Raw genomic sequence first — 62010 nt, 5'->3', positions numbered from 1 at the left:
ACTTCCATGCTGTAAACTTTCAAATAAATCTATAAGGGGTTATATGCCAGTGTGGGGATATGTCACATAAGGTGATGATGGTGTCTGTTTGATTGATGCTACAGAGGCAATTCTGTGCACCTATTTTTGAATCATCTTCAGGGTAAAAATTCAATTTTTTTTTTTTTTAATTTCTAAAAAAGCTTGGGAATCCATCATCACTTAAAGAAAAGAGGCCCATGGGCCACATCGCTCACCTGAGCAAATTGGCTAGAAAAAAGCACAAATCAGTTCAGTATTGAAAAGTTTACATGGAGGGGGGGAGGAGACTTGAATTTTAAACTACCTAAGGATTCTTCCATATCAGTATAACAAAGGACTTTGCTATTCTTGAGCAGAAGATTTTATCTTGTATACTCCTTTGCGAAAATTTGATCCCCCATTGTGGCCCCTTCCTATCCCCAGGGGTCATCATTTGTACAAACTTGAATCTACATTACCTGAGGGTACTTCCATATCAACTAGACTAAACAAGTTTTTTGTGTTCTTGAGAAGAAAATATTTGCCTAAATATTTCCATGTAAAACTTTTATCCCCTATTGTGGCCCCACCCTACCCCCCAGGGGTGATCATTTGAACAAACTTAAATCTTCACTACCTGAGGATGCTTCCATATCAATAAGACTAAACATGGCTTTTCTATTTCTGAGAAGATTTTTTTCCTGTTTATTCCTACGTAAAACTTTGATCCCCCATTGTGGCCCCATCCTACCCCTGGGGGTCATGATTTGAACAAACTTGAACCTACATGACCTGATTATGCTCCTATATCAATATAACTAAACATGGCTTTGCTGTTCTTGAGAAAAAGATTTTTTCATATATTCTTTTGTAAAACTTTGATCCCCCATTGTGGCCCCACAATACCCCCAGGGATCATCATTTGAACGAAATGACTAATACATGAAATGGCTTTGCTGGTCTTGATAAGAAGATGTTTAAAGTTTTTTCCTATATATTCCTATGTAAAACTTTGATCCCCCATTGTGGCCCCACCTACCCTCAGAGGCCACGATTTGAGCAATTTTGAATCTACACTACCTGATGATGCTTCCATATCAATATGACTGATCAAAGCTTTGTTGTTCTTGAGAAGATTTTTTAAAAAAAAATTCCTATGTAAAATTTTGATCCCCTATTGTGGCCACACCCTACCCTTGGGGGTCATGATTTGTACAAAAATGGATCTTCACTATATCATAAAGGTTTCACATAAGTTTCAACTTTTCTGGCTTAATGGTTCTTGAGAAGAAGATTTTTGAAAGATGACACCAAATTTTCACTAATTCTTAATTATCTCCCCTTGAAATGGGACATGACCCTTTATTTGAACAAATTTGAATTCCCTTTACCCAAGGATGCTTTGTGGCAAGTATGGTCAAAATTGGCCCAGTGGTTCTTGAGAAGAAGTCGAAAATGTGAAAAGTTTACAGACGGACAGACAGACGGATGGACAGACAGCTAGACAGACAGACGGACGCCAGACAAAATGTGATCAGAAAAGCTCACTTGAGCTTTCAGCTCAGGTGAGCTAAAAACTAAACATCAACTGAACAGCAAATGACAATACATGTACCAACAATAAATCTAAGAGCTCTTATGTTAAAGCTTTAATGCCCTCCTGATCAATCACATACATAATAGTAAGGTTAGGTAGATTGGGTGCAAACACAACTTCTAGTGTCCTAATAGATGTGGAAAATCCGCCAACCACTGCTCCATTGAGCATTGTTCTTGGGAGATCAAGTTCTCGACTTGTTCTAGCCAGACTCAGTCTAGATGTGACCTGGTTAGACCATGCCAGTCCAAGGGCAGGAACCTTGCTCTTAACAGCTGTCTGCATAGAATCTGTCACCTGTCATAAGTAATGGACAATTCTGAAAAATATGTATCTTAAAATCTAACAATTCAAGGAAATCAAAATATTTGTAAATGGAATTCTTTACCAAAATAAACAACTGAGAATTTTATATACAAACAATAAAAAATATTTGTTGAATCGGACTTTGAGAGAAATTTAAAATCAGATGTTTATATCCAACAAAATCAATAATAATTAAACTAACACACTGTATTTTGCAGTACTAATTTAAAATGAATAAACAAGCAAATGCATTAACTAACCACTAGCTATTTGTGTCTATGATGTATTAAGGTTTTTTGAACATGCTTTCTATAGTATAAAAGAAAGAATAAACCTCCTAGAAACTAGGATAAGAAAACCTGTAAACACTTTGAATGGAATACACCAAATAATTGACCACAACAAACCTGATTAACACAAACAACAGGTAGACAGTATTTAGAGCTGAGCTGTTGTAGACTTGCAGCAAGAGAAGCCATGTGCTTAGAGCGTTTGTACATGTCCTTTAAGTCATAATCACTCCTGAACACGGCTGCCACAGAATCTATGACCAGTAGCTTCACATTTCCACTTGACAATAAATGGGGTAGTTTCTGATGTATGCACACATTCAAACTGTCCTACAATTTACCAGGCAAAAAGGAAAAATTAGTGATGATGTTAGGCATCAGGATGCCTTGATGAAAAAAAAATTGCTGTTTCGATTGTCATTATCAACCTCTTTACCATTTTTCAATTGGTTGTTTTGTAACAAGTGGAAACTTGAAATAAGGTTTACAACAGTATTTTGACATGGCATGATATCGTAGGATTGTGCAATGGTTACCAGATCTGGTACATGTTCAATGAAAATCTGATCTCCAAATGCTATCTGTCTGTGCCTCTCTGATCGTCGGCTCACGTAATTGATAATCTGACCAAGTCTTTTACTCGGAAAAGCATCTTCAGTGCAAATATATGCAGCACCTGTTGGTAAAGATAAGCATACATTGAAAGATTATCTGAACAACACAGGATAAAAATGTTTCTTTTCCCATACCAACAAAAAAAAATACCCACAATGAAATCATAGATATAAATGACATACAAACATCTTCAGTAATGTAAACCACCTTCCGTTCACAGGAGACTTAAATGTACCTTGCAAGTCTCAAATTGCTAGAGAAAATACATACCGGTACATGAAAGTTCAGTTGAACTTTGGTACAAGGGTATCTTGAACTTTGATATCTCAAATACCAGAGATATTTTGAAGGGAGTTGGAAGTCCCAACCAATCTCCATTATGTAGTTAACCTCAATATCTCAAACTGTGGATTAACTTGACATTTTTCCTTAGACCAATCGAGTTTGAGATAAAAAGGTTTTACTGTATAAATTAATTTGAACAAGTAAACTATGTTTATACATGTACTTTCAATGTTACTTCTAATTGATAAAAGAAAATTGCCATATATGACTCTGAATGACAAAATCATGGGACAAAAAATTACAAATGAAAGCTTCTTTAAACTACATGTATTGATAATGCCCATGATTTTCAGTCCTGATTTTTTGTTTTACAGAACATGAATTTTCCAGGATTTACTGCTAACTTTACATACCTGCTGCTAAGCCTCCTAAGTCTGGGGGTAGTTGTACACTCAGACAGAGCTGTAGACAAAACTGTGTCTTTCCACTAGCACTCTCGCCACATATCTCAGTTATCCCCCTTGTTAAAATCCCTCCTTCAAAAAATATACGTTAAAGCCCCTCATGTCAATTAAATTTGGTTTAGATTCTGAATTATTTTTGAATCTACCTATAAAAAACAAAAGTAATTTGTACTACTGAGTACTGTATTTTATATTTTTAAGAATAACTTGAGGTATGATTTGTCTTGTTGGTTCGATCTCTTTAATGTTTCCTGTAAATCATAAATTTTTCCTGTACCTCTTAAAACTTCATCAATTTGCTTGCAACCTGTGGATAGTTTTCCCAGCTTCAAACTCTCTGGGCATTTCTCTGTACCTCTCTGTATATCAAAAGCTGAAGATAATTAATTATCATGGCTTAATTGATAAAAAAATTAAATGTATGTGAAAGTAAAAATGATGACATGCAGGACAATGAAAGACTGTATATTTACAAAATCATATCATATGCTCTCCTAGGGGGCATCAACTGACTAGATCTGAGGATTTCAAGCCTTAGAGATTTAGTGTGTGCAAGCACTGAAAAAATGTAAATGGAGGAAACATAATACTTCTGTCAATTTCCATTTACTTGTAGTGTAAGACCAAAGGAGAAAACGTATGACTGCATGGACAGGGAATCAAACCAGTGACTCCTGCATCACTAGTCACATACTTTTCCACTGACACTAGATTAACTTGACATTTTTCCTCAGACCAATCGAGTTTGAGATAAAAACTGCCCAGGCCAATATCCATGGCCCAAACCATTATATTCCTCCCTTCTCAAATTGTCTTTGCCCTTAAAGACACATTCCAAGTTCTTATTGGCAGGATTTCCACCTGCAAGACCAAGGGTGGTCAACAGAACCAAATTATGTAACAGGAAAGGAGAAAATGTATGGCTGGATTGGGAATTGAATCTGTCACCCCTTCAACAGTATTTGACCTGTTCTCCTAATCTTATATATTATATTTTTATTATTATACTGTATTCACAGTTATTTTCACCCTTTCACACTTGCAAACAATTTTATCACGCCCAGTCACAGTTCTGTTTAACGAGGTTCGCTCCTGAGCTTTTGAGCAGATTTATATCTTAACCTATATTTCAAAAATTCTGCTTAAAGTTTTAACTCTTACAATAATTTTGGATTCTACAATGCCAATTAAACTATATTCAGTTAAAACTCCAGGATTAAATTCCATACAGAAAGGATTAAGTGAGGAACTATATTTTATGGCGGAAGGTTTTTTAAAAGAAAATGATCATTTTTTTCTCTTTCGAAGTATTTAAAGGATGTGAAGTTTGGGTTCCTATTTTTAAATGCAGTCTACACACAGAGTTATTTTGTGCAGTGAACTGTTTTATACTGGTCTTAAATTATATATTAAATAAACTGTCATGAATTCTATCATCATATTTGATAAATATAGCAAATATATTGTGAAAATCAAGAAAAAAATATCCCTATTTTAAGCTTAAAATTAGCACTATTTTAGTTATACCTAAAAATTAACATCACAGACCCCCACTTTTTATTTTATTTTCTGAATATATAAGATACTTTTAAACATTCTTCTTAAATTCAGTAAAATGTCATTACTTTCAAATGATATTTTTGCTTGTTAAATTTTTAATGGCAAAAAATGAAATTTTTTGAGTGCAAAAAGGTCAAATAATTGAACATGCGGAGTAATTTGAAATTTTTTTCGTTGTCACAAATTTTAATGTGTCTATTCAAGATGAAATAAGATTGTGTTTGTTCCCATAATCTATTTGAATAAAAAAAATATTGGAGGAAAACTTTTAAAAATTGATTTATGTGAAAGACATATTTACAGTGCAAAAAGGTCAAACTAAATGCTCTGTAGCACCAAAAGAAGCGCATTTACCCCCATTTTTTGTTTTGATTTTTAACTAAGCTATGTGTATAAATTCTAAAAATATACTTGATAAAAAATTCTCATTACTTTTGATTGCAGGATCCAACCTCATTAAGAAATGATACAGTGTTCTTTGAATTTGCCCCATTTTAAATTGCCTGTCTGAGAATAGGGCAAAAGGGGCGAAAATAAAACGGGCGAAAATTTCCCTGTATACAGTTTTGAGTATTACAGTCTTATATCTTATAGAAATTTAAATAGGAAATACTTTCTACTGAGAGGCTGTAATATGAATTGCATATACATTTTATAGTAAGCACGGGTAGATTTACATAGACTTTTCATTTATGAAATTAGATGGGTGTGCCACTGACTTACCTGTGAGGGGTGGCTGGGTCACAACTTGCTGAGCAATAGCAGTTTTAACTCCTGTTACCTCTCCGTAGCTTAATTTGGCCAATCTTTGAATGTCTTGTATTGAAAGCGTCAAGATTTTTCCAAACGTAGCCAACCCAACTGAATTAAACAAATTTATGATATCGTTCAATAAGACATTCCACAGGAGTTCGCAATTTTATCAATAAAGTCAATAAAAATCACTCAATTGACCAAGCCATGAGCTATGCGTTCCTGTTCGCTATGCTAACGCATAGCTCATGGCTTGGTCAATCGAGTGATTTTTATTGACTTTATTGATAAAATTGCGAACTCCTGTGGACATTCCAAGTTCATAAACATGATGCTGGTGAGAGCTGATCATTAGATAGAATCTTATTTATTTATGCTTGAAAATAATTCAATTCATTTACCTTTTTTCAAAGACGTCTTAATTTTTGGATTTATGTCTAAATCCTCAATAGAATTCATTAAGATGTATTATATACACTACAGGGGGCCTTTCAAATTTTGCGCGCACTTGACATTTTTTTCCCGAAAGTATAGGAAATAGGTTTCCCTTAAGTTTTGTTACCTAGACATTTCTCCCCCCCCCCACCTTGCCAATTAAGCGTAGGTCATTATTTTCTTCTGTTCAATGTTGTACACTACTAGTGACAGGTATATGCTACAATGATAATTTTTCAACAATCTAACAATTTTAGGCCTACAGTCTGTTAATCTATAAAAGATTTCAAAAACAAAATTGATATTTTACAATGTTAAAGTTCTGCAGAAAAAGTCACATTAAATAAGTTTGTCTTGTGAATTTTCTTAGCCATATATTTTATGTTTTGTGAATTTTCTTAGGCATGTATTTTATCCGATGGCCAATCGCCCATAAACGAGACTTATCAAACTTTTGCTATATGTCATAGCTCGGACCGAATAAGTATAAGACTGAATCGTCTAGGTATGTTACTTTGACTTAAAATCTCGGAAGTCCTCTGAATTGTTCCATGGTTTATAAACGTAAACATGACTGACGTGGGATGAAGCTCCTACAATGATTTAACAATGTCTTGCCAGCTGAATATATTTGCTGATTTTCATGATATAAATGGAGTTAAGAACTTTCTCTTTCCCGAACTAAAGTCTGAACTACGAGATGCTGAAGAAAATTCGGGTAAAAATCACTCAAATTTCAAAGCTCTGAATGTATAATAAAAGATGATTCCTATAGCTAGCAAACCTGTCACAGATTGATAAATTTTGACTTATCACTAGCATAATAGTTTAAATTAGGCCTATTTACTTACTGGTACTTCTTTGTACAGAGAATGAGAACTGGGATGAAGATTGGGGATCATGGGATGAGCAGGGAGAGGAGGCAATCCCAGAGAAAAGGGAGGCACCAGAATCAGATGACAAACTCCAATGGCTGCAGGAATGTGTATTCTCACTGTCCCCAGCAAATGATATTATGGCAATAGCTTACAATGACAAATGTGTTTTGTTGTCACGTATGTACTGTAAACACAACAAGGTGATATTTTATATTGCAGACGGCACATATTTTGACCATTATATATTGTGTAAAATAAGGTTTTTTTTTTCAAAGGATAGCATAATAATGTACATGTAGATATGTTATATGACAGCTTTAAGATTTATAGGGTGAAGAACTTATTACTAAACACTTGACTGACCACAAGTTATAAGATTCATATATATAATGTTATATGTTACAGAGAAGTTTAATAATGGAGGGAGTAATTCTGGCATGGATACTAAATTCAAGACTGTGTGGGAAGGTAGCTTACGACAAGAAGAAGGGTGAGTTTATCAACAAGAGTGAACTGATTAATTTCTATATTAATAGTGGTATCTATAAATTTTGTTAGTTTTAATCTTTTATACTAAGTGCCAAAGATTTGAAATGTTTTTGCCAATGGATAACTATTGCTATACCTAAATATGTTTCACTTTGGAAATACTGTGTACAGTTTTTCTTGTACTCTGCATGAATGAAGTGATTCCTTTAAACAAGTCTAAAAGAGATTAAAATTTTTCTGAATCTGCTTTTGTAGAGAAAAGATAACAGCAATGATGTGTCTTCCACTGGCTTCACAGAAAAGGTATATTCCACATAAATAATATTTAATAACATATATAACTTACAATATGAATGCATTTTGATGACTTAAAAATTAATTCTAAAAATAAATTTGAAGAAAAGTTTTAAAAAGCACATCAAGTATGTTCTTTTAGATGCCAGTGGCAAATGTTTCATTCCCAAATGAATTTTGAGCATATTCAAGTTGTTGTAAGTTTCTGTTCTGACATTGAAGGAGTATGCAGGGTGGCCCGGACTGGACTTGTGTCATTGTTGGCTTCTCTTCTGGCTACATCAGATTTTATACAGAGGTTAGTTAGATTTTTATTTAACAAAAATCCTTTTCAGTCAATGTAATGATAAAAAAAAAAAAAAACATGATGGAAAAGGATTATTTATCAAAAGTATGTGTATATACTGAAAAGGATTTTTGATTAAAAAATCAAATTGTGTAGCCTTCTTACAGATTCTTCTGCATTAGTTTTGAACAACTGGTTTGCACAGTTTAAAAATTGGTTTTTCTATAACTTAATTATTGATCAGGTTTATCAATCTTTGACCGAAGTGGGATATGGTATTTTTTTCCTTCCAGACAGGGACCTTGTTGCTATCACAGTTATTACACAGTGAACCAGTTCAAAGGTTAAAGTGTAGAACCTATGAACCACCACGTTACCTTGGTGATACAGAACAGGTATATTGCATTGTACAACTCGGGGACAAATAATACTATGTCCAAAATATTTGAATGTTTCTAGAATGATTCTGGACATCGTGTGCAGTACTAGATTCCAATTTTGTTATTTGATGCTGTTCACAATTTGAACTTAATAACAAATTGTTATTTGATACTGGTCAGTATTTGTATAATGATACTTAATTGTTATTGAATACTGCATAATATTTGGTATTGATAATTAATTGTTACCTTTCTTTAGCATGAAGAGCTGCTCATTCTGTTTAAGAGAGCCGTGGTTACCATTGATGGATTCAGCTTATTTCAGTCCCTGCGAGCTTGTAGAAACCAAGTGGCAAGAGGTCAGAATAGTTCTTCATATTATTCTAGTTTGAATAGGCAATATGATAGCAACCATGAAAATCTTTTAAATTCTTTACCTTAGAAGTTCATCAGTGTACAATCAGCTATTCTTGTCTAAAAAAAAAGTGAGAGAATTTAAAATTTACAATGTATATAGACCTAGAACATCCGTTTTATTTACATGTTTGACCTGATTACAGCTACAGCCAGTGGGTCTGAGCCCGTGTTACAAGCTCCACCATTAGCATACAAAAAGTGGGCATTACAAGATCAGGAGAAAATCCTGGATTTATGTAGTTGTGGTGAGTTGAGGATGTCTCCACTAGGTAAAAGGCAAAAATAAATTACCTTCATTCTATGGTATTCAGTATTTGTTTAATTTTAGGAATTTTAAAATTTTGATAAATCTAATAATTTCATGTAAAAAAAATTTTTAATGTTTTTTATGATCATATTGCATATTTATATTATCTTATTTGTTTTTTCTTTTTTTTTTTTTTGGGGGGGGGGGGGGGGGGGTTAGCAAATTGAGTAGCTTTTGATTGAAAATACAGTGTATTTATCTACAGATGTTTATATCTCATATTCTTACAAAGGTGTGAACACTCCCAATCCATTTGACCAAATAAGAACAGCAGCCATGATAGGGGGATCCTCTGCTTACATAAGACCAACCCCACCAGCTGCAGGTCTCTTTATTTCCTCAGGAGTGGGTCCATATGTGGGATTTTTTTATGCTGTTGAGGTATGTGTACACACACATTTAATAAGAACATAACAGACTGCTACACTGAAATTTTACAGCAATTGAAGAAATCAGCTCTTAAAATGCAATCTGATGTTTATTAGGGCAGTACTCAGCCAATATTGTCAGATGTTGCATATGCAGTTGCACATAAACTAAAGTCAGCCATTATGTCTGCTGCAAGGTAGGTTATTATACATGTATATATTTCGAGTACAATGTAAATATGTTAAAGAGAAAGTTGTAACATTTAACATGGAAGTTCTGCCAGGTTTTTTTTAAATCATTTTCTCTTCTTCCCCATGGGCCAATTAAATGAGCAAAGAGAAGGATATACTATATTAATTTTGTTAGGAGAAGAAAGACTTTTAGTAATTTTAAGACTTAAGAATCTCTAACTTCTTATGCAAATAATACACTTGTTCAAGTACATATACTAGGTCAAAATCCTCCTACAATACAGTTAAATCAGCTTATAACAGATTTATTTACCCATATCTCAAATATTGTTTTGGTAATTAAAGTGGATGGTTAGGATTTGGAAGCAAGAACAAAGAAGAAGAGAAACAGAGACCAAAGATTGAGCCTTCCACTCCATTACCTCATAGGTAAGTTATGCATGCATGTCTGCCCCTGTTACAAATGAGGATAGCTACATGTCTGCTCCTGTTGCAAATAAGATATGCTACATGTGTGCCCTGTTACAAAAGAGGTAAACTACTTGTCTGCCCTATAACAAATGAGGTAAGCTACATGTCTGCCCTGTTACAAATGAGGATAGCTACATGTCTGCTCCTGTTGCAAATAAAATATGCTATATGTGTGCCCTGTTACAAAAGAGGTAAGCTACATGTCTACCCTGTTACAAATGATGTAAGCTACATGTCTACCCTGTTACAAATGAGGTAAGCTACATGTTCACTACTTGCAAGGAGTAGCATAGCTAAAAAGTTAGTTGGTTCAAATCAGTTGCCTGCTGTACATGTTTATATACACATTGTATTTCTAATGCTTAATTTACACAGTGTTGTAATACTATTTCTACTCTGATAGGTAAATTGAATATAATTCTAACTACATATAGGAATGTCAGTAATTTATGAGTAAATTCAATAAAACATTGATATTAATGACTGCAAAATAAAAATTGAAAAAAAGGTACTTGATTGTTAGCTGATAAAATAATAAATTAAAGCAGAGAATATACATTTTTTTAAAGGGGGGGGGGGGTCATAAGATAAGTTCTTTCTAACTATTTTCAAATCTGTAATTTAACTTGAAGTTCTTTTAGAATAGTTACCAGAATTAAATCATTTATGTGAATTTTTTGGGGGTACAGATTTGGATTGCCAGACAAGAGAAGACAGGGAGATAATATTTACCTATCACCAAACAATAACTATGTCGCTACAACAGACAGCTTTGGTCGGGTCATATTGGTGGATGTGGAGCGTGGAACAGCCGTCAGAATGTGGAAAGGTACAAAGATAATGATCCATGTAACATTTCACTTGCTGTGAATTATCTGGAAAATGTTTCATGAGTTGTTAAAATTAGGATCTTACGTGACTATACTATGAGATTATACTGTACAACAAAAAACTTTTTTGCCTGTAACGTGCAATTTTCTTGAGTACATATAACTCAAACTATAAGGACTTGAAATTTTTCTTCTAACTATATTTGTCTCTCTGTTGGTTTCTCATTTTATTTGCCCATATAAATGTGTGCTCCCATATAACTGTGTGCTCCCTCTTTGTAGGTTACCGTGATGCTCAGTTGGGATGGGTTCAAGTCAAGGAAGATGTTCACCATGGGAACAAAGACAACGACAAAGAACGAATAGCTCAGTTCTTAATTATTTATGCTCCTAGAAGGGGGATTTTGGAGGTAATTTTGCAGGATTATAATATCACCTTGTATCTGATAAAGAAGTTACTTGTAAACGTATATACACCTTTACAAGAGTAATAAAGATGTCATCTGATATTGCTTTCAAAAATTCACGTATCTTGTGCAAAAAAAATCTAGGAATACTGTTAACCAACTATTGTTCACCTTTGTTTCTGATTTATTAGCTTTAAATCCTCCCATACCTGTTAATTTTTGGGAATGAGAAAACAGTCTTCATTAATGAACTATTAAATAATTTCTTTGCTACAAGAAAAATTCATGAGTTAAATAAAGTCGCAAAACTCTTGCTTGGGAATAAAAGTTGGTTTACAATATATTAGGTCTGGTTTTCTTGTTACATGTAGGTATGGACTGCAGCCAGTGGTCCAAGAGTAGCAGCATTCAATGTCCCCAAGCAGTGTCGACTGATCAGTCCTGGCTATGGAATGATGGGATTGAACAATGTGACCTGTAAAGGGGTCAAGGGCAAAATGTTCCAGTGTGCTATTATTGAACCCTCAGGGATCATTAAGTCACTAGATATTCCATTTCACTTAGCTCTGAGGTGAATCTGAAATCTTTTAGTATTTTACCTACAGTAAAAAGTTGGAACACAATTAAATAAACTTATTTTAGTTTTTTGAAACAAAAATTATTTCTGTTAATTAGTGACAAGAACAGCAAGAGAGCCAGAGACCTCCATCTTTTGAAGAAATTAAAACAACTTCTGAAGGACAGTAAAGTGGAGTCAAGTAAGTGTGCTATCAAAGATGTATCATCTCTCAAAGTGGAAATCATATTAAATGACAGAATTACCAATTTGTAATCTAACCCTATTTGTGCACATGAATATTTTTGCAAAATTGTGCAATTTTTTTTAAAAACATTTCCAAGTGAAGAATTATATATTCATACATGACAAAGAGCTCTCAAAACTGATTAAATTATGGGTCAATATAATGCATTCTAGGATAGATTTTCAATGACAGGTAAATTTGATTTTGAAAGTTGGAGAAGAAGTCTTTATACATGTACTGTACATGTGTTTGTGATTGAACAGGTGAGCTGCAGTCTGATGTCATCCAATTACTTCAGGACATGAGGATATCTGACATCTCTCAGCAGGTAAGTTAGGATTTGAGGATATCTGATATCTCTCAGCAGGTAAGTTAGGATATGAGGATATCTGATATCTCTCAGCAGGTGAGTTAGGATATTAGGATATCTGATATCTCTCAGCAGGTAAGTTAGGATATGAGGATATCTGATATCTCTCAGTGGGTAAGTTAGGATATGAAGATAACTGATATCTCTCAGCAGGTAAGTTAGGATATGAGGATATCTGACATCTCTCAGTGGGTGAGTTAGGATATTAGGATATCTGATATCTCTCAGTGGGTGAGTTAGGATATGAGGATATCTTTAATCTCTCAACAGGTGAGTTAGGATATTAGGATATCTGATATCTCTCAGCAGGTAAGTTAGGATATGAGGATATCTGACATCTCTCAGTGGGTGAGTTAGGATATTAGGATATCTGACATCTCTCAGTGGGTGAGTTAGGATATTAGGATATCTGATATCTCTCAGCAGGTGAGTTAGGATATGAGGATATCTGACATCTCTCAGTGGGTGAGTTATCTGACATCTCTCAACAGATGAGTTAATAACATGAGCATATCTGTCATCTCTCAGTAGATGAGTTATAACATGGGGATATCTGACATCTCTTAGCAGGTGTATTGTTAGGATATAAGCAAGTGATAATTTGTTCAGTGTAAAAAATTTTTATTGTCATTTCAGGGTGTAGAGAGAGTGTTGTCCACGAAGTACCTGTCCTCACAATTCATGCAGGAAGTTCTCAAGTCCTGTGTCACTCACATCACAAACAGAGGTAGTTGTCAAAATTCTTCTCAACATAAATCATATTGATTAATGCTTTACTCAACTTATTTTCTTTGAATTTTAATGCAAGTAAGGCACTGTAGCATAAGATTTTTTTAACCAAAGCTTTCCCATCTGAATTTATTTGTTGGTAATTACTGTAGTTTTAATATACAGAATGACAGTCTTTAAAGTTTATTAAAGGTTGTTTAATTTATCACTCATATAGCTTGTTAAATGCAAGGTCTTAGAACTAGAGATACATTTTTAGCTCTACAGTGGTCAGAGACCAAAAGAGCTTATGCTTTAGTAAGGTGTCCACCATGCCTCTGTCCATCTTTCAATTTTTCTAACACTACTCTTCTTACAGTAAATAAGAGATGGTACACAAGTAGACTATACTAAGATACATAATTCTATATATTTGTTTTTAGATTTCAACAAACAATGTTGCTATGGTTACTACAGTTTTGGTCAGATTTCAATGAGACTTGTTATACAAGTAGAGCATAATAAGATACATCATTCTGTTTATCGGTTTTTGAAATTTTAGTGAAATTCTTTCAAAACGCTACTCATCTTGCATTTTTTGTTAGATTTCAATAAGACTTTGTACACATGTAAACTATACTAAAATACATAATTTTGATTTGTCTATTTTGTTAACAATAAACAGTGTCACTATGGTTACTAAAAGTGGAAGTACATGTATTTGTAATTCTTGTAAAATGCAACTCCTCCTACATTTTAATTCCGATTTTAATAAGACTTGATACACAAGAAGACTGTACTTAGATGAATAATTTGATTGCGACAATCAAGGTTGCCATGTATTACTATAAATAGAAATTTCTGTGAATTTTTTTTTCAAAACATTACTTTTCCTAGTTTTATTTGGGTTTCAATTAGACTTGATACACAAGTAGAATATACTAGGTACATGTACAACTTTCTTTATTCTATGTACACACCAGTAGAACTACAGTCTCATCAGAGACTTCTGGTTTTGATTGAGACTTCTTTCTGTGTACGAGCAAGGAACTCAGATGAGCATTGTGACCTATACTTTTTTCATCTTACAGGCCAGGACAGCCAGGACATCAATAGTAAATTACTGGTTCGTTTTTGTCAGACACAGACAGATCTTTTACAGATGTACGACAAAATTACAGAGAGTCCAATTCAGTCTGAGACAACAGACAGGGATATTACTGAGGTGTAAAGATATAATAATCAGATATCTCAAAGTTTTTTCTATCCCATCAGATGTGAGATAATGAGGTTTGACTGTTTTGCTAATCGAGCCTAATTGTATTTGAAGGTTTTGATGGAGAACCTTCACATCACAAACTCAGAGAGCACACACATTGTAAATCAGATGAATACTGACAAGCCTCAGAGTGATACAGATCAAGAGGTCAGAAGAGTCAGATTTGACATTCCAGATTTCTTTCATCCTAGTGACTTCCTCAGCTGTTTTCAGTTCCAGCCACATTTGTCAGCACAAGATTCCATGAAAGAAAAATTAATAACAGTGTCTGACAATATTTCACAGGAAACGAAAGTTGGACTGGGTAATTATTCAACTTCAATAATTGATTTCTCTGCTTACATTTTAATTGCCCTTGTCTATTTCTTTTTCACATTCCTCTTTTTAGAAAAATGATTGTTATAATATAATTATGGTTGTTTTATACATGTATTTAGTAAAATGAGAATGTGCTTTCTGCAGGTAAATTTATGTACTCTCAATGCACAAGCTCTAAAGGATCAACAGATACTCTGTCGTCTGTAATACAGAATTGCAGCATATCACCCAATCTCTTACTAGTAAGTGGGATTCTTATGTAGCATATCACTGGGTGATCTATATGTACTATTGCAATGTGATTTTAATACAATAACCTATCACCTGTTTTCTTACTGGTTGGTATTGGAAATTTAATGTACAGTGTACAAGTACCTGGCTGACTTAGTTATTACTCTGGGGAGAAACTCTGATCAAGTTATGCAAATGGTACAATTGCTATTTTTATATTTAAAAACTAATTCTTTGTTATTTTTCATTTAATAATTCTTAACATCAGGACTTGCTGGTACTTTACTGGTTGTCAGAAGAACAAAGAATGCTACAAATGATCCCAAACCTTCATCATATTCTCAAAGTTCTTGTTTCCCTCACAGGTATGATGTTTGATAAAATGTTTCAGACTGATAAGTGTAATAATTGTAAAATAAACCCGAGTGCTCTAAACTGACTTTTCAGTTTATTGATTATGGATCCTTAATTTGTTATTCATTTGCGGCTGTCCATATTTGTTATTAAAGCTCCTCTTAGTTCCTCAATTAGGCTGAAAATTAACCAGATTAAAAGCATAAATTGAAAATAAATGAAAACAAAATTTTTATTCAAAGATAATAGTATTTTGAAGAGTTAATGTTCCTGGTTGAGGTGTGTATGGTAAATTAACTTTCTGTTTTCATTGCTCCTATCATTAATCAAGAATCATTCATATTAAATATAAATCTAATTCAAGCAACATTTGTACTTATGTTTAGACAAGAGCAATGTCCTAGCAAAGCCTAACAAGCCTGCTATTTGGTGGAAGAAGATCCGATACTCATGTGCCCACAACTCTAATGTACAGGCTGCCTACATACTGGCTCTAGTGTGCCGGTCACTGTGTGTACAAATAATTGAGAATCAGTCCAAGGGAAAGGTAAGGTCATGAGCTAACTTAAGGTTCATGGACCCTCTGATAAGAGAGATAACTCTCACTGGGATATCATTATTTCCATAAAAATTGTCAAAATTTTGCACTGCAAGGTATGCTGAAATTGTTAATTTTTGAATTAATTTGGATTTCTTTTGAAAAATCATTATCATTCAAGCAAAATTTATGTGAGTGGACAAAGGGGTGATGAACCTTAAACATTATTGATTAGTTCTGACAAGTTCTGTTATACTCTTTGATTGGCTGTATCTATTTAGGACCCTGATGCTGACACCGAAGTTAAGGAAGAGAGGCCCTCAGAGGGAGAAGAGAGGTCCGCAGAAGGAGGAGAAAGTTCTCCCAATCATGATGTCGAGGAGTGGAATCTGTTAGTTAAACAATTAGAGGATGTTCTAGCTCTGAAAAATCTTCTTAGTTTTGGGAAAGTGGACCACAGCACAGAGGTGTCGGTCTCCAAGATATTGGAGGGAGGACGGGGTTAGTTCAAGTGAAATAGAGAAAATCAACAACAAAAAAATACATATGCAACATATCAGTCATTATTTTATACATGTATAGGTATTTTTACAAGAATTACAAAACAAGTGTGTGGAGGTTATGTATTGCATAGATAGTGTTTGAACAAATAATAAATTGTTTTGCATAGATAGTGTTATGTACAAATAATTAATCATTTCTGTACAGGGTCAATATCTGAGGCTGTGGCCTACTTGATAGCCAGCATGGAGCTGCATCCTGGGGATTTATACGACACTAGTATCATGGACAGCACAGAGAGAATGGAGATTGGTACAGATTCAGAAAATTCTACTCAAAGTACAGCTGTTAAAAAATTACAAGGTATATGTTTTGTATGCAAGTAAATTCTGTATGTACATGTATATAATGTAGATTCAGTACTTGAACTTAGGTTTCATTTGGGACCAAGTGATGAACTTTATCACATAAAACTTTGTCTGATAAAGGGACACTGTTGATTTTTTTTTTTTTTGGGGGGGGGGGGGGGTTGGCCCAGGGACCTCCTTTTTTTGTTATGATGACCCCTTTATAGCTGTAAATTACTATACATTTCAGGTTATCTGATAGAGTTACAAAAGAGGTTACCCCACAGTCTGGAAAATGAAGTGTTATTGTGTAACTGCTGCTGGGAGAATGCTATCATCTGGTTCAAAGATTTAGATGTAAGTTCTGATAAACACTTGATAAGCTTACATTGTTTTTAATTATCAAAATTAATGGGGATTTACATTTCAGGAATTTTATGGGCATCCTTATCCACAAATAATTTACCACCTCATGCAATAATAAAATTGAGAATTTACATGTACATGGATATATAATATTCCTTTCAGTTTTTTTTTTTCAATGTACATGTATGCCCAACCAATTGTAATACATGTATAAACCAAATATCAAAAAAAAAAAGAAAGAAAGAAAGAAAATAATGATTTCATGATACTTCTTACATGTAGTTCCAAAATGTATAAACCCCACCCATAATAACATGCTTCTCATTATGACTCTATTGTAGAAAGTTCATCATTTGGGTTTTGCAATGGAATACTTGAAACTAGTCACCAATGCTGTATTAAGACATGGTGAGTATAAAAAAAATTCAAGCTTGAACTAATATCTATTTACCACTTATCATAGATGAGATGTACATCCCTATTATTTTCTCATATTCTTGATTCATACATGTAGCATAAAAGCACTTCTGCAGAGTAGTTTGCCTGATTTTGAACTAATTTTAGAATTTTTGAGAATTGTTCAAATTAGAATAGTTTCTAAAATTTCTCAAAGATTAATGTATTTTATGTGTTTTTGCTAGGAGTTGCCTCCATGTTGTGGCATCGCTTTGTGATGAAGAAATTCCAGGCTTTAGCTCAGCTAATGGAGAAGGTAAATATGTTATTGTAAACAAGTATGTTTATACATGCAGGTAGTAAGAGTCAGTGTGGCTAAATATACCTCAATTCTTATATATGTACATAATTCTTTCATATAAATTTTCAGGTTGGGAAAGTTCCAAAAGACAGACTCTGCAGAAAGGTAAAAATTATGAAATACAGTAAAACTTCTGAAAACCAACCAATTATAAAGAATATGGCCAGTTTATATAGGTAGCTGGTTTACAGAGAAATGAATGAGGTTTTGTAAGTTATGTCCCTTTTCATGCCACATTTCATGGGGACCAGTTTGGAGAAGTTTCACTGTAATTAATGGTCATCTTTTTCTTTTTCTGCACAGGAAGTTGGTATGGGGGAATCTTTCATGCCTGCATTTGCTGAGTACTCAGTTGATCTCATTCAGGTGCTCCGAGAGGTATGCAATATTTTGATTATACATCTACATGTATTTCTATGAAATTCTGAAAAAAAAATATTTTAAGAACTGAAGACAACAAGTTTATCCCTTGAACTTTAAAATGGAGGAAATGGATGCAGACTTTCTTTTTTATTCCTAGGCAAACTGCGAGATGAATGAGGTTCCAGTGTTTAACATAGAGCCAGTTTGGCAAATGGTTAGGGGGCCATCATCTCTAGTAGAACAAGCCATTGAACAGAAGATGACAAACTATGGCCTGCTGTCCCATCACTATCACCTGGCAGTCATCATGTCTGCTGTTCTTACATTCAACATGAAGTCAGCCAAGGTTCTCTCACTGTTTGACTCGAAGGTAAGAAACAAATACAAGAGGCCCATGGGCCACAGTGCTCACCTGAGTAACTTTGGCCTTGCAGTTTTTACCTGATTTCTCCTCCTCTCCCCCCTGTAGTACGAATTGTGGCCCAGCCCTACCGCCAGGGGTCATGATTTGAACAATTTAGAATCTACACTACCCCAGAATGCTTCCACATAAGTTTCAACTTTTCTGGCCCAGTGGTTCTTGAGAAGAAGATTTTTAAAATTTTTACTATATATTTCAATGTAAAACTTGGATTCCCTATTGTGGCCCTGCCCTACCCCCAGGGGTCATGATTTGAACAATTTAGAATCTACACTACCCCAGGATGCTTCCCCAAAAGTTTCAGCTTTTCTGGCCCAGTGGTTCTTGAGAAGAAGATTTTCAAAGATTTTTAGTATGTATTTCAATGTAAAACTTGGATTCCCTATTGTGGCCCTTCCCTACCCCCAGGGGTCATGATTTGAACAATTTAGAATCTACACTACCCCAGGATGCTTCCCCAAAAGTTTCAGCCTTTCTGGCCCAGTGGTTCTTGAGAAGAAGATTTTCAAAGACTTTTACTATATATTTCAATGTAAAACTTGGATTCCCTATTGTGGCCCTGTCCTACCCCCAGGGGTCATGATTTGAACAATTTAGAATCTACACTACCCCAGGATGCTTCCACATAAGTTTCAGCTTTTCTGGCCCAGTGGTTCTTAAGAAGAAGATTTTTAAAGATTTTTACTACATATTTCAATGTAAAACTCAGATTCCCTATTGTGGCCCCGCCCTACCCCCAGGGGTCATGATTTGAACAATTTAGAATCTACACTACCGCACCCAATTTTTGTATTTTTTTGATTATCTCCCCTTTGAAAGGGACTTGGCCCTTCATTTTAAGAATTTAAACTCCCATTCACCCAAGGATGCTTTGTACCAAGTTTGGTTAAAATTGGTCCAGTGGTTCTTGAGAAGAAGTCGAAAATGTGAAAAGTTTACAGACAGACGGATGGACGGACGACGGACAATGGGTGATCAGAAAAGCTCACTTGAGCTAAAAAGGTATAAGATGTTGATTGTTACTTAAATTTTGGATCCATGCATATGGTCATATTTGTGTTAAAATACTTATGTGTACCAGTAAAAAAACTAAATGTCACATTTTGACATAGTTAACAGAAAAATTTACATTTGTTCGAGTTTTATTGGTCTCTTCCAGGGAAAGCATGCGTTTTTTATTGATTTTACCCAGCATCCTTTGCTTCCTTCACAGAATGTTGACTCTTCTCTGTCATCCAATCGCAAAGAGGTCAGTATATAAAAAACCTACAGTCCCCTCCGGTTTCACCGGTAGGGGACTTAATAACTCTGTGTATAGGGTGTGCATTCCTTTATCTTTATATTGTATTCTCTTTCCACATTTTTAATAATATTTATTTTCAATTTTTAGTTCTTAGCCAGAATTCTTACATATGCTGTGAGCACACTTGATTCGTCTCAAGCTTCCCCTAGTCATAATCTGCATCAAGTTTCCAAAAAGGATGCTGCTGCTACAAAATGGCCGACTCTTGTTCTAGAGATTGCCAAGGATTTTGGTCTTGATTTAGATTTCTTCAAACGTCAGCATGTGATAGAGTTGTATTCTAGTGGACATGATAAAAAGGCGGAAGAGGTACTTGTATATTCCAAAAGAAAAAAGTTGTAAGCTTTGCGAGTCAAACGCTGAAGTGAGGTTTTCTAAGTTTGTTTGTCCTAAAAGTTTGAAGATTTTGTCTGTCTTGTATTGTCTTTTAACCTTTTACATTTTCAACTTCTTGTGAAAAAACAACTGCGTCAATTTCAATTAAACTTGGCACAAAGCATCCCTCAGTAAAAGGGATTCAAATTTCTTTAATGAAGTGTTAGGTGTATAGTTGACCTTTTTAAAGTATTTTAAAACCAAAAGTTAGGAGAGGAGGCACATTGTAGATGACAGGGATTTAGAAACTTTATGGCTTTATTTAAATATATCAGGTACTTATTGGCTTTGAATCATCAAACTTTGTCAGTTGATGCATCTTGGGTAATCAAAGTATGTCATCTGAAAATTAGGTCACTGTGACTTACTTTTGAAATTTTGTGGTTAAAATTTTAAAAATATTTTAGGTATTAATTGGCTTAGAATTATCAAACTTAGTTGATGCATCTTGGGTCCTCAGAGAATGACAAATGTTAAATAGGTCACCATGACCTACTCTCAGGTACTAATTGGCTTAGAATCATCTTGGGTTCTCAGAGTGTTTCATCTAAAATGTAGGTCATGATGACCTACTTTTGGAATTTCAAGGGTTTATCTAAATATACAGGATACTTAGAGGCTTCAAATAGATGTGATAGATTGTACAGTTTATCAGAAGAGCGATTCAAGGCCCTTTGGCCTCTTGTAAACAGTATCTCTTTGTCTAGTGCAATAAATTTGTTCATTAAAATTCGTAGGTACTACTGACAGTGAATGACCGTGAGTTCATGGGGTCACAACTGTTGTTGGTCGCTGGGAGACGAGTAGCCCATTATTTGTTGGAGAGTCATAAAATGGAGGGAGTGGAGCTGTTATCCAATGTGTCCCCCACTCTGTCGACATGGCTGCGTTCACTGGTAGGACAGTCTCTCTTGTTCTCATTGAATGTCATGTACATGTACAAGCAAATTCGAATAAAGAATTGTATATCTGTTTGAAATTTTTATTTAACAGGAACCTGGACATCTAAGAAAACCAGAAGCAGATGTAAAATCTATTGCTATGCTGGTCCATCATGTAGCCAACTATTTACCAGAGGGCACATCAGAATATGAACTTGCCATTTCTTTAGTAGACTTGGTGCAGTCTATGCATTAACTTATTTTGACATTTTAATATTAAATTTAAATTTAATTAGTTATTATTTAAAGTTAGAAAAATTTTGCTCTGATTGTTGTATCTGAAACATTTATTTTGATTGCAAGTTGTTGCTTCCAGCTGAACTCAGACTTTTGCATAATATAGATTCATACAATTAAATGGAAATTAACTACAATTTAATGAAAATAAATCAACCAGAAATAGATTTAAATATACCGTTCCTGTTGTTAAGATTTTTCCTTATTTAATTAAACAAACGAAAAAAACTGCTTTTTGCATGAACTGTTCTAGATATACATATACATGCAATTGTAACTCAATATTTTCTAAACAATAAAATTAACATGACAAAGTACCATTATGTACATTGTATTTAACTTTTTTTTATATAATATATAAACAAGATGTGTTTGTGAAACACTGATGCCCCGTATGGCAACTCGTAGCAAAGGTTAAACTTTCTCAAATGCAAATCAAATATGTTAGTACCCAAAGTAAGGTCTTGTCTCGAGGAATATACCTGTGAAATATGAAAACCCTAGCAGCAACCATTGAAAAGATATGAAAAAGGTAGAGTTTTTCAAAAGTAAGTCAAACATCAAGGTTTCAAATGGTCAAAATTAATGATGCACAAGGAAAGACCTTCTCACAAGAAATACATGTGAAATATGAAAGCCCTAGTGCCAACCGTTCAAAAGTTATGACCAAGTTTAAAATCTTTCAAAAGTAGGTCAAATTCCAAGGTCAAAGGGTCAAAGTTGTTGGTATCCAAAGTAAGGTCTTGTCACAAGGATTACATATGTGAAGTATGAAAGCCCTAGCACTAATCGTTCAACAGTTATGGCCAAGGTTAAAGTTTTACAAAAGTAGGTCAAACTCCACGGTCAAGGTCAAAGTTGTTGGTATCAGAAGGAAGGTCTTGTCACAAGGATTACATATACATGTGAAGTATGAAAGCTCTAGCACCAACCGTACAAGAGTTATGGCCAAGCTTAAAGTTTAGCAAAAGTAAGTCAAACATCAAGGTCAAAAGTCAAAGTTGTTGGTATCCAAAGGATGGCTTTGTTACAAGGATTATATGTGAAGTATGAAAGCCCTAGCACTAACCATTCACAAGTTATGGCTGAGGTTAAAGTTTTACAAAAGTAGGTCAAACTCCAAGGTCAAGGTCAAAGAGTCAAAGTTGTTGGTATCAGAATGAAGGTCTTGTTCCAAGGATTACACATGTGAAGTAAGAAAGCCCTAGCATGAACTGTTCAAAAGTTATGGCCAAGGTTAACATTTTTTCAAAAGTAGGTCAAACTCCAAGGTCAAAGGGTCAAAGTTGTTGGTATCCAAAGGACAAGGTTAAAGTCTGAAAAAATTAGCAAAACTGGGTCAATCTCCAAGGTCAAATGTTTAGTACACAAAGAAAGGTCTTGTCATAAGGAATACACATGTGAAATATGAAAGCCATAGCTCCAATCAATCAAAAGTTATGGGCAAGGTTAAAGTTTTCGCAGACAAACAGACACACAGACAGACGGACGGACAGGGCAAAAACTATATGCCCCCAAATCTTCAATTACAGGGGCATACAAATATGAATTTATGTGGCAGATCAGGAAAGTGACAAATATCTTTAAAATAAGACATCACTGATATAAGTTATAATGATTACTGATTAAAATATAATAAATTGATGTCATATTGTCATTATTTTACACTTTTAGACTGTCTTTACTGTGTGACAGTACATCAGAACACCTCTGACACAGGTTATTATTGTCTGCTGTATTTCTCCAACAACGCTCACACCTAGAGTAACGGGCCTTTGTCAGCACTACTGTAAATGAACACTTAGAATCTGAATGAACACCGTGTATAACCCTGGCTTCCTCTTGAGAACTCTGGGAGTCTGAGAGAACACTGTGTATAACCCTTGCATAGTCCATAGGTTTTATCTCCTCTGAATGAACACTGTGTATATCCCTGGCTTCCTCTGTAGGGTTGATCTCCTCTGAAGGAGAACTGATCAGTCTTGTCACTGCTGTCTGGAGTATTTCACAGAGGGGAGAATCAGTCAATGTCTCTGCCTGCTGAAGTTTCTGTATAAAAGGAGCAAAGTCAAGACTTTTGTTGGGGAGATCATGGAAATGAGTCATTTTTCATTTTTAATACTGTAAAGGGACCAGCCGATAAAAAATGCTGATTTTATTTTCAAGAAAAAAAATACTCTCAATTATTGATAATAATGGATAATAATGGATTTGGTTATGTCCCTGACTGGTATATGGAAGGATGAGTGTTGATCTGTGTACACATTTACCTGTAATTCTTTATACAGTGGATTTTCAGCTACCACAAGAACATCATAATTTCCAGGAGGTTCAGACACCAGGTTTTCATTTATATGATCTCTGATCACAAGGGCATTAGAAATCAACTCCTCAACAGCTGGGTTGTTCCAGTTTGGCTGCATGGTGTACCACTTGGTGTGAAACAATGGAGTTGTTTCTGTTCAATAAAACAAACCACAAATTTTTAAGATTTTGCTTCATAGAATATACATGTATTTACCAATTTATTCTGGGATGTAACGATGCTATAACTGATGATAACTTACTTTTCTCTGGATGAAATTTGTAGACCTCTTCAGCTAATGAAGGAAGGATAGGTGCGATTGACTTGGTTAGAGTCTCCAGTGTATGATATAACACAAACTGACAAGACTGGTGTCGGATGTCCTGAACATTATCACAGTATAACCTGTTAAACACCCAAGTCATATTACATCAGATGCTCTGGAATTTCAGTAAATGTGATAAAAAATGAGTTTCATGTACTCTGTAGACACTTTTTTTTACCTGTCTTTAGTAATGGTTATATAAAATTTGGAAAGGTCACTAAGAATTTTTTGGAGAAGTATCAAAACTCTTCCAAATTTAAATTCTTCATACATGGATGTGACCTGAAAATAAATTTAGTTTATAGTTACTTTCTGAAGCAATTTAGTAACATGCAATATCAAAGGATCACTTATAATGTGTGGAACAAAAGAAAGGGCCCATACAGATTACACTGGGTATCATCTTTTGAAAGAAAATGTATTAATTGATTTAAGACCATATTTCATTGTATCCAATGACATATATACATGTGCATGTATCATACATATCATATACATGTACATTGTAAAGGCTTTAAAGATAGCTGTTTTGCAAGCCATGCCTCATTCAGGATGGCGCCTGTACTATTTAAAATAGAAACTATCAACTCCTTCCTTTGTTCAAGTAATCCGAATTTAATAAAAAATAAATTTCTTTAAAAAAAATTACTTCTGTCCTTTATATATACATGTCCTTTATATATACATGTACTATATACTTTTGTTACCTGAGATCCGTATGTGTATAGAAGAGACAGCATGTACTGGTCCTGTGGGAGTAGATCATTGTAATTTATACTGTGTATGCTTGAATCAAATCTTTGTAGAGTGCCCAGTAGATAGCGTAACATCTTACGAATCTGGAGAAATCATTGTTCAAAAGGTATCAAAAAATTCATAACATTCTTCAACTACATCAGGTTAAAAATATTGTGATTTGCTTTTTATAACACTTGTTTGGATGAGAAGTTTTCAATATCAAATTCGAATCGATACACTCAACAAAGGAGCAGCTTTTACTTCGTATTGCTTTTTCTTGTCAAGTGGTTCTTTAAAGAGTCTTTAAAGAAGATTTTTAATAAATTACAAAACCCTAATTTTCACTATTTTGTTACAATTTTTTCCCCTTGATAAGGGGACATGCAACTCATTTGGGGAAAAAAAAAAAAAAATTGAATCCCCACCACCCAAGGATATTTGAGGAAAGTTTGATTGAAATTGTTCCAGTGGATTTTCATCAGAAGACAAAACGAGAGACAAACTTTGATCAGAAAAGTTCAGATGAGCTTAAAATCAGAAAAGGCATCAATCTATCAAATTCCCCTATAAAAATCTTATATGACTTGTATACCATCAAAGATTTGGAAACAACAGACCTGGAAGAGTTCCTGTTGGTGGATGTCCAGTATATTAGAGCCGATGGCTACTTTTGTTTGAAGACCAGAGTTGGCCACCCACAGTCTGAGAACATCAAGTCCGTACGGAATCCCTGTAGTCTTCTGCCAAAACAGTCAAACATATTACATTTACCATAATAATACAAATTTTAACTGTACATACATATACCGTTATGTACTTTTTCATTTTACAAACTGACAGATTCAGTTCAGAAAGTCCATTATATCACCATGTTAATCTTTGTATCAAGGCAAGCAGTGGATAATTCACATGATTTAAAGAATTCCTCAGGTTCTGTTCATCCCAGATAAAAAATCTCTCATATTCATTCCTCTTGCAATCAAGTATGTAGAGTACATGTAATTATCAGTTATACATGTAAAATGTAACGAAGCACAAATGTTTACTAGGAATATTACAAATGTATGCATTGGTTACATAAAAAAATTAAATATAAATGATAGGTCATTTAAACATACATTTTTAAATACAAAATAAGCCAAGGACCAGTATTAAACAGAATACTTTTGTGCACTAATTGTCTCTTAATTAATTGTTTCCTGACGTCAGCGTTTTTTAAAATCCCAGTAATTCATGTATTTGTGTTAGTGTCTTACACTGACTCCTTTGTTTATCTCCCCTGGATCTACCACATTCCCAACAGATTTTGCCATCTTGTGTCCCTCTTCATCTACAGCAAAACCATGGACAACCAACTTCCTGTGTAAGAAAGTACCAATGAACTACCGGTATATATCTGCCCCCAAAATGTATTACAATACTTGATGGAGAAACTCATAATTATATTCATATAAGCAGGGGAATACATGTGTTTGTAGATGTCAATTAATTAATCTTTGCAATAACTAAGATGTCATGATTTAGTATGACTTCAGAAACATGATTTTTAATGATTTTTTAAGAAATATATATGTGGATACAGGTGTATATTTATTAAGAAATACAGAGTGGTCTGCCCCGTTTTTATCTTGTAGATCAAATGACAATATCTTATATGAATATGAAATCTGGGCAAACTTTCACTTTCTGCTATAGATTTGTAGCAACTTTCTATACAAGGTGTACACGTTTGTACACATTTTGAAAAATTTGAAAATTCTATCATGAAGCAGGAATTTCCCATTACTAGATATAGCACCTAGTCATCTGAAAAGATTTAACACAGATACCAGTTCCATAAATGTTTTAAAACTGATGACTAAAATTTAACAAAACAAATAATACACACCAGTTATTAATGACCTACTCAGCTGATTCACTTTTTCATCAAATTTCATTGTCTAAGTAAAATTACTACAGCATTTCAATATCCATTTACAAATAATTTTCATCTACATTATCTGTCTCTATAACAGTAGATTTGATGGCTACATTCCAATGATTACTGCACTACCTACTTAAAAGGAGCCTTCCCTCTGTAGGCCACACTGGTGAGGAGGGAGGACTGGAACCATCCGCGGAACTGATCCAGGCCCTCCAGATACACATCAGCAACCTTGTCATCTATCAAATAAACATTCAGCTTCCAGAAAAACCTTGTCACTGCTAGGGTAGTTAAAAAATAGCCAAATACAATCAAATATGAGATTCAGTGCTACAGTAATGGTGCATTATTTATCTACCAGGGAGAACTGAAGCCCAGGATGTTCCGCTGTCGAACCAGATGTCTATGATGTCACTTCCTCTCCGATAAGAAGCAGCGCTCCCCAGACCACTCTACAAAAAACACAGAGTATGATACAGGGTTATCAAAATTCACTAAAAAATAGTGTTATCCTCACAGTGCTGTTGTCTTGAAAACCTTTGTGAAAATGCTTAAACCTTTGAGAGTATTTCCTCTGGTAACAGTTCTTCTGTACTCATATTCCACCAACAGTCTGAACCGTGCTTTGATATTAGATCCTGAACATGATTAAAAATCTCTCTGAAAGATTATAACATACAATCAACAAATGGACAGATTTGAATTCTAAATTTCCGGCGTCTCTTCTAAGACAATCTATGATATATTACTGACCTGTTTATTAAAATTTGGTCTGTGTCTCGATGATAGAACACAGGAATTGGAACCCCCCAAACTCGCTGTCGGGAAATACACCAGTACCTCCTTTTTAGCTGTGTATCCATGTTTTGTCGTAGTGAGTCAGGATATACCTCAACGTCTTTCATACATTCCTACAAGTCGGCAAGGAACATACATCATAAAACTCATGAAATAATTTTTAGTCAACAGAAACCTAAAAAAAGCTTCCCTTTCCACTTACTGTAAATCACTTTTTATTCACAAAAACATGATTTTCACATAATCATATGAGACCATCTGCTGGTGAAAAATTTCATTCTTGCATATTTTATTTTATTAAAGATTATTTAAAACAAGCAGCAAAATTCGTGAAATTTTTTCTTGCTTAAAAATACCAAACAGCTATCTCACAAAAATAACATAGCCCAGTTTGTATTATAGCATTGTGGAATTCAAATAAAAAAAAAAAATAACATAGCCCAAAAATTCGGTGATTTAGAGTATATTATGGTCAGAAAGAAATTTTGAATAAATAAACAAATAAATCAAAATCAACATAATTTTTTCTGAGATTTTTTCTGAGAAAGCCCTTTGAATAGATTTAGTGATTTACCAAGGCTTGATCCTGAAGTTTGCTCGTATCTATAAACCACTGTTTGCTCGCCCGTAAGATGACAGGCTTCTTAGTTCTCCAGTCAATGGGATAACTGTGTTTATAATCCTCTTGTAGTAGAATATAATCCTTTAGTAATGAAATAACTGAAAGTAAATCAGGTAAAAATTTACAAAATATTAAATTTTAGAATTTACAAAAATCTAAAATTTACAATCATAAAGCAGAGCCACTCTTCACGAGTATGAATAAAATTATGTATGTACAGTAGAACACTCTGATAGGATGAACAATTTTGATATTCCAGATAAAAAAGCATTATATCCTAAATGTTCATTTTATGTTTCAAAACTAGAGAAATGAGAATCATTAGCTGTATGAAATCATTTTATAGAGCATATTTACTGTAACTGTGTTTTACTACAGTAAAACACGCTTATGATGAAGTGCCAGGGATGGACAATTTAGTTTCATCATAAGCGTAATTTGTTATATCCATTAAGTTTACAATATATTTTAAAGTCACAGGGAATGGCAATCACTTCGCTACAAGTGTCAGTTCTTTATAAGCGTATTTTACTGTATATATCACGTTTTTTATGGAGAAAATATTTTATCTTTCAAATCAAGAATATTATTGAAAACAAAACTGTAAAAATCCTTCATAACATGAATTCAATAATGGATATAGGACAATTAGTACACATGTACCTGTATCTTCTGCATCAACATGAATCCTTTTTCCCTCTAAATGTGGGCCTGTTTCAGGGGTATACCTCCCAGCTTCATCAACCAGAGTGTCCTGAAATCATAAGACAGCCTTCAGACACAATCTAAAAAACAGCAAATATGTACAGGACATGTAACAGTAGAAACAGACAAGGGTAGATGGTCTTGTTAAAGATACTTTTTTTACAATGATGGGTGATCTGTGATAAAATAAGTTTTTAATATCAATGTGTACACACCACAGGAAGTCCATATTCCAGACCTTTCTGGAAATCCTCATGGCCATGAGCTGGGGCTGTATGAACCAATCCGGTGCCTACATCAGCAGTCACATGACCACCTTCCAAGAAAGGTAACACTTTTGCATCATGAGTTGGATTCATGATTTCTTTTAGAGGATTAATATATTTAAATTCTTTCATAGCAGTACCTATTTGAAAAGGAAAAAAATTTCATCATCATGTAAAATTCATTTTTTATGGAATCTGAAGAGAAATGCTCAATAAATCTATCCCAATACATGAGTGGTAAGTACCTTTAAATTCATTGATAATGTTTAACTTTTTATTTAGTAAAGAATGAAGTTGGTCCACAAATCCCTTTTCACAGATGTAAACCTCATTATTAACTGGATCTTGAACTAAACAATATCTAAAATAGAAATATTTATCATAAGTTACTGAAATACAATATAATATATGTTTCTACTAAAAACATTTCCTTCAATGTGGAGGTTCTAAAACAACATATAACACTATGCTTAAAAAATATATAATTACATTAAGCGAAAACAATATATTACATTAAGCTAAAACAATACATTACATTAAACCCGCTCCATAACAAATGGCTTCATTGGCCGGCAAGGTCCACGGTGTTGTGGTCCAAATCAAAGCAAAAACCTTGGTCTCATCTAAAGCGTTAAAATTGAAAATCATGAATGAGTTATTTTATTGAAAACCTGAAAAAAAAATACAAAAGATTCTCCCTTGAAGCCCCTTCCCCTGTTTATTCTTTCTTACATGTGGGGAAATTCCTATACTGTGGCCTGTAATTTACCTTTGAACACCCTCCCCCACCCTTTCAAGTTTATGCATATTCATGTACTAAACATGGAAATATCTAGTAATACTATGCTTTTTCAACTCATAATAAAACTCACACAAAATGTAGGCATGCACTCACCTCTCAAGGAAGAAAATCTGTTTAGAGAATCCACTACCACTGGGAATTTAACATATACAGCCTTACTAATGAAATCAGGGTTATATTCAAGTTCTGCTTCTGCTAAAGCCGTCCTTTAAAAAAATTTAAAAATTGTAAAATGAAAGTCAAAATGGAGACTGAATCAAGCATATAAATCATACAAAGACTATGCTTCTACATATGTATTGTGTACACCTTATGAAAGGTCATTGGGCACCTTATTATATTATATATATATTATAGATGTTGGAAACTTTTTCTTAGTCAGATTGTCAGTTATTTATTTGGGAGGGGGGGTTAAACCCTTGGTTATTCTTAAGTTCCTGCACATAGGCCATGCATTCTCTAAGTGCCTTGATGTGAACGAATCTGAATTTCCTACCGTAAGTTAATAGAGACCAAATAAATAGAGATAAAAAACAGAAACTTACCTGGATGATGGTGACCAATAAACAGGCATGTATCCTTGATATACAAGTCCCTTCATAAAACAAAAATGAAATCATTATAAGAAAAAGAAGGTTGACACATTACATAAATCATTTAGAGGAAAGACAGATATCATGTATAAACATGGAAAAATTGAATCCATCTTTTTTTTTCTAACCATGATAACAATCAAGAACTTGACAATTACAGCAAATCTCTACCTTCTCGAACATCCTATAGAAAACATCCAACTGTTTGGCTTCATATTGAGGGTCCATGGTCGTATAATACTGTCCCTCCCAATCAGCCATCACCCCATAGTCCTGAAAACCCTCCTTCTGTACTTGCAAAGAGTCTTCTGCAAAGGTCTTGGCTGAAAAAAGGTATTTATTTCTTTTTTATGCCATTTTAATATTGACATAACAATCAGAACACAAGAAATTAGATTCCTTCTATCAATTCATTATTTTTTGGTCTTGTCCTTGTTATAAATATAAAATTATGCTTGCTGTATAATGATATATTTTACAACATTATTTTTTTAATAAAGATTTTTAGATGCAATTTTTTTTCAAGATATATATTACAGCATCAGTTTTGACAAAGAAATTCAGATGCATTGCAATATATGAAGTGTGTGTACAAATGTAACTTATGGTTATTTACTTTCCTGCCCAGTACCTCATATTACTGTATACAGGGTTATTTTCACCCCATGTTATTTTTGCCCTTTCACACTTGTAAACAATTTTGCCCCATTTTAAATTTGCCCAGAAACAATTCTGTTTAAGAAATCATACTGTATTTTTTGAATTCGACCTGTTTTACATTCGCCCACCTGTGAGTAGGGCGAAAATTTCCCTGTATACCGTATAAGAAAACTTACAAACAGCTCTGATGGAGACATCTGTCATTTTCTGTTTCCTGTTTTTAGTCAAAGCTTTGAGTTCTATTGGTAAACCATGGCAATCCCAGCCTGGTACATAATGGATCTTGTATCCCCGCAGTAAATAGTAACGATTGATAATGTCTTTAAGAACCTAGAGAAAATAAGTAACATATTTCTGCACATCACAGAGAGATACAGATTTTTCATCATTAATGGGACTGTCCACTTGTTTTAATTGATATTATCAAATTACTGGTTACCGGTATCAATCATTAGCAATAAATATCCAAAAGTAATATATCTTTATGTTACCTAAACAGGTACACATAGAAAGTATTAGAATGTAAATGATTTATAATTTTCATAGAACTTTGATACTGATGACAACAGTTAAATAAAATGTGTAATCATATAGAATCAGTACATGTTAAAAATTCAAACCTTATTAATGGCATGACCAACATGTAACCTGCCATTTGCATACGGTGGGCCATCATGGAGAACAAACTGCTTCTGTCTGTCTTCATGTTGCTGCCACTTATACAGGTCACTTAATTCCAGTCTCTGATAATAATAATGCACATAATATATACTTTATACCTAGAACCAAAGGAAATTTTGATTGAAATCTATACACAATGTTCAATGAAATTTTGATGGATCTGCATAAATAAATTCTAAAACTCCCAATCCTCTATGTGCACATAGCAACATGATTGCTAAAGCATAGCAATGACTTACTTGAAAAGATTTAAAAAAAAAAAATTTTAATGCTATTTCTATGTCACAAAACAGCCATTTGATTCCTTATTGAACATCACTTTGCATCTGACATCATATTTTGGTCACTTACATAGCTCAGATTTTTTTGTTGGAAATATATGAGAAGTTCAGAATCTCCATTCCCAAACATGGGGAATTTGCAAAGTTAGAGAAAATTTCTATTTATCATAAACATTGTTTTGGGGAAAAAAAATATTACAAGACGTAGTAAACACAGGCTTCAGGAGTTAACTAAAAATTGAAACATCATTAGCAGTATGCAAAATGACACTTGAAAAGTGTACAATTTGCTAACATGAATCTTACCCGGGGAGAGGTGGAGAGGATAGCTAAGAACAGAGAAGAATGGAAATCACCTAGTCCTTGCCCTATGTGCCTCTGGGTGCAACAAGGACTAGGTTGGTAGGTAGGTAGAATTTGCTAATTGATTAAACAAATGAAACTGCACTGATCCTTATGGTTCCACTGTCTGACATAGTGTGTCACTTAAAGTATATTCTATTTTGCATATTTTAAGTGGGTATAAAGGAATGAAATATGTATTACATGTAGCAAACAATAATGTCAATCTTATGAAAGCAAAATTTAAATAATATTGCAAATAACAGGACAGACAAAAAAGTGTTTCGTACAATATGTGAATGTGATGTATGTACCATCCATACAATTTGAAAAAAAAAATGTCATGACATGATTAATCACTGTCAGAGGTAAGTAACTGTGACTTTGTGGCTATAAAAGTGGTGTCTATATAGGCTAGAGTACTTATTTATGAGCTGGCTTAATGCTTCGTCACTACAATGTTGATTGTAACCCTGAACAACTACAATGAACTTAGTAAGTATAGCTGTGCACTATTCTCACAACACAACATACCATAACAGAACATACCTTTTTGACAATGTCTTCATTCTTTTGCTTTTTCAGACTCAGAACAAATTCGGTCTTTGGGAGGTTAATGGTGTCTTTGTACTTCCCTCCTGGAGATTTAGTTTTCTTTACTTTATTATCGCTGTATAAACACGCCCGTAAGGAAAAGTAGTTATTCCAGTGTGGCTTTAAATGCTTCGATACACGGAGAAACACCATGTTTTTTTGTTAAATGACAAATTCACACGTCGTGTCCATGGACGCTGACATGTTACTATCTCGCAGAAAATGAAAACGAAAGTAAAGAAAAGGATAAAAATATTATTTTATTATGAAGTGTGTTTAGATTTTTACATTTATATACTTAATATTGATGGTTCCAACTTCACTAAAGATTTTTTTTTCTTTTTTTTCAAATGTTTTAATTTTAAGGTCAAGGTCGCAGCTGTCATGTGCCGTTTGCTCCGTTACATGTACTGCTTTGTTTTCCTTCCTTTAGAAGTTTAGTTCAACGAGTGACCAGATCAGATATATTTTAATTCTGACATGAATGAAAATATTTATAGTGTGACCTCATATAATCGGGAATGCATGTCCAAAGTGGCCAATTGATCGGATTTCCCAAATGTCATTCTCGAGAGAGCCAGGCGAACAACTAATGAGGAGCCATGACATTTCTCTAAACCCAAACATGGGGAAGCATTCCAAAGGAGGATGGGTCATCAATACAGACGATTTCCCTGCTGTGAAACCCGCTCTTGCACCAACTACCCAGTTGTCATTGACAATCACATACATTTGTCTTTATGGATTTCTGTTTTTATTTGTGCTGTGTCAGTTATGGATGATTTGGTACTACAGACACAAACGCTTCAGCTATCAGACCTGTTTTCTTTTCACCTGTCTTCTGTGGTCAGGGTTGAGAACAACTCTGTTTTCATTTTATTTTAATAACTGTATCCAGGCTAACAAACTCCCCTTGTTTTTAGACTGGTTGTTTTACTCGTTTCCCGTGTGCCTGCAGTTTTTCACATTATGTTTGCTTGTACTCTTCTTTGGTCAGGCAAGTATAAATGTCAGATCACAATGCTGATGCACAGGCACCTGATGTTACTTATTTTTCTTATTAAAAAAATTCACCCCCTACCTAGTAATGAATTATTAGGTACTAAGGGGTGCATTTTTTTATTAAAAGAAAAATAAGTAACGCCAGGTGCCTGTCTGCTGATGTACTATAAACACGGATATTTTTATGGGGTAAAATTTGTTTAATGGGGTTAAATTTTTCAACAAAGCATTCACTAAGGGAGTATTAATTGCTGAAGTTGGAGAATTCATGAATGTATTGGTTTATTATTTAAAACACTTAATTTCACTTCTTTTTGAAACTGTTGGTGTGCATTATGTTCTGCAAAATTCACAAAAATTTCCCCCATATAAACATTTCCACGTTTACAGTAGATATGATATGAGCTACTGATTTTTGTGCACTATGATAATTTCGTTAGATTTGGCAAAAGTTAAATACAATTTTTTTTATTCATCAGAATTATACTCTGTACATGTATTATCAGTGATTACTGTTTATATGGGTTTTTTTATTCGACATAAATGGTATTATTTTTAAAGGTTGTGTTTAAAGCAAGAGCGAAGTATGAGCCTAGTCGTTATAAGTAAGTATACAGAGATGGATTTATCAATAGATGTCACTTGAAACAGGAAAAAAACTTAATATTAATAAACAGGAAATAGATAAATGAGCAATAAGTTCCTTTTATTGCTGTCCAAATGCAGGAATCATTATTTTTCATTGTTGCAGAGTACAAGTTTAACAATATCAGGGTTAAAATTAAATGTAACAAGCACTAGTCTGTATGTGCTAGTGGACTTTGAATTCAGCTTGTCCACAGAACATTTCAGTGATCAATGAATTGAAATATAATAAAACAATATTAACATGTTAATAATAATACAAGTCATGTATATAATAATGTTAACATCCGCATGTGTTTTGCATATTGATTGATATACTTGTGGTTGGCAAAATGCTTTAATCAAAATGTGGAAGTAAATAAACAGAACTGGATATTTTGGCCTTGGGTAATGAATATTAAATTGAATCTGGACATATAAATTTTCTGAATTTTACATGCATTCAAGTACATAACATATGGACTAATGGGATGGAGAACAGTGATTTTACTATTCTCAGACTTATGAACATGAATACAGAATGCATCTACAGATTTAAGAAAAAGGATTTGAAAAACTGTGGGTGTCAAGTCATCTTAAAAGATTAACTTCCAGATTGTACTGAATTTCATGTCTGTTTGTTAGGATTCCTTTCCGCCTGACAATGGCAGTGGTTGTGTTGATTTTCATGGCTAACAACGTGACGAGTGCGGTGCTGGTCAGCCACCAGGAGAAGTACCACCACTCTCTGCCACTCTACATCCTCGTGGTGAGGGTCAGCATTAACGGGACACTTTTCTTGTTGGCAGCCATTGTACTGTCTGCTTGTATCTACAAAATGAGGACCATGTCCTCTTCAAATGTGATATTAGAAGCCAAGGTAAAATTCTACCATTGTTCTGAGAGTTAGTGTAAAATCATTTTAATATGTAGGGAGTCAATATTTGTGGGCAATCAAACTTTTACTGGTTTGTGGAGATGTTATTTGTGATTAAGTTGTATATTCAATAGATTTTCTGTAAAATCACTTATTTTTGTGGGGGCAAATTTTCATGGTTTGAGAAAAAAACATCGGTTCGAGAGATTTGATTTTGTGGTTAAGAAACATCATACTGTAGTATTGAATTTAAATGCTGGACACATGAATTTGTGGGTCCATCCATACAATGAAAACAATGAAAATTAAACTCCCACGAAAATTAGTGATTTCACAATAATGAATGATATATTGACAGAGATATCATTCATGGGATATAAAGTCGTGGGAAAGGGTAGAGCAGGAATGTCTTTAAAATATGCGTAATATTCTAAGTGTTCTTTTCATGACTTGGAAGCAAATTCACACCCCTGGGTAAGGGATTGAGGTTTCAGACTGAGGCAAATATATAAATGTGGTAAATGTTTCCTTAAAAATCTACCTTCCAGAGGTTTAGCAAAGCTGTATTTTTTGTATGCTATTCTAAAGATAACCCTAACAACCCTCCCCCTCCCCCCAAAATAAAATATGAATGTGTTTAAGCAACACTTTCTGCATGTCACTGTACTAAAAACATTATCTTGGAAATGGAACTTATTAATGCTCATAGTTAATACATGAGGTTCTATTACATCTGTGAAGAAATACAGACATGGGTAAGGTTCCAGGGCTTATTTTTGAAATAGTTGCTGCATGATACTTGGTGACCATCAGAAAGGCTCATGGGCCTCTTCAACATACAACATGTCTTGTTAAAGATATACATGTATATGTCTTTTTATTGTTTTAAAAGTCTAAATACCTGTGTATTATACATCCTGTACAATATGTAATTTTGGCTTTCCAGGGAACAACACTTTGCCAGTCAATGACAGTATCTATTTTAATCATTCTGTTGTATGCCTCTCGTGCCATTTACAACATCCTAGCTGTACTTTTATTCAACAAAATGCCAAGTTTTGGTTATGGCTGGACCAATGTTACATCGCAGGTATTCATTTATCTCCTTATCTCACATCTTTGCTAGCCAAGGATTTCTGATCGGAGTAGAAAACCTTATTTGGCTAGCGAAGATGCTTATCTCACTGTAAGTTATTTTTGTGTTACAAGAGACAAATGCTTATAGATATGATTGAAACTAAGAACTTTATATACATATACATTTTTCTGATAGATTAAATATTTATGACAGGGCCTTTATGATGAAATCTGGTCATGAATGGACTAATTATTGCATGTACCCCTGGTGTGTTTATCTGTCAGTCTGTCTGTTTGTTTGAGATGGGACATTTGGGTTAGTCTGTTCTGTATATGTATTTGGCTGAGATTACTCATAGGGTTCATAGAAGGGTATGGCTTTTGTGTCTAAAATAAATACTCCATCAGATATGAAATGGATTGGGCCATAAGTTGTTGACAGAGAAACTTGAAGTAGTCATACACTGTACTTGACAAAAATCATATGCATGTTTCGGCATCTGATTTAAGAATCTTGTGAAAAGATCAAATAACTGGGAAAGAAGGGTGAAATTTTGGTTTCCATTTCAGAGAACCATGGAAGATTTACTTAGACAAGTTAGAGTTAGGGAATAATTATAGAAAAAAATTGCAGCATGATACATGTACTTAAGTGATCTTGACTATGGATCTGATTTGTGGTATACAACAAACTTGTTTGAATTTCAAAAAGAAAGAGCTGAATTTGTTTGACAAAATAATGAAAATATACAACTTAAATGGTTAAATTTTCAGGCTGACTTGGTGGACCTAGATGGGGGATATGCTTTTCTTTCTTTTGGAATAGTCCTTTTTATTTGGGAATTTCTACCAACATTTGTTATTGTGGTGTTTTTCCGAGTCAGGAGACCACAGACTAATGCAGTGAGTTACCGTTTTCTTATATAAACTGTCATTTATGTACATTTTGTAAGCTTGCTTTCATTATTTACAACGACATACAGTTGTGAACTATTTTTTGACATGTAAAATTTGAATTTGACCAATTTCAGCACTTGGTGGACTTGTCTAATCATAGCCAAAGCAGCAGACAGTATTTTTTTGACAACCCTCGACGATACGACAGCGATGATGACCTTAGCAGGAATGATTTATCAAGAAGGTAAGTTCTATGTTGAATAACCAGTGTATTCAGAGGACAAAGAGAGTTGTGCCAAAAAAATGTTTCTTCAACTGAATACTGTATACAGGGATATTTTCGCCCCCGTTTTATTTTCGCCCTTTATGCCCTTATCACAAATGGATGAATTTAAAACGGGGCGAATTCAAAATACACAGTATCATTTCTTAAACAGACCTGTGACTGGGTGAATTTAAAAGGGGACAAAAGTGTTTGCAAGTGCGAAAGGGCGAAAATAACATGGGGCGAAAATAACCCTGTATACAGTAAAAACAAAATAAGGAACTTAAGTATCTCAATATCTTGATTATCATTAATATGTCAAAGTGAATTTGGATGTCCCAACCTCTTTTTCATTATATATTTTAATCTCAGTATTTCAAATTCTCAAATATCTTGATTTTTAGCTCACCTGAGCTGAAAGCTCAAGTGAGCTTTTCTGATCACCTGTCGTCCGTCCGTCCGTCTGTAAACTTTTCACATTTTCAACTTCTTCTCAAGAACCACTGGGCCAATTTTAACCAAATTTAGGGCCAAGTCCCCTTACAAGGGGAGATAATCAAGAAAAGACAAAAATAGGGTGGGGTCATTAAAAAATCTTCTTCTCAAGAACCACTGGGCCAGAAAAGATGAAACTTATGTGGAAGCATCCTGGGATAGTGTAGATTCTAAATTGTTAAAATCATGACCCCCTGGGGTAGGGTGGGGCCACAATAGGGAATCCAAGTTTTACATTGAAAAATATAGGAAAAATCTTTAAAAATCTTCTTCTCAAGAACCACAGAGCCAAAAAAGCTGAAACTTATGTGGAAACATCCTGGGATAGTGTAGATTTTAAATTGTTCAAATCATGACCCCCAGGGGTAGGGGGGGGGGGCCACAATAGGGAATCCAAGTTTTACATTGAAATATATAGGAAAATTTTTTAAAAATCTTCTTCTCAAGAACCACTAGGCCAGAAAAGCTGAAACTTACGTGGAAGTATCCTGGGGTAGTGTAGATTCTAAATTGTTCAAATCATGACCCCCGGGGGTAGGGGGGGGGGCCACAATAGGGAATCCAAGTTTTACATTGAAATATATAGGAAAATTTTTTAAAAATCTTCTTCTCAAGAACCACTAGGCCAGAAAAGCTGAAACTTACGTGGAAGTATCCTGGGGTAGTGTAGATTCTAAATTGTTAAAATCATGACCCCCGGGGATAGGGCGGGGCCACAATAGGGAATCCAAGTTTTACATTGAAATGAATAGGAAAAATCTTTTAAAATCTTCTTCTCAAGAACAACTGGGCCAGAAAAGATGAAACTTATGTAGAAGCATCCTGGGATAGTGTAAATTTTAAATTGTTAAAATCATGACCCCCGGGGGTAGGGCGGGGCCACAATAGGGAATCCAAGTTTTACATTGAAATATGTAAGAAAAATCTTGAAAAATCTTCTTCTCAAGAACAACTGGGCCAGAAAAGCTGAAACTTATGTGGAAGCATCCTGGGGTAGTGTAGAAGCTAAATTGTTAAAATCATGACCCCCAGGGGTAGGGCGGGGCCACAATAGGGAATCCAATTTTACATTGAAATATGTAAGAAAAATCTTCTTCTCAAGAACAACTGGGCCAGAAAAGATGAAACTTATGTGGAAGCATCCTGGGATAGTGTAGATTTTAAATTGTTAAAATCATGACCCCCGGGGGTAGGGCGGGGCCACAATAGGGAATCCAAGTTTTACATTGAAATATGTAAGAAAAATCTTCTTCTCAAGAACAACTGGGCCAGAAAAGCTGAAACTTATGTGGAAGCATCCTGGGGTAGTGTAGAAGCTAAATTGTTAAAATCATGACCCCCAGGGGTAGGGCGGGGCCACAATAGGGAATCCAATTTTACATTGAAATATGTAAGAAAAATCTTCTTCTCAAGAACAACTGGGCCAGAAAAACTGAAACTTATGTGGAAGCATCCTGGGATAGTGAAGATTTTTAATTGTTAAAATCATGACCCCTGGGGGTAGGGCGGGGCCACAATAAGTATTAGAAGGGGGGAAATCTGGTAAAGAACAGCATGGCCAAAGTTACTCAGGTGAGTGATGTGGCCCATAGGCCTCTTGTCTTTTTCTTGGTCCCATCGAGTGCAAGATAACAAGGTTGGACTGTATAGTTATAGAATATAATTACATGTATTTTGTTTTCTCAGTATCAACTCGTACCAGCCTAATGGTGGTTCAGGGACACCCACCAGAAGTACCCCACGAGGCACACCAAGGCTGTATGGATCCATGCACAGTGCGGCTGGCAGCTACACCAACAAGTTAGGGGGATTTGGGACTCCCCCAGTGTCCTCTATCAATGACTAAAGCTTACTGAAATATGGGGAGAATAAGGCTACACTGCAAATCTAGAAAAAAAAATTTTGTCAATTTTGTGAATTGAGTCAAAATATTATGCACTTAGAAGTATTACAAATTCTGTTCTGAACTAAAGACTACTTGGTTTCTTGGAGCTTTGTAAATGCTTATTCACCTTTCATCTAAATTTTGCTCCTCTTTGATCATAATTAAGGATTAGATTCTCACACAGCATTTAGCTAGTCACACACAAGCTATTATGTTTTACAATTACTGTGTACAGGGAAATTTTTGCCCATTTTACTTTTGCACATTTCACCATTGCTACAAGTGGGCAAATTCAAAGATGACAGTTATCTCTTAATTAACACCACTGTGTCTGGGCAAATTTAAAATGGGGCAGAATCGTTTGCAAATGTAAATAGGCAAAATAATCTTGTACAGTACTGTTTACAAGTACATACCTGTTAATTAAAAAAAAATAGAATATTTTTTTGTACTTTACAGTACTTTTAATTGTTTAAAATGTTTAACTGTTAATCATTAAAAAACCACTTTATCACTTTATGTCTTGGATTTTCTCCACCCATTTGTTTGTATCATTTTGTATGATTGGGACTCAGGCATTTTCTTCATATTTTAAATTTTCAATACACGACTTGAGATTCATGGATGTACACCTCTTTTTTGATGAGCAAGGACACACGAATCCAGGATGTTTCGCGCTGATTCTGTTTCGCACTGAGATGGTTCGCGCCGATTTGCCTGAGAAACATCTCACGTTTTATTTTAAATATTTCATCACATTTTCATCCGTTTTAAATTATTTATCAAATATGATATAAATATTTTGTGTGCTCAAATTCATGACTTAATAACATGCACTGCTATAATTAACGGATCGTACGGTGCCCATTTGCTCAGCATGTCTGTTCAACAATTCAACAGTGTTTCAATGAGGATTTAATTGTAATAAGTTGGAGATCAAAAGGTGAGAATTTAAGTTGATGTGTGGGTTGTCCAAGCCATCAATAATTACTTAATTAGATGGCGGTATTATAATTATCTACTTATACGTAATTAGCATGGTGTTATAACAATTCATAATTATGCTATGTATGTATACTTCAAACACAGACAAATAATTTACGTCTCTGCTTTATATATAATCTTCTTCAATTTAAAAAAGAAATGTTCCAAAAATATCTATATTTAGATATATTAAAAATTTTGTTAATGAACTAAACTTAGTAGCATATTTATGTACTTGGAGTGAAACATCGCGGGGCGAACCATCTTAGTGCGAAACAGAATTGGCGCGAAACATCGCGGGGCGAACCATGCATAGGTGCGAAACATCCCGTTACCGGACACACTCATACATGTACCATGTTTTCATAATTTTTCATTGAATACCAGTTGTGGTTTTCTTGGTTAAATTAACTACTGGTATAAAAAAAAAAGTGATCAAATATAACTTTTTAATAGAATAGAATGTGGTAGTTGTCCATGAACTTACATATCAAAAATTGTATTTTATACCCAAAGGCAAACCATGAAATTTGATCTCCATGAAAAGTGATGAAACTACACTGTCTATTTGAATTAAATACGATTGAAATATGGTCCATGGTGCATATACAGTCATATTTTCACCATTCAATTTATTGCCATATGCACATTATTTTCAAAACAAATGTCCATTTTAGTGTGTTTATTATCTGCATAAGGATCACCACCCAGCATGATCAGTGAATCGATAATTAGTGGTCATCTTGAATCATTGGCAGTGACTAGAGTTTTACATGTAATTACTGATATCTCGCACTAGTACAAAACCCATTGTAAATATTTAGAATTCAATTGCAAAATACTGCATTTATGAAAGTTTAACTTTGGTATCTCAAACATCTTTATCTTGTATGCTAGGGATATGTCAAGTGATTTGGAAGTCCAGCATCTTTTTATTCATTTAACCTCAATATCTTGAACCCTTGGAAATTGAGAGATTTTTTTTTTCTCTGCCCCACGAAGTTCTTATAGCATTACTTGCATTGACCTAATTAATAGAAAGATCTCTATGCTATCTAGAATGCAGATTCTTGCATGAATTAGAATCCAGAGATTCTTTATTTGTTCAAGTTAATTATGTTTTTTGTTTTGTTTACTTTCTCATACACTAGATGCATGTACATCATGCCTATATATCAGGATATGACGAATATCTGATATATTTTTGAATTCATTATACTGCCGCATATTCAGAATTACAATAGGGTATATCAAGATATGACTGTAAACTGTAAATATTTGTAGACAAAGTGCCCTTTTGAATGTATATACCGGTAAATTATTGTGCAGAATTTAATTGTGCTTTATTTATTCAAAGTAAATGGTACCATCTACTGGTCAGGAGTATTAACACAATTTAATGACCAGGAGTGCATGGTGATATATTTAATAAATATGTAGATTTTGAATGGTATGTGTTGCTATACCAGTGATACATGTACTGTGTATGTTTAGCTATATGTGTGGACATAGAACATGCAATGCTATTTTGTAGCAATGATGAAAACATTTTGTACATATACATGAGTGCTAGTCTCATCTCTTATTAAATCTAATTAACATTCCTTTGTCAATGTACAGTAAAATTTTAATATTCTTTGCTTATTTTAATTAACTTTGTTGAAGTTTGTACAAGCTTTTTTCAGAAAATGGGATGGGGAAGGTTATTACGGTAATTAATTCTAAACAAATGTACATTCTGTAATATATTATGCTTACCTTGGGAAATGGATTTAACAACCAATCAGCTATTGAAAGTGTGTTGAAAATCCAAGTATGGTTATCATTGGGGGGGGGGGGGGGGTTAAACTTTTTTTTTAGTCACTATATATTTGATTCAGCCTAAAAGATCAGTGGACCTTTTCACAAAATATCTTCAGACTAAGACAAAAATTTTCCAATTCTCCAAAAAGTATCTGAAGTTGTAAAAAGTCGCAAAAAAAAAAACTTCTATTTTTGTTTTTCATTAGAATAAATGTGAATAATCCTTCACAAAAAATTAAGATCTTTATCAAGCAAAGAAATTACCGGTACAGAGCCATCAAATTTTAATCTTAGTTGTAGAATTTTTGTGAAAATGGTTGCTGTAAATATTTTAAAGTCAATGTTTGCATGGTAGCATGATATGAACAAAACTGATGGCTTGAAGAACCATTATAACAATTACATATACATGATTGTCTGTCAGCAGTTGTGAAACACTCTCAGTGATAAAATCATTTTAAAAATTAAATTTGTTTTGTGGAAAATTAATGTTTAAGAGTTTTTTTTAGATAAATAAAATCATTCTTTTTGAAGAAAACTGCATTTTGCTTCTTATACATGTAACTGGGCATTAAACAACCAAGTTGCTTTATTTAGTGAAAAGAGGTACCAGGACAACTATTTTCAATTATCATATTCCGTTTTATCATTGATTTACCAGGTCTTGAGCTGGTAGGATTTTCAGCATCACAATATATGGTAAATGTTTTCAATTTAGGGGAGATAACTTGCAGTGTACAGGATGATTCTGAGGGTCATTTGACATAGCATTTTGTCTCCTGTATATGGATCCCCCCTGTTGTAAAATGGTACCAGCTTTAGAAGGGGAATCTAACAAAGAGATATTCCTGTCCAAGGAAAGTTATCTGGATTTTACAGATTTGGTCAGGCACGGAAGCTGATTTTAACCATAGTAATATCATAAGTCCTTTATGGCTGGGGTGGAGGAAAACAATATTAAACATGTTAAATCTGTTACTTTTCCAGTGTGTACTTCATTCATTAATCAAAATTGATGTAATAAGATGTATTTTTGACATATAAATCAAAATTGACCCCTTTCCTTGCTATTATTGTTTATTGCAATGTGGACAAAATAAAATTGTTCTTAAGGGGACTGTAGCTAATAAATTCCAAGGAGTATACACTTAAAACAGTGTGTATTAGAGGAATATCACTGCAAGAACTCTGGAACCATTAAACTTTAACACTGAAAATTTTTGCGACACTCAAATGATCTTGACTAGGATGTGTCACATCATAAAGTTAGAGATAAGCATCTATTTTCTGTCCTTGAAAAATGGTGAACCACTCTGGCAAGTTTACCCAGTCCACTAGAGAATAAACTATGGTATTCAAACAAAATTTACCTCAAGCCCCAAGACCATAAACTGAGAAGAGACTTGAAAAAAATTTCAAATTAATAAAACTTTTGAAATAATTTTGAAACTTAAGTGTGGTATTGTGGTGTAGTGGTTAGAATCACAGAGTAAGTTGATCCAGGTTTGAATCCACTACTAGACATGAGAAATGGTCCTTCAGATGAGACCATATAAACCAAGCTCCTATAGTAGGTACAGTAGGTACTGTTACGATAAAGATCCCTCATTGCTCCATGGCCTAAGTGCCAAGTACAGGTCTAAATATGCAGCCTTCAACTGGCCATTAGTGGCACAAAGCAAAGAAAGAAAAAACAAAACAACATGTGTTTGCATTTTAAAATTTAAAACTTTACACGTTTGTTTCAAGTAAAAATTCAAAATATTCAACTCTAAATTTGAAATAAATATTTTTCATTTCATTGTTTGGAACCTGACATTGCAAATGGATTGGAATAACAAATAAATAAAAGACAAGTGTTTTTTACTAAATTTTTTACCTGAATAATCTTTACATTTTGAAATACATATGCATTGATTTTGCTGAAATCAATTTTACATCATCTCTTTGTAAGAGACAAAATACTTGGATTCTTCATATCTCTTGTGCTGCCTCTGCTGAGAATCAGAGTCGCTCTCACTTGAATCTTTTCGCCTGTGCTTTTTTGATGTTCTCTTGTGTTTCTTTTTAGATTTGTGATCACGTTTTACTTCCCTATCACTAGAGTCACTATCCCGATCCCTGTGTTTTTTTGATTTGCTATCACTTATCAATTCCCTGTCACTAGAATCGCTAACTCTATGTCGATACTTTTTCTTGGACTTGTGTGACTTTGTTCTGTGTGTTGAATCACGTGAATCACTGTCCGAATCACTGTCTGTATCGGACTTGTGTTTTTTGTGTTTCTTGGACTTTTTCTTTCTTACTGGTGACCGTGACCTTGTCCTAAAATACACAAAGATGGGTACATGTATATAAATTACTGGTACATACCATTAGTACATTGTAATTACAAATTGGAATAGAACATGTATATAAATTACTGGTACATACCATTAGTACATTGTAATTACAAATTGGAATAGAAAATCTAAATAATTCAGAAATATAAGTCGTCCATATGATTAAACTGTGAACTTCAGGCAGCAATTTTTTCCCCGAAATTATAACCTTTTTTTATCTGCTAATTAGTAAAGTGTCAGGCTTAACATGGTTGATTTTCCATATATACATTGTAAAAAAAAAAATAATACAATTTTTTTTCTATTTTGACATTTTCCTATTTCCCCTCTGAAAACTCCAATTCAAGGACCTATAGAGACTTCTGTACCTAATAAGATGCACTTGGAAGTTTTCTAAGAGAGCATTGTGTTCCAAGGTGTAGTATACCTGTGTTCCATGATTTATTGAAATCTGACAGACAAATCTGTAGCTGGAGCAGCTTTTTAAAAGTTTTTTTTTGAAATTTCTATTTTTAGTTACCTTGGAAATACTGTTCATCCAAACCAAATTCCCATAAATAAATTTATGCATCACAGTATACTCTATCTGTGCCAGTTCTTATTGAAATTGGACCTAAACTGAAGGAGGAAAAGCATTTCAAAATTCTGTTGACTGACACATACAGTAAAACTTGTTTAGTATGAACACGGATATAACGAATTTATGGATATAGCGAAGTTTTTTGCAATCCCCAGTGAAATTCCTAATACCGGGTAATTCCTTGTAAAATATTACGGATATAACAAACTCGGATATAATGAATTTACGGTTATAGCAAACTGATTCTGTGTCCCCTAGAAGTTAAAAATAACGAAATTTACATCTTTTATATAACGAATTTTTAAAGAATTTAGTTTTTAAATTATTGAACTGACATTTACTTTGTAAGTATATATATTTAGAACACTATTCATCCGAAAATTTTTGAACTCTAAGGTAAATTTTATATTTTATACTTCCCTAAATACATTTGGTAGTCATACTTCAAGGAAAAAATCTATATTGCGAAGTCGCTATGTATACTTTAACGAATTTGTTATATGGATATAACGAATTACGGATATATATAGCGAAGTAAATTCTCAGGTCTCAAGAACTTTGCTATAACCGAGTTTTACTGTATACGGATGATTGACATCTTATCATTGCATAGCTCCTGGTCTTTGACCTGTACAGTTAACCCTACATACGGGAAAATTCCCTCTACTGACCAAAACTTATGTGGGTGTTTATGCATAATTCTGACTACTGGGTATATCCTTATCTAAAAATCCTGCGAAACTAGAGAGTGTTAAATATTTCTTCATGGTTTCATTTGGTGCAAGATTTTTATTCTCCATAAAAAATGAGATTTTCAATTAAATATGAAATATTTAATGTTCAGTGGACCTTTTCACAAAAAATCTTACGACATATTTTTATCTTAAGTGAAAACATATGATGAAAATCGTTTTCACAAAAATTCTTAAGAAAGTCGTAAGTGCAAAATCTGTCGTAACTTTACGAGAGCCCCAACCCTCTCTTAAGTATTTTAAAATCGATTTTATTGTAAAAATATAACCGCAAAAAACAAAATACACGTTACATAAAACTTTTTAAAGCAACTTCCAATAATATTTTATATTTTTTTCACAATCATTGTCGAAAAATTAAATGAAATACACTACAAAATATTTACGATGTAAGTTTCACTTAAGATTTTCGTATGACCTACTTTTACGTCAGACTTGCGATTGTGACGTCAGATTTTAAACTTCCTTGCTTCACAAACGATTGCATTCGATATTTGTATTCAATAATGTTTGTTTTGCTGACAAATGTTGAAAACTAAGTTTTATTTTTATTTTCACCCACTTATTTAAGGATTATAAAGCATATTGAAGTCGTTGCTAGGGATGAAGTCTGTCGTAAGTAAAATCTTAAGTTCAATCTGCTACGAATGCGTTCGTGAAAAGCACTTAAGATTTGTCGTAAGAGATTCTTAAGTTAAAATCTTACGCAAAAACTTAAGATTTTTTGTGAAAAGGGCTACAGGACTTTACATACACACTTTTTCACAATCTGCAGTTTATGTATAAAAGAATTATTTCTGCTTTCATCCAACAAATAAATGTAAAAACCACAATTACCTGTCTGTTTTCTTTTTCTTTGAAGATTTCTTTATATCTTTCTCATATTTTTCTACAAAATATACCAATTATGAATAGATCATTCAATTAAAATCCATTATATTACACCTGGAATATGAGACAAATTCAATTGCTGTAAACCAACTTTCCATTTCCTGAGACAAACTTCACAATGTCCAATAAAACGGTTTTAATTTGATTAAACCAATCAAGTGAACTTTGCATACATCCTGACAACACATGTACAGCATTGTGATTCTGTGTTTCATTACCTTGAATTTCAGTATCTTGAAAGATAAAACAACCCAACATACAGCTGTCATAAAATAAATATCCCAGCATATATCATATGCCTTCACAAAATCTCAAAAGGAGCAAGAGGAGAAGAAAGTTGTTTTACATTATATGCCTTTTCTCACAATTCAGCTAGAGTGCATCAAGTAGAAATAAAAGTCTAGTACAAACAGTAAAATTGTAGCCACCTTTTTTGAGCTGTGTAAGAGGGGACACAAAATCCTCGTCACTGGAGTCTGAGCTGGTGCTACTGACATCCAATAAAACCTCCTTGTTTGGGTCAGCCTGAACAAAGTTACGACACTGGAATGTCAGGTGACCAGCTGGAAAAGACATTTTTTTTTAATAAAATCTTCACTATATCCAATCTTTTAAAGATAACTTTTCTTATAATTTGCTATCTTATAAAACAAGTGTTTGTGTAAGTGTTGGAAGTGTGTGCTGATGTTTATTCTAATGTGTAATAGATTGTGCTGTACAAAGGGAAAACAGGGAACCAGTACATTTTTGTCAACCTAATGGGTGTTAAAAGTTTATTCTTTCTGAAGAGGAACCAGTAACATTTGTTATGATGTACTATGTACCACATAATACTTACAATGATGAGGAATACCGGTAAATATCACAATACAAAATGACAATATTGAGCATGATTAGGTGTCAGTCCAGTTCAGTGTGCAGTTTAGTGTGATATGTTTTAAAATAAAATAAAATCATTAATTTTAATCCAAAAAAACCTTACCATAGCCACATTTTTTGCATGCTGCTCTTAATCCCTCGTTAACCTTTGGTGCAAAAGATGCCATCCAAATATCCTATAAACACAAGAGGTCCATGGCCCACAATGCTCACCTGAATCACCTTGGGCTTACTATTCTTGAGAAAATTTCAAGATTCTTTTCTATATGTATTCCCATGTTACTTTTAAAATCTAAACTCCTTAGCCCCACATTCTCACATTGTTAGGGGTCCTGACTCAACCCATTGTATCCCTAGCCATATATGCCAACATTTGAACAAAACTTGAACCTTCATCGTATAGGAATGCATAATATTAATGTACGTAACTTACTGTCCTTGTGCTGAAGAATTTTTTTTTCTTCTATTTATTCCCATGTAAAACTTTGATAAACAATTTCGTGGCCCCACCCAATCCCACAGGCCATGATTTAAACAATTATATGAAAGGAAGTTTTTTTTATGTTATGTCTTTTCTGGTCCAGTGTTTTTATGAAGATTTAAAATTACCCCACATTATGTTCACTATTTCTGAATTAATATATTTCTTTGAAAGAGGATGTTGATCTTTTTTTCTATTAACAAACTTGAATCGTCACCCTCAAAGATGCTTTGCATGTCAGAGGCAAGTTTGATTGGAACTGGACCAGTCATTCTAGAGAAGAACTTCAAAATGTGAAAATTTTACAGCTGACAGACAACAGATAGATGGACATCAGACACCTCAATCAGAAAAGCTCACTTTCAGAGCAGAGGATTAGAAAGAACATTCTACTGATAAAATGATATTGTCCTACAGATCCAGTGAGGGCTTGCCCAGAGACATAGTTAGATTATTGATTATTCTAACTAGGCAAAGCTGACCTAAATAAAAGAAAAACTTGTAATTTAAGTAAACTCTGCTTTCAACATGTTCAAAGAAAGACCACAGGGAGCTCCTTGGGTGCCTCGCGCCTCGCACACTAACCTTGGACGTGAACGGTGTTCTACCATTTTGCTAATACATGTACAATCATGTGATCCAATTCAAAATTCCTCCAAACGTTATTCCTATGAAATCTGAGTTACTTTGTGGCAAGCCCAATTTAACCCTATGTTTCAGATCTGCTTTCAAAAACCACAAACATAAGATTGTAATCAAAACCAATATACAAGAAAATAATTCGACAACTTTTAACAACTTTTGTTGTGAACTTATGAGTGAAATATGAAATGAATTGGTTTGATGCATATTCCTCCACCAATCACATCTGAGGTTTGTATAGAGTGTAGTGGAGTCGGCCAAGGATTGCCGATTGAACAATGACTGTCATTGATGAATTTGATACTGTAGCAATGGTAACTGATACTGTAACTTTTATTCGCATGTGAGAAATATCGATGAGTTTCGCGACCTACTTTAACTCGTGAATATTAATCACCGCAAACCATTCATTTTGCTTTTATTTTCGTAGAGAATGTTTCTTCAGTTGCAAAAATTAATCATCATGGATTGATTTCAAACTGACAAATCGTGAATAAAAGATGATGCGAATAATAGTTGGTTTACGGTATATGATCAATTCAAAATTCTCAAGTATGACATATAGCCTATGTCACTCCAATTTACAGAAAGTGCTATAGTTCCTTACAGATTAACTTGATTTGAGGGCTAAAATAGGCTCCGTCTGCTGCCATATCTCATTCTCTTTGTGAATAAAATAGCTAAAATCAAATTAATTTTTATCCAAAATTTCCAACAACTGCGTTATATGTAGGTGCATGGTTTACCAAATCATGAAATGTTTAACTTCATTGTTTATTTCTTCATTTCTTATGCATTTAAAAAATTCTAAAAATTTCTTATGCATTTATGAATACATAGTATACAGTATGACACAATTCTTATATTGGCCTTAGTCCAGGTTTAGGAAGTTTCTGTATAACAATTCATTAGGCCATTTAGGGAACTAGGATACTACTCATTACTAGTTTTCTAGATCGCGGTTTATCAATATATGTCATAATCGTAAAATATTAACTACCTTAATCAGTCTCTGTTTATAACTGCAAGATCTAGCTCTAGTTGACAAGCAGCTGTCTTCCTGATAGACACTTGCTTGTCAGCCCCCTCGGACCCGTGTACGCTTACACTAAGTTCACTAACCCTTTCTTTCTCAGCCACTTTATTTCGAATTCCCTCTAAAATGAGGTATAATGCAATAAACTGAATATCGATCCCGATCTTCTTTTATTTTTAAGAAAATAGTTTGCACAAGAACCAGATAAAAAGCCTATATATACCGATTTTTATAATATAGTACCAAAAAAATTGAGGTACATATTTTTGGTATTTTTTAACAGCTTTTGGAATGTTAAGACTAATGTTAAAGATATTAATTTATAAATCATTATCTTGCCTTAGGTTACCTAAAGACCACCACTTCAGTTTTTCAGAGGCCTGATTTTTATGCCTTTATGGTTATGCGTATGTATAAACTTGAAATTTCTATGTTGCATTGATTAAATTCAACTATTTCATCCAAATTTAGAAAGAACTTGAAATCAAAACTTTTCTTTGGTTAACTTGTTTGAGATTATTATTTAATTCTAAATTCTTTATATTATTAATCTCAACTTTGATAGCCAGTTCAGTGTACACGCAATTTCCAATAGCCCTTTTTACTAATATATCTCGCAATAATTATATACTGGAAATCTAAGATTTTTGTGTACTTTTTGGAGTTTGGTCAAAAAGAACTCAGAATTTTCAAATTTTGTGAATAATTAAGACTATATTTAGATTGAAATTGAGAAGTTGGCAAACAATTTTTTACAAAAATCTTAGAAATCAGTATTTGTACACCTAATCCTTTACTTCAACATTTTAAAAGCAAAAACATCATCATTTATACTTTTTTAAAATTTTATTACATTAGTATAACAGAACACTTCGTTATATTAGATTTGCACCAGATTTCTACAGGAATGTGTCATATAAAAAACAAATTTGTGTTTACAAGACAAAACAAAATGCATCTGATGATAACAAAAGCCTCCTAATTTTTTCATATTCTTGAGATGATTTCTTGTACAACATAAATACATATATTCAAATTATATATTCAAATTGCAATTTAATTTATCATCTGCTAGATAATTAGAAAATTTACTCAAAACAAATACAAAAAAGATCCATTTAACAATTTCTAAATGTACATGTAGGTTTTCATCAAGGCAATTTATAATCCTGACCTGTGTCTTCCATCTGTCCCTAAATCTGCCCAGTATAATGTGGAGATTCGTGTATTCACATCTAGTCTCAGATCTCTCATCATAAAGCAACAAGTTCCTTTAATACAAGTGTATGCAACAGCAGTATTTTAACACTTATACAAAACCAATCAAATTCCCTCAACCTTGATTATATACTGCCATTGAGGAAGTGACAGATGACTGTACATGACTGTTCTAGTTATTTATGGTAAAAATATTGATGGGAAGCTGTAAATGCTGACTTGGAATGACTACCAATTTAATGCTGTTAACAATACAATAACACAGTGAGCTTACATGTACCTATATTTAAAAACCGGTATCAGCAAACACAGTAAAACACACTTATACCTAAATGTCCATGATGGACGACTTTGCTTCATTATAAACCTCATTTGTTATATGCGTTGAGTTCATGATATATTTTAAGGCCACAAGGAATGAAAAATCACTTCCCTGTAAGCATCAATTCATTATAGGTATGTTCATTATAAGTATGTTTTACTGTAACATACAAGTTTCATTTGGCACACAGAGTGAAAATTTCTTCGAATTTTACATTCCTGATATAATATGTTATATTATCTCTGAATAAATGTTAAAGGGTATAATGCTGAACATACAATGGAGCTAAAATGTTATCAAACTTTCTTGTCATTTAAAACAGAATCCAAATTTAATTCGGTGGAAAGAGTTTGGCTTTTCTTGTTGCATCCTGGTAACAAATCAAGGCAACAGATCCAGATGGTCGAGTAGCTTCATATCTGAAAATTTAAAAAAAAAATCTTAAATCATATTAAATCATTTAACATTTAATCAAGTTGCTCTAAAAAAAAAAAAGAACTTCATATTATCTTTGACCTGAATAAAATCACTCATGCTGCTTTTTCTAAAATATTATGTTAATAAGTCAATCAACTGTATGGAAGGGAATTACCGCCAAAAGTCTATTTATCTTGCTTTTATTCTTATTCTGCTTACTTCTTTATTCTTTGTTATTATTGTAACTATATGTCACTTCATTGTTTTCATATTCGTCTTTATCATGTTTATCACATTTCACTTTGAACTTTTTTCATTCTTCATTTTGTCCTTACTTCTATGTTGCTTTATTCTTGTAAATTCGTTCTTCTTTCTTTTAAATTGATACAATTTCTTTAATAATCAATTATGATTATCTCTATTACAAATGTAAATTCAGTCACGCAAACCATGAAGCGCATTCAGCGAAGACGAATACAAGTAGTGTAAATTTAATGCGGCATTATAACGCTAGGTGGCAGGGTGTTCGCTGCGAGTGTTGGTAAAATTAGGTACGCAAACCCGGGCCGAGGTTATTCGAGATTTTTCAATTTTCTGCCTTAATACTTTATCAATCGAACCCAAATTTTCAAGTTATGTTAGTTATAGGTTTATTTGTATTCGCGGTAAAATTGCCCCGAAATGCTCAATATTTTAGATTTTATCAATGATATTTGATTTCCAAGTTGGTAAAATGGGAAGGTAGTATCAAACTGACATTTTTAGGTGTGTGTGTGAGGGTGTGTGTGTGTGTGTGAGGGTGTGTGTGTGTGTTTTGTTTATTTTTTTGACAAAAAGCTAATAAATTTATAAATTATTCTGATGTTAAACATTATATTTTAACTATTCATAAGCATTTCTTCTTTCAAATGTGCTTTTGTTGCTTTAAATAACACGTTTTAAGAAAATCTGGGTCATTAAAACCGGACAAATGATGGAAACTCCGAAATAATTGTGTATTTTCTGTCACCTGAAAAATATAACTCTATTCAAGTTATTTGTTGGATGATTGAATTTCAGTTTTATTGATATAAAAAATATTAAATATTTTGATAATTACTAGTATACCCTTATAAATTGAGTTGTTTTTCAGGACCCCTATATATTCTTCCACTGAACTCACATTTCTTTATTTCAGGATAATAATTGTTCATGCGCACTCGCGTGATTCTGGGGACCGGGGCTAGTCTGGTTTTGGCCATCCCATAATGCTCTGCAAAGTAGTGCGGAACGTCATGGGTAGGCGTGGCCAGAACCAGGCTAGACCGGGGCATACTAGAAACTTCCTCCGGTTTTATGAAAATCTGTATTAATTTTTTGTACAGAAATAGCACTTTACTTTTCAATAAAGAAATAAATATCTCTAGTAAGCACACAGTGTTTGACATCAGAATAACTCAGAAAATCATTTTGTCAATGTCTCGTTTGGCAAAAAATACGTAAAATGTCGGCTTGATATTGCCTACCCATATTAGCAAATTGGAAATCAAAAATCACCAAAAATAATCAAAAATATTGAGATTTTCAAAATATAAATACATGAATATAAATATTGGCAATTTTTACAGCGATTACAGATAAAACCTAGAGACGTAGCATTGTTTTTGAAAGGGGCAGCCAGAGAAAAAAAACACTTACCTTAAAATCTTGACAAGCCAAAAAAAAAAAAAAAAAAAAAGGAAAGAGGAAACTTTGTCAAACTCGAAAATTCTATTTGGGGGGAGGGGGGTCCAACTTCTTTCAGTACCAAATTTTACTCATACATCACCACGTACATGGCCCTTATTTGACTAGACTGCAACAAAAAGTGGGAGGGAGCAACCAGACTTTCATTGAACATTTTCAGTAGTTATGGCTAGAAAAATGTTTGGTGGCCAGCCCCTCCCCTCCCCCCCCTGCTACCGGTGTCATATAGTGAGACTTCCCCCATAGTGAGTCCCCTCCCCCCCGGAAGTCTGGTTATATAGTGAGACTTCCCCTCCGGGGGGGGGGGGGGGGGGGGGGGGGTGGGGGGGGTCAATGGCTATATAGTGAGACTTCTCCTTCCGTGTTTGGTTTGGATTTGATTTACATCGAAGATGTATATATTGCATATTAGGTTGTGATCTTATATATCAAACAAAAATAAAGATGTATAGTTTCAAACGAATCAATATAAAATGCGCATTAAATTTATCGTGCACAGCAGATCATTATATTGTTCAGAGACGATTCTTATCAAAAGAAAAAAGACATATAAATAATTAGTTTAACAGTGAAGAGGTCATTATCCGTAGAAACATGCAGTTTACCTATGTTTACCTGCATGTTTAAGATGTTTTAATTATAATTAAAAATCACTATTAAAATGCTTTAATTATTTATTCATATATTTATTCATTCATTCATATAGGACGGAGAACTTTTATCCGAACTCTGAAAACGTTAGACTAGTATAAAAACATTGTTTTACAATAAAAAAAGATATTCGGAAACTAAATTAAAGAGGGAAGTTTCGCTATGAGGGAGATAAGACTAACTATATAGTGAGAATTTCCCCCGGAAGACTGGCTATATAGTGAGACTTCCCCTGGAGAAGTCTCACTATATAGCTAGTCTTCCGGGGGAAGTCTTACTGTACCATCTAGCCAGCCTTCAGGGGGAACGATACGGGGTACATACCTGAACCTATAACATACATCATTAAATTTGGGTTCGATTGATAAAGTATTAAGGCAGAAAATTGAAAAATCACGAATAACCCCGGCCCGGGTTTGCGTACCTAATTTTACCAACACTCACAGCGAACACCCTGCCACCTAGCGTTATAATGCTGCATTAAATTCACAATACTTGTTTTCGTCTTCGCTGAATGCGCTTCATGGTTTGCGTGACTGAATCTACATTTGTAATAGAGATGATCATAATTATTTATTAAAGAAACTGTATCAATTTAAAAGAAAAAAGAACGAATTTACAAGAATAAAGCAACATAGAAGTAAGGACAAAATGAAGAATGAAAAAAGTTCAAATAAAATGTAATGAAGACGAATATGAAAACAATAAAGTGACATATAGTTACAATAATAACAAAGAATAAAGAAGTAGGTGGAATAAGAATAAAAGCAAGATAAATAGACTTTTGGCGGTAATCCCCTTCCATACAACTGCACTCTTTGTCTTACAAGACCTAAGAATTCTTTCATTCAAACACAGATAAGAATCAGAATGACCTAAATTTACTATGATAATAACTTCAAAATGACAAAAATGGTTCTAATGTTTCTGTCCTTGACCTACTTTTGTGCTGCCCTGACTAGCATGATATCTGCTGGTCCGAGCCTGTACTCCTGTCCCTCCACTGTAACAGTAGAGGTTCCCTCCTACAACACAAAATTACAGAACTAATGATGATGTTTAAATCACAGATAATTATTTTTGCTTTTTAATCCATCATTATTAGCATTCAATTTATTACATTTTGAATTTTAAGGAATCCATTGACTTTTCCATAAAGAGAGAGAATTGAATCATCCTGCAATTTTATTCATTTATATTCATTTTATCTTTGACCACAAAATTCCACAAAACACATAAGTGAAAATTACTAGAAAACAGAATAAACTGTGTATAAAGCTATAAAAATATTGTCTTACTATTTGCCAAATAAAGGTTTCTGCCTCTTCCACTTTTCCTGTGTTACTGCCTTTGCCATACAGATCAACCTGAAGTGTACCAGATAAGTGGAAAATAAATTGTAATTTATTTAAATGAAAGACCCTTTTCCATTTTCTTTTACGCTTAAGTGAGAAAATAAACCATTTAAGTTCATTTTACTTTCCCTCAAACCAATGGGGCAAAAAAAACTTCTAAATTTCATTTTAGTCTTACCTGAAACTGATTGTTGTCTCCAAACAAGTTGACTTTTCCCTTCTCTTCTAGTTCTTGACGCTTCTCATCAATAAATGTGTGTAAGTTGAATGGGTCTTGCAGTGATCTCTTGCTGTCTAGGACAATGGGTGGGTTCTCAGGTATGGTTCCTAAGTAATAATTCAAGATTAAACTAGGAAGCAGATAAGCAATTTATTCAATGTTTCAGAATATTTTCTTTACCTACATTTGGGTATTAATTAATGCAAATGTTATATTTACATCCACTGAATATTTTCTCCTTTATTTCTTATGAAACCTACTGTACTTCCCCTCATCAATCCATTAACCTCTAAACTCCTTAGAACTAGTTTTTTAAGCCAACTGTATGAGATTTCTTAAGCAGTGGGCTCTTCCATCAGTGAAATGTGTCATGACATCCACAGATCAATATACAATATTTTAAACCTATATCATGCAAATATATATATATAAACATAAAAAATACAAAGATATTTGTGAAACACTTACAACCCCCCCCACAATCCCCCCCCCCCCCCCAATAAATGGAATTTTTCTAAGCCCATGGAGCATAACTCTGTCAAAAATTAATCAATCGTACCCATAAGAAAACTTGACCTAGATATTCTTATGATAAATCTGTATACCAAATTTCATTTCAGTATGTGCAACCTCTGCGAAGAAAATAAACGGAAACTGTTGGTAAACCGACAGACAGACAGACCAACAGGCAGTAGCAAAGCAATATGCCCTCCCTTCTTTGAAGGGGGGCATAAAAATGTCTTTCTTTCTTTTTTAATGCAGGATTTATTGTTTCAACCACTGCAGTAAAATAACACATCCCCCGTAAGCGGGTTTTTGCATTTTTTCTTTTATGGCTGCCACCATCATTCCCTGCATTAACAAACAATGAAAGCATTTTATTGTTTAAAATAATCTGTTATTACTGACAACACAGCTTAATTTTATTGCACTGGGGAAAAAACATCAAATTCAAACTTCTGTTAAAATGCTCATGTAACTTAAGCAACAGATAGAGATATGGATAGAAGTGTTGATTCAAAATCATTTAAAAACTTGTGGATCAGAAACAGAAAGAATAAGCCAAGAAGAAATACAGTAGTTAATTGATCTCAAAGTCCTATAGTTTTTAAACTTAAGAACTGACCTGGAATAGGCTTTCCTGTCTTACACTGCTCTGATGCAAAGAATCTAAATGAAACAACATCATACAATTTAAACTGATGTTAGTAAAAACTGAATCCAGTCAAACCTGTATTTAGTGACCTATGAAGGGAAATTTTAATATGGTCACATATCGCAGGTAGTCTCTTAAAGCAGGGATTTATATTCTAGCATTTTTCAAAGCTCATGTTTAAATATTAAATAGTAATTGTTCCCTGTCCTTCGATCATCACAGTTTGAATGATTTTTGCTCTTCTTGATAAATAAAATATATTCAATAATTATTTGTTGGTACAAATTGTTTTTATTCCTTGTGTAAAGTATAAATTTAATTTTTAAAAGAAGTTTTTTTAAAAATCATGTTTCACATTTTTATGACAGTGTATGGATAAAAACTTCTCATGACAAGATTATGCTCCAAAAAGGGACAAAAAAAAGGGGGGGGGGAATAAAGCACAGGATAATTACCAAGAAAATGCTAGGATTTTTAAAACGAAAAACGTACACAAATTTTGTACACTTCTTGTCAAAACCACTTCAAAGTTTATCTATGGTTACTTTTCACGTTTCTTATTAGTCCCCTATCAGTGAAACTAGTGGGGACTATAGGTTTCCTCCTTGTCTTTCTGTCTGTCTGTCTGTCTGTCTGTCTGTCTATCTATCTGTCTGTCTGTCTGTCTGTCTGTCTGTCTGTCTGTCCCTCTGTGGGTCTGTCCTACACATTTTCTGCATTATTCTACACACTAGCACATATTGAGCTAATATTTGGTAATTGTGAGTCTACCTTGATGAGTTACAGATCAAGTTTGCATTTCATTCCGGATAGTTGATTTTTGATGGAATTACAGCCTTTTTCAATTTTTAAGGGGAATAAGACTACAATTGTTAGTGGGGGACTAGTATTGCTTATGCAATTCTCTCAGAATACTCTTTTAACAAGTTTCTATTTGAAATCAAATCAAACACTGTGAAATATTCCATAAATGAGTTTGTGTTTGCAAACATGTTTGATTAGGAGTGCCTTTAGATGAGGGAAACAAAATTCTGATTATGATTCCTACCTTTTGATTACGAGTCCTTCATTTGATGAATATTTCTATCTTTTAATGACCAGTCCTATCTTTTAACTGTCTTTTAATGACGAGTCCTACCTTAAGTTTGATTTATATTGGTGAGCCTTACATTTTAAGGATAATTCCTACCTTTAATGACGAGTCCTACCTTTAATTTATAAAGTGAGTCTTATATTTTACAGGTAGTTCCTACCTTTTGATTATGAGTCCTACCTTTGATTTATAGTAATGAACTGTACATTTTAAGGATTATAATTCCTAACTTTTGATACAGATCCTACTTTTATTTATAGTAGTTAGTTGTACATTTTAAGGATAATTCCTACCTTTTGTTTATGATTCCTACCTTTTGATTACAAGTCCTTTATTTGATGAATATACTGCTATCTTGATTTCTTAATATTTACATTTCCAAATATTTTTTCTTAAGATTCTTGGCAATTTGAAAGACTGTTCATTTTCTCATGAACTACCATGGATGAGCATGAATATCTCCATTGTTACGTCATAATACCTTACTTGACGTCAAAACTATAGTGCAAACTGTTTTGCTTTAAAAATGACAGTTGAATGGCTTAATTTGTGACAACTTGAAAAATAATGTAAATATAACAAATGAATTTAATTTTTGAGAATTCATGAGGTACATGAACTACAACGCTTCACGCTGGCATATTTATCATGAAGCGCTAACGCGCTTCATGAAATATGCCAGCATGAAGCATCGTAGTTCATGTCCTCATGAATCTTCAAAAATTAAATTCATTTCTTAAATGATGAGTTCTACCTATAGTAGTCTTACATTTTACAGATAGTTCCTACCTTTTGATTATGAGTCCTACCTTTTGATGATGGGTCCTAACTGTGACCCGAGGTCCTCACAGTGAAACCATTCCTCATACAATGATTTCAGGGTCTTTTCACCATTTTCTTCCATATAATATCTTAAAAAGACATAACAAAAAGAAATCTTATCCTCCCTGTCCATAAAATAAAATACATGTATCAAAGGGAGCTGTCATTGAAATTTAGAACCACAAACCATACGCATAGAAATTTTTGTCCCCATTTTATTTTATTTTTTGGCATTTTTAAACAGGTTGAATTCAACATATGCTATTATCTCTCTATGATAAAACTGTGCCTAGATCAATCTCAAACAAGCAAAATCGGTTGCAAGTGTGATAGAGCTAAATAAATAATATGGGACAAAAAGAGCCCTTTATACAGTAATTTAACCAAGTTTTTCATTTTTGGACAAGTATTAGAGGTTGCTAAAAATGTTGGATGGCATGATCTGACCTTAATCCATCTGATTCATTCTCTGCCCTTTCTCGCTCAATCACCAAACCTATTGTGTTTTCTTTTCTCTGAGGAGAATGGGCTATCCTGCCAGGAAGCAGAAATATCTACAAAAATAGCATTCCATCAGAGTCCTCTTTCTAAAGCTGTGATGATCAGCTCTTAGTGAAATCTTCTGTTAGTCAATAATTTTACAAAGTACAGTGTAATATGTGTCATGATACAGCTCTTCTTGGAAAAGTAATGATTCTGTCAGAGTAAAATATGGAAATTTTAATTAAAATTCAAAATTATAGTATCAATAATTATCACAAGGTTTCTGGGGAAAAAAAAGAGGGGATTGCTGGGGAGGGGTACCTCCTACCTTAAGCAGAATAATTTTTGTCATAAAGGAGAACCATTTTGATGGATTCCAGTGCATTCTGGGAGTGATTTTCAGATATTATATAAATAAGATCTAGCAGCACTTCTTTAAAACAATAAATAATAAATTCATATTTTATTTTCTAGAAGGGGGTCAACTGACCCCAATCACCCCTCCCCCTTCCCCCTTCTGACAGCCTTGAAAGTGATGTAGGAATGCTTTCTCATCAGCTAACAACATCCATGCTCTTCAACTAAGAGCAGGAAGCATGAAGAGAACATGCTTACCTCCCCTTCCTTGATTGGAACATCTCTGTGTTTTCCATGCTCTACAACTTTAAGACACATATCACCTTTCAGCATGTAGAAAAGCTAAAATAAAGATCACAAATTATACGAGAAATCTCTGAAAATACTCTGAAATAAAAAGTTTCAAAATATAATTTCTTATTGGATTATGAAATCAAATCCATTGTATGTCTTTCATTTTCATGTGTACATTCTATTAAAGATCAACTGATTATCCTGATTACAGGTATATAGACAGCTGTGTTTGATATGAGTACTAAAAGAATGAGTCCAAATATTCAATATATCATTCACATCTCTTCAAAAAGTAACCTTAACTTGTTACTTCCAATTATTTAAATCTTCTTCTCTGTTATTTAACTCACCTCCTCTCCTTCTTCTATGTGGTAATCTTTTCTTTGGTTTGGACCTCCGACAAAAAAGGACTTCACCTGCCCATCGTTATGCCTTTAAAACATAATATTAAATGCCAATACAATCTGAGAGGTGGTATATTAATTCATATTATTGTCTGACGTCATGGCGTCAGACAGTACTAGATTTAGCCAAGGCTTGTTGGTCAAGTCGTTCAATAGAATTTTTGTGATAGCTTGATCACGGAAACTTCATACTATCTTAACTATCAACTGAAGAGCATGAGGAGTAAAAGAAACATGCTTAACACCCAAACAAACCAAAGCATTAGAGCTGGTGTCATTATTATCACATTATACATTACAGGTTACAAAACATTTGGCCATTCTCGAATGCCACGTGATCATTCATGTCCTGCAAAACAGAAGGAATGAAGCTGGTCAGGTCAACACTTGTCCATTATCTTTATCAGATTAACTAATGGATGTTTATTTTCAATGCATACTAAGTCTCTCTACCTTAGGAACTTTTATAAAATAACTTGCAGACGTTTGATTTATTCGATCATGGTTAA

At 33.7% G+C, this 62010-nt stretch overlaps 6 protein-coding genes across 8 annotated transcripts in view; 2 read left to right on the top strand and 4 right to left on the bottom strand.

The window, feature by feature from the left end:
* Nucleotides 1-1634: 1634 nt before the first annotated feature.
* LOC133200431 (DNA repair protein XRCC3-like) lies at nucleotides 1635-6393 on the bottom strand. The gene is made up of 7 exons (XM_061336232.1): nucleotides 6272-6393; nucleotides 5841-5978; nucleotides 3835-3930; nucleotides 3507-3629; nucleotides 2730-2869; nucleotides 2311-2523; nucleotides 1635-1894 (listed from the first exon to the last, which is right to left on the bottom strand). The coding sequence occupies exons 1-7, from the start codon at nucleotides 6327-6329 to the stop codon at nucleotides 1637-1639; spliced, it is 1026 nt and encodes a 341-aa protein (XP_061192216.1). The 5' UTR covers nucleotides 6330-6393; the 3' UTR covers nucleotides 1635-1636.
* Nucleotides 6394-6866: 473 nt separating this feature from the next.
* On the top strand, nucleotides 6867-22107 carry LOC133172450 (rab3 GTPase-activating protein non-catalytic subunit-like). Of its 2 annotated transcripts, none has more exons than XM_061307343.1 (34): nucleotides 6867-7023; nucleotides 7175-7360; nucleotides 7589-7673; nucleotides 7928-7975; nucleotides 8189-8264; nucleotides 8546-8647; nucleotides 8892-8991; nucleotides 9193-9294; nucleotides 9589-9737; nucleotides 9842-9921; nucleotides 10262-10345; nucleotides 11077-11216; nucleotides 11500-11627; nucleotides 11996-12195; nucleotides 12300-12382; nucleotides 12691-12755; nucleotides 13434-13524; nucleotides 14597-14730; nucleotides 14836-15088; nucleotides 15247-15344; nucleotides 15602-15698; nucleotides 16074-16234; nucleotides 16507-16726; nucleotides 16934-17089; nucleotides 17324-17430; nucleotides 17781-17847; nucleotides 18081-18151; nucleotides 18266-18301; nucleotides 18500-18574; nucleotides 18717-18929; nucleotides 20194-20229; nucleotides 20371-20592; nucleotides 21396-21554; nucleotides 21652-22107. In XM_061307343.1, exons 1-34 carry the CDS (start codon nucleotides 6915-6917, stop codon nucleotides 21793-21795), a joined length of 4077 nt encoding a protein of 1358 aa, XP_061163327.1. In that variant the 5' UTR covers nucleotides 6867-6914; the 3' UTR covers nucleotides 21796-22107. The 2 variants fall into 2 exon arrangements, with proteins under 2 accessions (XP_061163327.1, XP_061163319.1); XM_061307335.1 differs by having other exon boundaries at nucleotides 20140-20229; nucleotides 21652-22106.
* On the bottom strand, nucleotides 22026-33627 carry LOC133172465 (isoleucine--tRNA ligase, mitochondrial-like). Its single transcript, XM_061307355.1, has 22 exons — nucleotides 33428-33627; nucleotides 32195-32317; nucleotides 31751-31904; nucleotides 31086-31237; nucleotides 30867-30916; nucleotides 30415-30527; nucleotides 30055-30142; nucleotides 29765-29880; nucleotides 29469-29659; nucleotides 29212-29302; nucleotides 28501-28646; nucleotides 27882-28039; nucleotides 27686-27788; nucleotides 27487-27580; nucleotides 27262-27367; nucleotides 26461-26563; nucleotides 25822-25944; nucleotides 25174-25305; nucleotides 24645-24748; nucleotides 24404-24546; nucleotides 24107-24294; nucleotides 22026-23885 (listed from the first exon to the last, which is right to left on the bottom strand). Exons 1-22 carry the CDS (start codon nucleotides 33623-33625, stop codon nucleotides 23499-23501), a joined length of 3063 nt encoding a protein of 1020 aa, XP_061163339.1. The 5' UTR covers nucleotides 33626-33627; the 3' UTR covers nucleotides 22026-23498.
* A 286-nt stretch (nucleotides 33628-33913) lies between these two features.
* Nucleotides 33914-43183, top strand: LOC133172476 (G protein-coupled receptor 137Ba-like). Its single transcript, XM_061307365.1, has 7 exons — nucleotides 33914-34469; nucleotides 35036-35079; nucleotides 35744-35978; nucleotides 36922-37065; nucleotides 37827-37955; nucleotides 38084-38193; nucleotides 40396-43183. Exons 1-7 carry the CDS (start codon nucleotides 34032-34034, stop codon nucleotides 40553-40555), a joined length of 1260 nt encoding a protein of 419 aa, XP_061163349.1. The 5' UTR covers nucleotides 33914-34031; the 3' UTR covers nucleotides 40556-43183.
* Nucleotides 43184-45175: 1992 nt separating this feature from the next.
* LOC133200412 (protein SREK1IP1-like) lies at nucleotides 45176-49012 on the bottom strand. 2 transcript variants are annotated; one of them, XM_061336224.1, is made up of 4 exons: nucleotides 48929-49012; nucleotides 48375-48509; nucleotides 47893-47944; nucleotides 45176-45700 (listed from the first exon to the last, which is right to left on the bottom strand). In XM_061336224.1, exons 1-4 carry the CDS (start codon nucleotides 48990-48992, stop codon nucleotides 45316-45318), a joined length of 636 nt encoding a protein of 211 aa, XP_061192208.1. In that variant the 5' UTR covers nucleotides 48993-49012; the 3' UTR covers nucleotides 45176-45315. The 2 variants fall into 2 exon arrangements, with proteins under 2 accessions (XP_061192208.1, XP_061192204.1); XM_061336220.1 differs by having other exon boundaries at nucleotides 45178-45706.
* Nucleotides 49013-52739: 3727 nt separating this feature from the next.
* The window catches only part of LOC133200401 (3-hydroxyanthranilate 3,4-dioxygenase-like), a 17013-nt gene continuing 7742 nt past the window's right edge, over nucleotides 52740-62010 (bottom strand). Inside the window, exons 3-11 of the mRNA XM_061336210.1 lie at nucleotides 61448-61529; nucleotides 61062-61145; nucleotides 60411-60517; nucleotides 59951-60052; nucleotides 58019-58062; nucleotides 56851-56999; nucleotides 56616-56684; nucleotides 56260-56342; nucleotides 52740-52943 (exon numbers count right to left, since the gene is read on the bottom strand). Of these exons, the coding sequence (XP_061192194.1) occupies nucleotides 52856-52943; nucleotides 56260-56342; nucleotides 56616-56684; nucleotides 56851-56999; nucleotides 58019-58062; nucleotides 59951-60052; nucleotides 60411-60517; nucleotides 61062-61145; nucleotides 61448-61529 (808 nt within the window). The 3' untranslated portion in view covers nucleotides 52740-52855. The remainder of the gene's footprint in view (nucleotides 52944-56259; nucleotides 56343-56615; nucleotides 56685-56850; nucleotides 57000-58018; nucleotides 58063-59950; nucleotides 60053-60410; nucleotides 60518-61061; nucleotides 61146-61447; nucleotides 61530-62010) is intronic.

This window comes from Saccostrea echinata, unplaced genomic scaffold, assembly GCF_033153115.1.
Source record: "Saccostrea echinata isolate AGI-Se365-2 ecotype Australia unplaced genomic scaffold, CSIRO_AGI_Sech_v1 ptg000002l, whole genome shotgun sequence".
Lineage (NCBI taxonomy): Eukaryota > Metazoa > Mollusca > Bivalvia > Ostreida > Ostreidae > Saccostrea > Saccostrea echinata.
Note: the sequence above shows the minus strand (reverse complement) of the source record. Positions and strands in the feature narration are given on the sequence as shown.

What these genes read in the sequence shown, in the direction of transcription:
- LOC133172476 (XM_061307365.1), top strand. Translation starts at nt 34,032, where the DNA reads ATGTCATTCTCGAGAGAGCCAGGCGAACAACTAATGAGGAGCCATGAC. An exon ending in TTGTACTCTTCTTTGGTCAG is followed by an intron (nt 34,470 to 35,035) that starts GCAAGTATAAAT and finishes TTATTTTTAAAG; the next exon opens with GTTGTGTTTAAAGCAAGAGC. An exon ending in GGACCAATGTTACATCGCAG is followed by an intron (nt 37,066 to 37,826) that starts GTATTCATTTAT and finishes TTAAATTTTCAG; the next exon opens with GCTGACTTGGTGGACCTAGA.
- LOC133172465 (XM_061307355.1), bottom strand. Translation starts at nt 33,625, where the DNA reads ATGGTGTTTCTCCGTGTATCGAAGCATTTAAAGCCACACTGGAATAAC. An exon ending in TTGGTCATGCCATTAATAAG is followed by an intron (nt 31,905 to 32,194) that starts GTTTGAATTTTT and finishes TATTTTCTCTAG; the next exon opens with GTTCTTAAAGACATTATCAA. An exon ending in ATAACCATTACTAAAGACAG is followed by an intron (nt 24,547 to 24,644) that starts GTAAAAAAAAGT and finishes GGTGTTTAACAG; the next exon opens with GTTATACTGTGATAATGTTC.
- LOC133200431 (XM_061336232.1), bottom strand. Translation starts at nt 6,329, where the DNA reads ATGAATTCTATTGAGGATTTAGACATAAATCCAAAAATTAAGACGTCT. An exon ending in AATTGATGAAGTTTTAAGAG is followed by an intron (nt 3,630 to 3,834) that starts GTACAGGAAAAA and finishes TATTTTTTGAAG; the next exon opens with GAGGGATTTTAACAAGGGGG. An exon ending in CTGTTGTTTGTGTTAATCAG is followed by an intron (nt 1,895 to 2,310) that starts GTTTGTTGTGGT and finishes TACTTATGACAG; the next exon opens with GTGACAGATTCTATGCAGAC.
- LOC133200412 (XM_061336220.1), bottom strand. Translation starts at nt 48,992, where the DNA reads ATGGCATCTTTTGCACCAAAGGTTAACGAGGGATTAAGAGCAGCATGC. An exon ending in ATGCAAAAAATGTGGCTATG is followed by an intron (nt 48,510 to 48,928) that starts GTAAGGTTTTTT and finishes TGTCTTTTCCAG; the next exon opens with CTGGTCACCTGACATTCCAG. An exon ending in TCTTACACAGCTCAAAAAAG is followed by an intron (nt 47,945 to 48,374) that starts GTGGCTACAATT and finishes TATATTTTGTAG; the next exon opens with AAAAATATGAGAAAGATATA.
- LOC133172450 (XM_061307335.1), top strand. Translation starts at nt 6,915, where the DNA reads ATGTCTTGCCAGCTGAATATATTTGCTGATTTTCATGATATAAATGGA. An exon ending in CTAGAAGGGGGATTTTGGAG is followed by an intron (nt 11,628 to 11,995) that starts GTAATTTTGCAG and finishes TGTTACATGTAG; the next exon opens with GTATGGACTGCAGCCAGTGG. An exon ending in AGCTGTTAAAAAATTACAAG is followed by an intron (nt 17,090 to 17,323) that starts GTATATGTTTTG and finishes TATACATTTCAG; the next exon opens with GTTATCTGATAGAGTTACAA.